The 72,089-nt window shown below is 38.5% G+C and overlaps 3 protein-coding genes across 3 annotated transcripts in view; all 3 read left to right on the top strand.

The window, feature by feature from the left end:
- Positions 1 to 20,601: 20,601 nt before the first annotated feature.
- Positions 20,602 to 24,157, top strand: LOC127080547 (uncharacterized). Its single transcript, XM_051020864.1, has 4 exons — positions 20,602 to 20,697; positions 21,038 to 22,254; positions 22,657 to 22,930; positions 23,015 to 24,157. Exons 1-4 carry the CDS (start codon positions 20,602 to 20,604, stop codon positions 24,155 to 24,157), a joined length of 2,730 nt encoding a protein of 909 aa, XP_050876821.1.
- Positions 24,158 to 24,244: 87 nt separating this feature from the next.
- Positions 24,245 to 66,945, top strand: LOC127080546 (sugar transporter ERD6-like 18). Its single transcript, XM_051020863.1, has 8 exons — positions 24,245 to 24,495; positions 24,750 to 24,984; positions 65,907 to 65,969; positions 66,059 to 66,118; positions 66,335 to 66,400; positions 66,489 to 66,548; positions 66,653 to 66,767; positions 66,845 to 66,945. Exons 1-8 carry the CDS (start codon positions 24,245 to 24,247, stop codon positions 66,943 to 66,945), a joined length of 951 nt encoding a protein of 316 aa, XP_050876820.1.
- Positions 66,946 to 71,483: 4,538 nt separating this feature from the next.
- LOC127084495 (protein LIGHT-DEPENDENT SHORT HYPOCOTYLS 5) overlaps positions 71,484 to 72,089 on the top strand; it is a 1,217-nt gene continuing 611 nt past the window's right edge. Inside the window, exon 1 of the mRNA XM_051024953.1 lies at positions 71,484 to 72,089. This exon is cut by the window's right edge and continues 611 nt beyond it. Coding sequence (XP_050880910.1) covers positions 71,838 to 72,089 — 252 coding nt within the window. The 5' untranslated portion in view covers positions 71,484 to 71,837.

The raw sequence follows: 72,089 nt of genomic DNA, 5'->3' as shown, positions 1-72,089 counted from the left end.
TCTCCCTATAGACCCAAGATGAATGGGGCTGTTGAAGCTGCGAGCAAGAACATCAAGAAGATTATCCAGAAGATGGTTGTCACATATAAGGATTGGCATGAGATGCTCCCATTTTCTTTACATGGGTATCGTACATCCGTCCGCACTTCAACAGGGGCAACCTCTTTTTCTCTTGTTTATGGTATGGAAGCAGTGCTCCCTATAGAGGTTGAGATTCCTTCATTGTGTGTGCTCATGGAGGCCAAGTTGACTGAAGATGAATGGTGTCAGACCAGGTTTGACCAGCTGAATTTGATTGAAGAGAAGAGATTGACTGCCATGTGTCATGGTCAGTTATATCAGCAAAGAATGAAGAAAGCTTTTGATAAGAAGGTCAAATCGCGTGTGTTCAGAGAAGGAGACCTTGTGCTCAAGAAGATTTTGTCATTCAAGCTAGATTCCAGAGGAAAATGGACTCCTAATTATGAAGGCCCATATGTTGTTAAGAGAGCCTTTTCAGGTGGTGCATTGATTCTTACAACTATGGATGGTGAAGAGTTCACTCGTCCTGTGAACGCGGATGTAGTCAAGAAATACTTCGCCTAAAAAGAAAAGAACAACTCGCTATGTTGAAAACCCGAAAGGGCGGCTTATGCAAAAATGAGCGTCTCGGTGGATTGAAAACCCGAAAGGGCGATCCAGGCAAAAATTAGAGACATAAAAAACAGAAATAATTTCCCGATAAGTTAAAGACCCCACCCTGGGAAATCTTATGCAAAAAACTAGGGATTACGGCAAGTAATTGCATCCTGCTGATCTTTAGTGATTTTTGAGGACCTTGTTCGAGCACAAGGGTTGACATTGGTTCATCTTCAGCAGCGGTCGAAAGCATAGTGGGTATCAAGATTTGGTAGAAGGATTAAGGATCATTTGTATTCAATGTAACCCTTTTCCACGAAAATTACCATTTTCAACTTTGTAAAATCCATGGAGTCTTGTCATTTACAGACTACCATTCTATTAAATAAAGTCAAACTTTTATCCAATTGTTTCTACTCTTATTTGCTTCAGCCAATAGTTTTAAATTTTATTATGATCATTTTGAAATTAAATTTTTAAATCAAAATCAAGTTTTCTTTAAAATATAAATGCAAAAAACTTTTTCAAAGTAAGTAGCAGTAATATCAACATCATTTCAGTAAGAAGCAAGTTCTTAAGTGTGAAGCATCTGAGGTTCCCCCAAGCAGTAACTCTTCGGGTATCTCTAGTCATCAGTGTTGACCCATTTCCTCAGCAGAGTGTTGTTGTCCCCAGCTAGCGAACTCAGTTCCCTGATGGAGTGTTTGATAGACCAATAGGAATTTCCCAGCTGAGTTGGTTGATTCATATACTTTGTGGCGTATTGTTTCCCCAGTGAAGTTGCTAAGATGCTTGTACTTCCCCAGCGGCGTGTCCTGGTTCCCGATAATTTCGGCCTTCCCAGTAAAGTTTTTATCTCTTCAGCAGGTAGATCATCATCAGAAGATGTCTGGTCTCTCCCCAGTAGATCTCTTTGGTATCTCCACCAATCATCGTATCTTTGCTCCCAGCCAGAGTCTCCTCCTGGTTTATGATCGGCTGTTTGTTTCTTCCCCAGTAGGGTTGTCTCCCATTTTTATGGTGTTGACCTAAAATTCCCTACGGTTGGATGTGTTTTCTCCTTAGCAGATCTCCTCCTTCCCCAGCTAAGGTCTGAGCTTTTGGGACGTTGATCTCTCTGTTCTTCAGCAGTTGTCTCCATTTTTGGTGGATTGATCGAGGATTGTACCGGTGGTTCAAATTTCTTTGCGACACCTCTGTATCCTTCGTGATCGTTTTGTCAGCATAATCACCATATATGTATATACATTCATATAATTTCATGATTTTTACATATCCTGCATATCTGACTTGTTTGAGATTTTCATTCTCTGTTATGGCGGTACTTTATCCCCATATCCAATCTGGTGTCTGTCCTCTTTCAATTGTAGAGTGTCAGCCCCTAAGCAGAAAAGACTTTAACCTTTCTCTGTTTTCCCCACTGAGTATGTTTCCTCGTGGATGACTGTTATTTCAGTTTCCTCCCCAGCAAATTATCTGGATGGAATTACCCCCCCTTGAGTTATGTCCTCATTGGGTTGAGTCTTGATTGACTGTTCTTTCTAGCTCTTACCTAGATAGATTTTTTTTTGGTCCCCTAAGAGTCTATTACCCAGTAAGCGGTAATATTCTTCTTAGTTGGTGGTTCGTTACTTCTTGCCCAATACCCGGCAAAAGTACCCCTTTTCTCCTCAATGGAGTCCCCGGAAGTATATCCTTGATATGTTCATCCTAACGAGTGACGGATATCTTTCATTCCCCCCGTGAGTCTATCCTTGATATGTTCACTTTAACCGGTGACGGATATTCTCATCTTTGGTATTCTACCCAGTAAAAAGGTAGTTGTAATCCCTATTTTATTCCTCAGAGAGTTAATCCTTGATATGTTCATCTTAATCGATGACGGGTTTTCTTCTCCTTGTTGGTATTCTACCCAGTAACCGGTAGTTGTAAATCCTATTGTCCCCCTTTAGCGGAGTCTATCCTTGATATGTTCACTTTCACTAGTGACGGATTTTCTCTTCGTCGGTATTCTATCCAGTAACTGATAGATGTAATTCCTACTTTTTCTCCCCTTTCAGAGTCTATCCTTGATATGTTCACTTTAACCAGTGACGGATTTTCTCTTTGATTGGTCTTCTACCCAATAACCGGTAGTTGTAAATCCTATTGTCCCCTCACAGAGTTTAATCCTTGATATGTTCATCCTAACCGGTGACAATTCTCTATTCGACGGTTTTCTATCCAGTTTTCGATAGATACAATTCCCCTTTTGTTGTTCAGTTGGTATATCCTTGATATGTTCATCCTAACCGATGACGGGTATCCTCCTTGACATCCCCAGACAAGTCGATCCTTGATATGTTCATCTTAACTGGTGACGAATTTTCTTCCCTATTGAGTTTATCCTTGATATGTTCATCCTAACCGATGACGGATACTCTCACCCTTGGTCTTCTGCCTAGTAATTGGTAGTTGTAAATCCTTCTTTCTGCAATTTTCCCCAACAAGGCTATTCTTACCTAGTAACCGGTAATGAATACTCCCTCCTGGCCTTTTTCCTCAGTGAGCCATCCTTGATATGTTCATCCTAACTGATGACGGATGTCCTCTCTGTCAGATCTTTATTATCTCTTTACCCAGTAACAGGTAGTAGATGATAGATTTTTGCTCCTTCTGTGTTGAAATTTCATTTTCTCCCCAGTCGAGTTGAGTGCGCATTTCCTTAGTGAAATCTCTTTTCCTGCACGAGTCGAATACTTCAGTTTTATCCTGACTTATTCGTATCCCCTACAGATGTGTTTATTTCCCCAGCTGAGTCTTTCCATTTTATATGGATCCCCTCAAGTCCCCCAGTAGTTTTAAGTCGTAGCCTGGCCTACGCATAACTCCTTTTATCCCCTAGAGTCTATGTCGCCCCAGTGAGTTTTCCTTACGGAATGCATAATACTCCTGCGGATTTTCGGTCCCTCTGATTTCTTTTCCCTTTGTGACAATATTTCCCTCACAAAGCTTTAACTTTTGCATTCATATCATATACATCATGAGGTCTCTTAGGGACCAAAATTCGTTTCTCTATGTTGTTATTTAAGCCCATTCTACTGAGTCGAGCCGAAGATTTTAACCTTCACCTCCTCAGTTAGAATGTCCTTAAATAGGGGCAGCTGTAAGACCCTAATTTTGACCCTAAGATCCCTCATGAAATTCCATCATAAGCATTAGCATTGGGATCATACCTTGGCATCCTCCTTACCCCTCTTTCATTGGGTTTGTTTTAAGAGAGATCACCAAGCACTTTGTGATTATATAATACTTATATTTTATCATTTCACTAACCAAAATACCAAAAATATGTCTTTGTATCTATCTAACTCTTTGGTAGGTAGGGGACACGATTTCTTTGATTCATTGATCACATCTAGGGTTTAAGACCCTCATGAACAAAGAGCACCATCAAGAGTTGATTCAAGAATGGTTGTAAGCATCATGTGTGATTCCCAATTGTTTCTACATGTTATATTGATCAAGTTTGCTTCAAGAGTTTGAGGGTGATTTGCCTTAGAAACCCTAGTTTGACTGGGTATCTTGAGTAACTTATCCAACAAGCTATCTCACCAATTGATCAAATTTCTCAAGTTACGCTTCAAAATTTCACCATCTTAAGCATATATGATCTACCATGAGCCAATAAAGTCAAGAGAATTGGAAATTAGCAAGTTGGTTGATGGTGGTGGGCTAGATGAATTCATCTGATCAAAACTGGGTCTCCCTAGACCCTATCTCCTACAATTTTCACCATATGAAAATGATTCCAAGAGAAACTTACTCTAAATGACATTATAAACAACTTTCATATTGAGACTAGGGCTAGTTCTTCTTGGAAAATCATTTTCTATGTTGAAACATTATAGGTCATTTTGTCTAAACCCTAATTTGAAAGTCAACTTCCCAAGGCCACAACTTGCTCAATTTTTATGAGATGAAAGATTTCCAAGTTGCACAATAAAATTAAATGTGTCTACTTCAACTTTTATGTTTGGAGTGGGAGCTGATTCAATGTCTTTGCACATGTGATATGAGGCTACATTATAGGTCACTTTTGACCTATACCATTAATCAATTGATTTTGCCAAACTTCAAAAATGCCTAACTCTATCATTTCAAATCCAAATGACATGAAACTGGTGACCATTTTGAAGGTATTTGAGAGACCTACAACTTTGATGAAGACACTTTTCTCATTTGAAGCTCCCATAAAAAGTTAAGTAAGGTGGAATATTGAGACATGTGGCTTGACACTTAGAAAATTTTCAATATGTCAACTTTTTCCAAACTTCCACCTCAAATATCTCCAAGTTCCAATTTCCAAATGAAAAAGTATTCAACATCAAACTTTCTCCTCTTGATCTCACCTTTCCAAAGAGCTAAGATCCATGCATTTTGGATGAGAAATGCATAGGCTGAGCATGGCTTAAATAGGCTGCTATCATGTGTCATGGATCAAACTTCAAATTCAAATTCTCAACTGCCTTGCATTCCAAGCTTGCTTCAACACATCTGAACTTCAAATTTGGACTTTGAACAATCATTTGATGGGCCTAGGCGCGCCCATGCAGCTTCTTACCTCACTTTGCCAATTTTAGAAACTTGAATGGAGTGTGCAATTAACACTTGAATCCTCTATAAATTGAAGCTCAATCACTCATAATTAACACACACACTGTGCAAGCTTTAATTCCCCACAGAAAACCCTTCATACCAAGAGGATAAACCTGAGAAATTCTTTTGAATTTGAGCTTGAATCTCCACTGTTTTGGAATTCAATTCTCCAGGAGTTCATTGATCTTAAGCCATTCCATTCCTCTTCTGCAAGCTATTGGATTGAAGCAAAGCACAATTCAGATCGAGATCTAACAATTTCAGACCTCCATTGAAGGTAAATTTCAGAAAATTTGATCTCTTCCATTCTCCTTGTTTCTTGCTCAATTCTCTTGATTATTGTGTTGGCTGAAGTCCTACCAATGTAGGCAAGGTGTTTGAGTTGTTTTGATGATGAATCGAAGCAACTCAGATCATGAACCTCATTTTTCAATTCCACATATCTCTCAATATAGTTGGAATTGGAAGAAATGGAGGTGATATTCTTGCTCAGTGATGTTCAAGGATCCATGCTTGTGGCAAGTGGGTTGAGTGTTCTCCAAAGAATGTCTTGAAATCAAAAGCAAACAAAACTAACTATTAACTTACTAACCATTAACCTTTACTTTCAAGCTTCTACTTTTAATGCAATTTATTTTTATTATCATTTGTCATTGTACATATCATTCTAATTACTTATGTTTATGCAATTTTCACTTTGTCTACTTGGACCATATTGTGTGATATAATTTGTTTCCTTGTTTGTTTGTTTGGTCTTTGACCATTAATGCACATAATAATAACAAGAACCCTAAAAGACTTTTTGAGTGGACTGTTGTTTTGATCTCCCCAAATTGGACTTAGAACTTAGGCAACATTCCTTTGCTAATGGACTTGGCCAATGCCGATTTGTTGAAGAATCAAGTCTTGCAAGTTTGAATTTATCTGATACATCATTCTAGATCCCTCCAGATTCATCTGCAACCTTGATCATTATTAAGTTGTTATGTTGAACCTGTGACTTTGTGGAATTCAGATGTTACATAGGCTATTTTGAAGAAGATCATTGAAGTGGATAAGCTTGGGTGAGGCCATCTTTATTTGATGCCTTTGCTCTTCAAGATTGATATAATTGTGCATTTGTGTGTTGCTTGATTCTAAAGAAGTCCAAGGGAATTCTGGGTTTCTATTGACATACTTGTCTATTAGATTACTCCCATCTTGGTCAGATCTTTTCAACTTTAAACTTTTAAATTTCTTGTATCTAGGGTAGTCTCTTCGTCTTCTCCCCACTTCTTTAATTTCAAAATCTCTCCCTCCATTTTTTTAAAAATCTTCTTTATGTGAACTACTCTTTTGTTCTAAACTTTGACCACTTTCAAAAGGATAGAAACTTTGGCCTTATGCCATTGCATTTTCAAACTATTTTTTTTAAATCAAAATTGTAAATGAACTTAACTATACTTGACTTAAACTTTCAAAAAGCCAAAAAGAACTAACTCATTCAAATCATTTTTAGGCCCTTGTGCCTTTCAAACTTAAATTTTATTAAAACTAACCTACTTACTTTGAAATTTCTAGCACGAACTATGAGGTTTTGATCCCTCATTTATATGTTGGTACGTAGGCACGAGACCGAAGGTCTTGTCAAACACAAAAATATAATTAATCAATTCTTTTCTCATCTCTCCATTCTATTTGTTTGTAAACATCACTTTGTACAAAATACATATGCACATAAAAAGGGCTCCCTAGGAGTACCTAGGACACTTTGGTTGCTATCACCTTCCCTCTATGTAACCAACCCCCTTACTTGTGATCTCTGATTTTTATTAGTTTTTATTTGAAAACTTCTTACTATTTGGGTTTTGTTCGCATTTTTCCCTTCTTCCTTGGAAACAATAAAATCACGGTGGCGACTCTTGTTAATTGATCCCTAGCTTATCAATAGCTTAATGATCATGAATTTTCCGCTACATCATGCTCATGAAACATACCACACACAAAAAGAATATGCAAAAGTGGGAGCCTAATCTCATTCATTGGTCCATGTCATGAATGCATAAAGAAAGGGAATGAGATGAAGAGGGAGGGTAAATGGATCAAACTCAAATTGGACAAAGGAGGACTTTTACCAAATTAAGATCATTCATTGATTTTGGGAGATGGAATGTACATTCCATCAATCCCCTAAATCCAATGATCTTAACTTAACAAAGTCAAATCAACCTTGGCCAAGGCCTAACAACACAAGTCAAACTTCCAAAGTCAATCAAAATGGCTCTACACAATTTATTTGGCATTTATTCAATTAAAAATACTTCAAATAATACATTAAATTAAATATAGTTGGTCAATTTCCTAAAACCTCATCAAAACACCAAAGAATTGGCCATGAGATTTATCATATGTCAAACAAGGTCAAAGGACCTTGAAGAAAAAATTTCAGAATTTTTGGAAGCTTAAGAGTATTTTTAAACAATTAAAAATATTCACAAAATCAATTAAATCATGAAAAATATTAATAATGATCCAAAAACTATTTTTAATTCAAAATATGAAAGAGGATTTTATTTTAAAAAATTTGGTGAAACTCTCATATTTTTTGGATCAATATTAAAACTAATATGAATTAATGAAAATCAAAGGAATAAAAATTAAAATCAAAAAATCAAAAAAACGTGAACCACTTGATCTCCCTCATTAATTGAGGTGGCAGATCAAGTGGATCTGAACGCGCGTTCCACCATACACCAAGTCAAATGTTCCACACGCGTGGTAATTACTTTGGACGCCTCAGATTAAAACATTTAAAAACAAATCAATGGTTCTGAACCGTGTCACATCACTGCTGGAGCTAAAGGTCGGTCATCTTTTCCGATGACCCTGGACGGACTGGTTCAATCATCACCATAGCATAAATGAAAAAGGAGGATATGATCTGAAATATAAAATGGCGTAGATCACGAATATCACCTCAATTTTAACTAACTCCAAATATATATAGAGATATGTTGAGTTGAATTTTGAGGTGTGTTAACTGAGTTGCTTCGATTTGACCTCAAAGCAACTAAATCTTCTTGCCTACATTGGTGGGACTTCAGACAACCAAAGATCCAAGAGAATTGATGAGAATTGAGTGAGAAGAGAAGAGAAGAAAAAATCTGGAAAATACCTTTAATGCTATGTAGAACTTGATCTCTCTTGCTTCAATTCGTGTTTGATCTTGCTCAGGTAGCTTGCAGAAGTGGCTTAGGATTGGTACAAAGTTTTGGATCCTGGAGTTTTTGAATCTCCAAACAGTGAGATTCAAACTCAATTTTCAAATGAAAATTCTCAGGTTTTCCTTTCAAATGTGAGGGTTTGAAATGTGGAGGCAAAGTTGGCGGGAAAGGATCCTTTGAAATGAGCACAGAGGGTCTCTATTTATAGCAAAATGGAATGTTATTTGCACACTTGAAATTTTGTCCAAATTTAGCAATACCATGTTCATGCTTGCATGGGCGTGTACAGGCTCATGAAGCAACTCAATTAAGTCCAAAATCAACTATGTTGAGGTCTGAATGAAGCTTGAATGGCAAGGCAAAGTTAATTTATCATTTGAAGCTTAAATCTTGCTAACTAATACAGTTGTGTTTACACCATGCGCAGACCCTTTAAACTTCATCCAAATGAATGAATTAGGACTCTTTGGAAAGCTTAGATCAAGAGGAGAAACTCTTATGTTGAACACTTTTCCATTTGGAACTTGTATCATGGTAAATTTTAAGGTGGAAGTTTGGAAATTTCAACATGTTGAAAATTTTTCTAGGTGTCAAGTCACATACTTCCACCTTGCTTAACTTTTTATGTGAGCTCCAAATGAGAAACATGTCTTCATAAAAGTTGTATCTCTTTCAAAGACCTTCAAAATGGTCACCAATTTGACATCATTTGGATTTAGAATGAGTGATTTATGCATTTTTGAAGTTGAGGAAAATCACTTGTTCAATGGTATTGGTCCAAAATGACCTATAATGTATCCTCATATCACATGCTCATAAAAGTTGATTTAGCTCGCACTCCAAACATCAAAGTTGAAGTAAACATCTTGTGAAACTTGGAAATCTTTCATCTCATAAAAATTGAGCAAGTTATGGTCTTGGGAAGTTGACTTTCAAATTAGGGTTTAGACAAAATGACCTATAATGTTTCAACATAGAAAATGACTTTCCAAGCAAAATTAGCTTTTGACCTCAACATGAAAGTTATTTGGAATGTGACATAGAGTAACTTTTCTCTTGGAATAATTTTCATATGATGAAAATTGCAGGAGATAGTGTTGTACCCCTAAATTTGCCTTCCCCTTTTCCTAGCCTTCCATCCAACCATATGACCAGAGATCACTTGTATACATTCATAATTCATTCACATGCATCATTCCTCATGAATTCAGAAAAACATGGGCTTGTAAAGCTAGGGTTTGTGTGGATATCAAAGCCCAAAGGCATGGTCTAACCATATCATTAACATGGGGGATGTGAAACCCTAATGATGGTGGTGGAGGTTTGGTTTCAACAAAGGTGTGACCAAACAATCTAGGGACTTCAAAGCCCTAATTACTCAAGGCATGACTCCGTGGGGCTTCCCTAGGCCTTATCCTAGTCTCCAAAGCCCTAATCAGAAGATGGTGAATCAGATGAACTTGGTGGCTCCACTGTGCATTCATGACCCTTCAATCTTCACCCCTTGTCATTTTTTCTTGGCCTAACCCTTCTTGGGGATTTAGTCTTGGTCCCAAGTCAATGGTTCTATTCATATGGTTGTGAATATACCTTTGGTCCTAGTCATCTGAACAACCAAACTCCTTGTGTTTCCAGCCACTTGTTGGTCATGCTATTGGTTCATGGACACACTGTCAAAACCCTAACCTTATGGTCTCATTTGATGGCCTTGTTCATGTACATTATCAGTCAAATTATTTTTCAAAAGTCCAACATCCAAGTCATAAACCAAAACAATTTGGAAACCAACTTCAAACCATTTGTTAATCCATTTCAATTCATTCCATGTCATTTTAAACCATTACATATGATTCTACATAAGAAAATACAAAATATGATATTTTTGACCAATTGTTGACTTTGGCCAATAGTTGAATTTTTGGTCAACTTTGACCAAAGTCAACCCAAAACCCTAATGCCCTAAATTTCACCATAATCATTAATCCATTGTCCATTTACAAGAAAAACACAAAAAAATGAATTTTGACTAATTGTTGACTTTGGTCAATAGTTGACTTTTTGGTCAACTTTGACCAAAGTCAACCTCCCTTTTTTTGATCATCCAAAACCTAATCTAACCCACTTGGCATTGGCACATCATCCAAAGGTCTTGATTTGATTTGCTTTGCTTGGTTTCTTCATTTTCAAGTAATTTCGCCAATTGGTCATATCATGCTCACCATGCCTTTGTTTGAGCCTTTACCTAACCATGCTTGATTGTCCATCCAACCATGACCTGCAAGATAAACAACAGCAAATTCCAGCACAATCCATATTCTAACCATAACCTTCCATGTTCCATTTTGATCCTTGAACAACCAATGGTACATGTTGCTTTAAAATCCAACCTTGTTGTCAGTACATTGTTCAACCATAAAAGCCATGACCAAATTCACCAAGCTTCGACCAAGGAATTGAGCAATGAACCAAGTTGCACTACAAACCTAAACCAGTATTGAACGTGTGCAACCATGCCAAAACAATGCATAAGTTCAAAGTTAGTATGGTTACACAATGCACCTCAAGATCAAGACATGTCCACAAACTGAACCAATGCCATATGAACCTGCCAACCAACAAAGAAGAACCTTACCACAAACCATCCAATTTGATGAAACTAGACCAAACAGTTCAACATACCAGCTGCAACCGTCATGCATATGGACCTATCTGCAAACCTGAAACATGCCAAACCAGTAACAGAAGCATACATAGTCAATTGAGCCTACAACTTTGCAACCAATCCAGACCCGCTACAATGCATAACAACAATGGTCATCAATATCTACTGCAATGCAAGCTCAAGGTAGTCCATAAAGCTCCTGTTGCTACATCAAAAGCCATGACAAAACACTGTCACTACAAGGTGAAACCAACCTACCAACTGCAGATCCACAATGACACAAGTTGTTGGATGCAAACTCCTGTCATGCAACACAGACAACAAACCCAGTTATCAGGATTAAAGCTAGCAGTACACAAATATCATAGATGCTGCAGAAGCTAGTGCAGGAACATTGGCCAAGTTTGAGCTTTGAGCAACATACCATTAAATAGTCTACAAATCCAACACCACACAACACATAAATGACAAACAAGGCTTGGTACATCAACTGGCATTCAAAAAACTCACCATGGTATGTACATCTATCTGCTGCAACCTGCACTTTGCAAGGCCTGCTACAAAATACCTGCAACACACTTACTGTAATGCCATGAACCAAATACAACACCAAACATGATACCACTTAACATGGTCCTTAAACCCTGCTAGCAAGACCACTAGCCATAGCAGTAGAAACCAGATATGACCTACAAGCCACAAATATGATCACAACATGAGCTCACAAGCATCACCCTGTACAGTCAGAACACAACCACATGTTTACTAGCCCACACTTGCAAATCAATACCAAGTTAAACCTTCAAAGCCTATTTCCGACTCCATCACACATGGTTCTTACTTTGCAATTCAATAAAATATCAGACATAGCAACTTACCACGGGCTGAACTGGCAGAAGGTTTCAACTTGGTTCACACAGGTGCGTTGCTAAGCCAAGTATGAACCTGAAGCAGCAGTGCATCATCACAGCAATGGGACACACGCCTCAAAGAAAAATGTTGTTCCAAGCATGCATCAAAATGCTTCCACTGTCAGTTATAGCCTAACCAAGTTTGAGCATGATTTGCCACTGGATGATAATAGCAGATAGGTACCAATACAAAGCGAATTCAAAGAGCCTGCAGCAAAACCAGTGAGGGCATGGGAAGCAAAACAAGCAGTGGAAATAAACATGTGTATCATTGATAAATCATAAGCCAAAAATAACACTCACCTGTTCAGCCAGTCAAGGATCAAAGTGCAAGGCCAAAGCCACTTAAAAGGAAACCTGCAATAGCCAGTTTCAAGTTTCAAAGTCATTCACACATTAATTAACTAACCAGATCATAACTAACTGAGTAAGGTTCAACTAACTGAGTTCACCACTAACTCAGTGAGCCAAGATTAACTAACTCCAAACCTGAGTCTAATAGATTCCTAACCTCATTCCTAGCCTATCCACAACCTAAACCTCATCTCTATTTAAACAGATCCATCATCATCATTTTGACCTTGGACATTTTTTCTCGAAGCTCACTCACTCTACAATCTATTCCCTCACCCTCACCAAAGCTCTCTCTCTCTCTCTCTCTCTCTCTCTCTCTCTCTCTCTAAAAGCCAATGAAGCTTCACATTAAAGCTTCAATTTTGCTTGAGCTTAACCACTGTATTGCTCACATTCTCAAATTCAAAAGAAGAAGAAGAAGAAAGAGGAAGAAGAAGCGTGCAAAACGAGATCAAGAACTCACCTGCGGAAGTTTCCGATCGTTTTCTCCGGTAAGTCCATTTCTCTTCTGATATTTTCTTGCGTTGAGCGTACTAGAGTGTAGTATCTAGGCCAAGGAATGAAAGCCCTATGGTGTAGGAGGTTAACTGATCCCAAATTCCATTTAATTTGAACTTAGAAACTTAGGGCTCTTCCCAAATGTCCTTCGATTTTGCCAATCCAGGAATCAATCCCCAAAATCGGTCCCATTTTCATCATCAACGTGACCTTGCGCGTGTATTGGTGGTTAGACCTTAGGTTTAGCTACCACCTTCGCCAGTAACAGCCCCCGGCGCAGTGGTCCACGACAAATGAACGATGAGACTTAGAAGGAGAGTGTGAGTGCGCAGATGCCCAATTCAAACCTGTTGACTTGGACAAGTCAACAGGGAGATGTACTTGGGCTTAGACTTTTAGGCCAACTGAATTACTTTCATACACCATCATTTTGCTAATACGCCCCCAGTTATTTGCAAAGGAATTGAAAATGGGCTTCTCCCGGGCCATTAGTGTTTTTGCTAGCTCACCATGCACATTCAGTTCGCACCACCCCCCCTGTTTGGAACGATTGTGGGAGTATTAGGCTCAGATGGCCCATTTCCATTTCTACTGCGTGTACCCCCTTATTTTTGGAGTTGCTTTGGCTAAACAAAAAAACCAGCAATAGGCTCATTTGGCAGCCCATTAGCCTGAACTCTAATTCACACCCCATTTCATAATTTGCACCTCATTTTACATTATTTTGTTTCTTTTTATTTTCATTTTGTTTGATATTTCAATTAGGATAATTAGATGGATAATTGACAATTAGGTTAATAAATCTTGAATTTAGGATTTAATTAGCATATTAGAATTTTAATTAGGATAGATTCACATTTTAGAATTTCCATTAGAGTTTAATTAGGATTTTAATTAGGCATGAGATTAAATTCTAATTTGCCTTTGATTAAGTTTGTAACTATTCCATTTTCAACATTAGGAATTATTCAACTTTAAGTCTAGGCTAGAATTTGATTTTTGTGATATTTGGATATACTTTGCAAATGACAATTTTGCCCTTATGGGCTTATTTTTGGTATATTTGTGTTAGAATATGTACATGCCCCTTAGGACTTCTAACTTAGAATTTTAATCAACCGTCAATAAATCAAAGCATAATCCCTTAGGATGGTTTCTAACAATTTCTAACTTTGATTAGATTCAAACATAGTTCCCTAAAACCAAAACAAAACCCATGATTTAAATTGTTCAAAAACAATTTTGATTAATTAAATTCTTTGAACTTGTATAATCCCACAGTCTAAGTTGAGTGACCAAAAGACCCTTGGTCACTTAATAAGACTTTTCTTCCAAGCTGTGGAGCTCAAGGCCTCAACTCAAGATCTTCAATCAAGGTATCCTCAGTCACACCAAGCAGCGGATTATACAAGATAAATCAAAGGTCAACACTTGGTAAATTTGATTCAAATTGTACAAAATGAGCCTTAAGTAATGAGGAATGATGAGAGGGAGTCTCTTATACCCTGTTCTAGAGCGACTTTGTGTATGGGGCGTATGCCCCAAATATTCAAAGCGTTCGCCCTTATTCATAGACTTTAGTATAATACAAATCGATTAAACTACCAAATCTACTTCATACAAGTTCAATATCAACACAAGGGTCAACAACAAAGGTTCTTCACCAACAACTTGTCAGTCAAGAGAAGTATCATGCGCTTCGAGTCTTAAGCAATGAGGAATGATGAGAGGGAGTCTCTCCTACCCTTGTCTAGAGCGACTTTGCGTATGGGGTGTATGCCCTAAATATTCAAAATGTTCGCCCTTATTCGTATACTTCAGTGTGATTCCTATCAATCGACTGCCAAGTCTCTTATCACTTCACTCTCCATTCCATTCTAATAAATGCAATCTCAATCATTCATTTCTTTTGCCTCCATCATCTTCTTTTAAGCCCTGGTGAGTTGAACTACGAAAGCTCTGATTTCCTCATTGCACGATGAGGGTACGTAGGTAGGAGAACCCAGTTTCTTCGTGAGCTACCCTATTTATTAATCAATCATTGACTTCATTCATTCAATCTATACCAGCCTTTTGAGATCAATCACACTTATCCTTGGACTCCTTGCATATCCTTTTAGGAAAATAACGACAGTCCACCTCCTCAATCGAGGGTTGTTTGGCTCTTATCCCAAACATTTAATTCAGTCCATTATGGGCTTTACCTTACAGTGGCGGCCTGCTAGTCCACGTATTGGTAAACGCCACTCTGCTCTTCGATTAAGAGTATATCCTTCTCTTGGATCCAAGATACTATCCTGAGTTGATCTTAAATTATCGATTCCCCAGCAAGCAATACACTACTCCTTGCATTCCAATACTACAATCCTTCCTTGACTTGGTGTTTGTCTTATGAGTCCCTGTTGCTTAGACAAACATCTCTCTCCCTTTATTCTCGTAGTTCCGAACTACGGTTGCTCTGACTTTCTCATTGCACAATGAGAATACGTAGGCACGAGGATGTGAATCCTTAGCGAGCATACTTCTATATATTTATTCTTCGCCTTAGGACATCATTCATATCTTTCACAATTCACTATCTACCTTCAATCATAAATCGTTCATCCAGTGACATACTGTCTCTTTGACATCGAAATACACTTTCCTTGGAATTCCATACATACCCTTTTAGGACACCTAATGTAGTCCGCCTTTCTACCTAGAGTTTTTTGGGCAAACAACCCCCAACACTTAATTCCTTCCTTTTTTAGCCAAAACCCTACAGTGGCGGCCTGCTAGTCCACGTATCGGTTAACGTTGTTTCCATCTGTTGGTTCTAAGTGTTGGCAGCAATTTTTGTAAAACAAAGAGTGTTCACAAGATGTTGTGTGTGATGTCTTAACATAAGATATTCTATGTACCTGCTGGAGTTCAAGAGACAGAATTATGCAGGATTGTTTCAGAATGTCATACACAAGGTCTTGGCATCTGATATGTGTGTACCTGTTGGAGTTTAAGAAATATAATTATGCAGGATTGTTTCAGGATGTCATACACAATGTCATGGCATGTGATATGTTTGTACGTGCTAAAAATTATAGATAGAATTATGGAATTATGCAGGATTGTTCCAGGATGTCAGACCCGATGTCATGACATCCTGTACACAGAATATTCAGTATGAATGTCTGGTGTTATGTGATTGCGCATTTAATGGCAATCTATGTATGATTGAAGATCTGATTTGCAGGCGCATTCAATCATTGATTACAACCTGATTTACTTATTTTCCAAGGAGATCTAACCAGCTCTCATGAGAAGATTTAATTGGAAAATAGTTTAGGGTTTTCAAGATGTCCAAGCCCAGCTGAAAGCTTCTATAAAAAGGGACTTGGAAAACCTGATTGTATACACAACCAATACTGAGCGAAATATTGAGAGAGAGTTAGGGTTTGTGACTTGTTTAGTCGTGAGACTTGTAAGCCATTCAAGTCATCCATAGATGATTGAATTGGTCTGATTTGTGGTTGTAATTTGTCACTCAAAGCTTTTAAGCAAGGGTGTGTGTATACTTGATCAAGGTTGTTAAGCAAGATCAAGTGTGTGTCTACTTGATCAAAGTTGTTAAGCAAAGATCAAGTGTGTGTCTACTTGATTGAAACTGTGAAGTAAAATCAAGTGTGTGTTATTGAAAAGTGTTTTCTTTTCTCAAGGAATTGTTGTTTAAAATCACAGGTGTGATTGTAGGGAAGTGAGTGGGTTCTCATATCTAAGAGTGCGTAGGTAGAAATTGCATGGTTAGAGATTAGGTGAGAAAGACTATAACTTGTTGAAGTGTACGGAGAGTCTTTGAACTGATTCTATTTTAGTGAATTTCCTTCCTGGCTTGGTAGCCCCCAAATGTAGGTGAGTTGGACCGAACTGGGTTAGCAATTGCTTGTGTCTCTTGCATTACTATTCTCTATCTTTATCCTGTTTGCATTACTCAGATATTAGTGTCGTGACATTACCTTCGACATCTCATATCTGATACCAGAATTTCACCCTCTATGGTAGAAATCTCATTTCTCTTATGGATTCCAACATACTTTCACCTTTCTATTTCGAGCAATACTTCTTTAGTCACCTATCACCAGATACTCTATTTTGTGACTTCTGTCACTTCATTCTGTTCAGCCCATGATACACTCGTATACTACCTTCTTTCACTCCATGTGATATACCTATTCTTTGAGGCAAATACACTATATCTTTGCACTCCTTCTTGCGTCACCTTGTGAACCAAGAGATGTTTGGGACTGTCCCTAAACACCTATTTCTTCGTCTTTTAGGCTTTATCTTATAGTGGCGGCCTGCTAGTCCACGTATTGGTAATAGCCACCTTACTCTTGGGTTCATCTTTTCACCCTTTTGGAGTTCAAACAACAGTATCCTTTGGCTCAAATCATACTTTGATCACATTTCTTTCCACCTCCTGCCTCTAGTTCCTTGAACTACGAAGCTCTGAATTCCTCATTGCATTATGAGGATACGTAGGCATGAGGGCCCCAATCCTCACCGAGAACTCTATCTATTTCCCTTCCTTTCCCCTATTCTTTTGCAAGTAATCTTTAGATCACGCCTATTCAAGCGAGAACAATCAAAACGGTTCCCATGGAGTACCATGGATGTTTGGGGTGCTAATACCTTCCCCTTGCATAATCGACTTCCTTACCTAGCATATCTCTTTCCCCCGGGTTTTATCGATGCTTTCCCTTCCCTTTGGGGATAAATAAAGTTTGATGGCGACTCTGTTGTAGGTTTGAGCGTGCGATACGTTCAGGTATATTTTCGCTAGCTTCAGCTGGCGACTCTGTTGGGGATATGTCGCTACTTGGAGTACTTCCTAGTCGCTAAAAGGAGTCGAGCCTAGTTTAAGTTGTTTTCTCGCTAGTTTCTAGGTGTTCATATTTCTACCTTACTCACTTTATTTTATTTGCTATTTACTTTATTATTGCATTCTGGCATCCTGGATATCTGTATGTGATGTTGTTTGGGTTGGGTTGTTGATACATGAGAGAGAAGCTCTATACCCGAGCTTGAGTACACACACAGGATAGTAACGTGACTAGAGTCGTGTTTGACCTCCGTGGAGTTATTCCACGATTATGGTTGACACGAGACGTCACACCTAGAGTAGATCCTTTTGGGAGCATCATTGTTCGACGAGTCATTCGTCCAAAACAATGGTATATCAAATTAGGTCGTTGACTTTAGGGACCTTTTAGGACCACCTTTTGAGGATAGTACACACCTGTGAGGGGATATGTGTCTTTCTTGCAGGAAACCAAGCTTCTTCATACCCATGTTCTTGCGTGTACGCCGAGCCTATAAACCTGCCACAAATAGATTATGCAGTTTATCCAGAGCATGCCATAATTCTGACTATATGATACCCTGCCATCATTGCATCGCTTAACATCATTACATCATTACATTAACCATTACATGTTACATTTGTATTTTTCAGGGACCTACCATGCCAGTTGCTATTGTCAGTACAGCCATGGATAAGACCGACCGAAGAAAAACCTATCTGTACAAATTGAGAGACTCCAAGGTCGATGAGTTGAGAAAGCTCAGCGAGTGCCTTACTGAAGATTACAGAGTATCCTTCAAGCAAGCCTAGGGCAACCTGTTGGGGGTTTTGTCTACCAAGGAGGATCCAGGGTTGATGTTCACTTTCACACAGTTTTATGACCCCACTCTACACTGCTTCACGTTCCAGGACTTTCTCCTAGCTCCCAAACTAGAGGAGTTCGCCCATCTACTATAGTTGCCAGTCAAAAACCAAATTCCCTACATGATCGAGGAGGACTTCCTAGATTCCGCAGATATAGCTCAAGCCTTGTGCATGAAGAAGGATCTAGTCGAGTCCACTATCCGAATCAAGGGTAACACATAGGGCCTACCATCCAAATTCCTATTCGAGAATGCCACTATGTTTGCCAACAGTGGAAGCTGGGACACATTTTACGCCAGCTTTGCATTGCTCATCTATGGATTGGTGTTATTCCCGAATGTTGAAGGCTTCGTTGACAAGACCGCCATCACCATATTCATCTCCCAGAACCCGATTCCCACCTTACTAGCTGGTGTATTCTTTCTCCTTCCATTGGAGAAATATGAAAAACGGGGCAATCATCAATTGTTTTATTCCTTTGCTTCAGAAATGGATTATATCCCACCTCCCAAAGAAAGGGCCGTTTGTTGATAATGTGGGTGATCTGAAATGGTCACAGAGGTTGATGTCATTAGATGTTGAGGACGTCATCTGGTTTAGTCTCGATTACTTGAGGGTGGAGTTAATACTTTGATGTGGGGAGTTCCCAAATGTTCCTCTCGTCAGTACAAAAGGGGGTTTGATCAACTATAATCACGTTCTCTCATTACGGCAGTTGGGATATCCGCTCAAAGAGAAGCCTGAAGACCGTCTGTTGGAAGAACTGTTGTTAGCCGAAGGGGTTGAGAGTCCAGAGCTAATGAAGAAAGTGCACAGAGCATGGGGCAAAATACAGAGAGTGGGAAAGAAAGACCTAGGCAAACAACTGTGTATTGTGACTACTTCCTATGCTGATTGGGTGAAGTCAAAGGCCAAGATGATCAAACTGCCATACCCATGGGAACCTTCCATGTGTATCAAAACCCCCAAGCCACCTGCCTCCATCACTTCTGATGTGGATCGTCTTAAAGAAGTTATCAAGAAGTTGGAAAAAGAGAATGCCGGTCTCCATTCCAGCTTGATAAAAGTCACCTCAGAAAAGAACACCATGAAAGCCAGTCTTAGTCAGAAGAGGGAAAGGTTCAACAAAGAAGATAATGATATCTAGATCGAGCAAAACAAAAGGAGAAAAGTGGGAGACACTCTGAAAGGGTATTTTGAGACCATTGCGAACAAGAAGAAAGAGTTAGTCGAAGCCCAGTATCGAGCCTGCAAGCGAGAGATTGACTACCAAGGCCAAATCAAATCTCTACAAGACCTATTGGAGAAATCTCAGAAGGAGTTGAAGGACGAGTAAGCCCACGCCAAGAAGCTTGAAACAACCCTCACACAACTCCAGAGTGACATCTACAAAAGGTTTGAAGAGATACGATCTCTGAATCGCCAGGCCCATCGGAACATTAAAGAAAGGAACCAGCTGCGAGAGGAAGCTACCCAATGGGAGATTCAGAGTCGTCACTTGCAAGTTCTCCTGGACCAGAAAGAAGAATTTGTGTAGGATATCCTGAGCGGACCGAGTCTTTCCTTGCTACATAACCTCATCAGGGATGCTCAGTATTGGACCAACAAACATGCCCGCTTGGCCAAATTTTCTAGCTAGTCACTCGAGGACCTTCATGGGTTGTTGAAGAAAGCCTATGCTGACATGTTTCCTCATAACACCCCGAGGACTGTTTTCCATTTTGTTTCTGTATGTAGGGTTGTCATGGAAAGGATCAAGTCTGATCTCCATGCTAGTGCATCAAAATGACCTCGAGTTGTAATAATTTGTATTGTTTGTCTTTCAAATAAATAAAAGAGATTTTGTTGAAATGCTTCTGTTGTCTTATCCCTGCTCGTTGTATGACTATGTATGCACACTGGCACACTGGCACCCTAGAAATGATATTTTTTACTTGTTAACATGCATTTATTACATTCATAGCATAAAGCCGCCAAAAAAATGCTTACACTCGCTGTTTTGCCGCAGCAACAACGATGAATCGTCATCAGTACTACATACGTTCTAATAAGTCCAGAATCATGGCCGAATACGAAGTTGACAATGCTGCCAATCGCGAATCCCTCGCCCAGGTACAAGATGAGATGAACCTATTCAGAGGGAATATGGAGACTATTCTGAGATTCTCCAATCTCAGAGGAACCCTGCCTCTGCTGCTGCCAACGTCACCCATGTTGCTGGGGTGACCATTCCTGATGCTACTCATGGCACTACCATCGACACTCCGACAGAAACTGTTGTGCCCAACCCTGAGAGCCTTCAGACGGTCCCCATGGACTCTGCTAGGCTTGCTACTACCTACCCATGGGGAATGCCCCCACACCTAGCTGCCAGTCTTTCTAGTGGGGGAGCTTTCTTCCCTCACCCGACTCTTGTTGCCACTGCTGTCGCTGGAAATGCTGGTTCCCGTAGGCTCTTCCCACTCTCCAAACTACTTCAGTCGATGCTGCTGATCCGGATAACAACCAAGGTCAAGCTCCTGACGACCTCCCGCATGATGAAGAGGACTACCGAGGCTCGCGCCTCCACTTCCAACTTCTCAATCAGACTGCTCAAGCTGCGAGCACCGGTCAGGTCCCGGCTTTTCCCTTTGGTTACCCCGGGACAACCTCCGTGCCCATGTTGACATACCTTGCATCCCAGTACGTGCAGACAGGGGCACCTCAGGCCCCCAATGCTCAGCCTAGAATGCAATATCCGCAACCTACTCAGACTGTGCCACCGAGTTTCTCCTACTCGCCTCAAATGTGGTTCACCCTGAACATACCTGCACTGATCACTCCAGAAGCTTCTCGATCAGCCAGTCAGGTCGCTCCTCCCGCTGTTGATCCGGTCAGACCTACGGGATACCAGCTCTTGGACGACAGAATAAGGGTCATTGAGGGTTTCTCTTCCTTTGGCATAGATGCTCGAGACCTCTGCTTGGTCCCAAATGTGGTGCTGCCTCAGAAATTCAAGGTGCCTGACCTTCCCAAGTACAAAGGCCTTAGCTGTCCCCGCAATCACCTCACCATGTACTGCAGGAAGATGGCCTCACACATTGATAACGACAACCTCTTGATTCATTGCTTCCAAGATAGCCTGGCTGGAGCCTCCTTGGATTGGTACATGAGTCTAGAGCGTTCAAAGATCCGGTCGTGGAGGGACCTCTTCGAGGCATTCTTGAAACAATATAAGTACAACCTTGACATGGCTCCGACAAGGCTTCAATTACAGAATCAGTGGCAAAGATCTAATGAAACCTTCAAGGAATATGCTCAACGTTGGCGCGAAATGGCGTTTAGGGTTCGGCCAGCATTATCTGACAACGAATTGGTGGACATTTTCATGGGTACGCTGCAAGGGTTGTATTTTGAAAAGATGATTAATAGTTCATCGAAAAAATTTGTAGACACGGTGACCATTAGGGAACATGTTGAGAGTGGGCTGAAATCAAGGAAAATAACAGACACGACCGCACAACAGACAGCCAACAAGAGGCCGCATAGGGGCTTCTCTAAAAAGAAGGAGGGGGAAGCAAACGATGTAATGGCGAAGGCTCGCCCCCGATATCAATTTCTGATGGCCCCTATGCCGTATGACCCGTATCCGTATATCGCCGCAGCTCAATACCAGCAACCGCCTTTCTGGTAGCAACCACAGAAAGGCAATCAACAACCAACACCCGCTCAGAAAAATCCAAATCAACAATATAACCGTGATAATAGAGGATAGAATCGAGGTCAGAGCAATAGAAACAGTTTTGGGAACCGACCCCAAGTTGACAAGATCCCGGTGCCGCACTCTGAGTTAGTACCCTATCTAATTCATGTGGGGGCGATCATACCAAAAGAATTGCCCGCTGTCACTCCTCCATTCCACGCCAAGCACGATCCTAATGCTTCGTGCGTGTATCGTGCTGGATTCATAGAGCATCCTACGGAAAATTGTTGGGCACTTAAATACAAAATTCAAGACTTAATCAATTAGGACATCCTGACCTTCTCCGAAGAGAAACCGAATGTAAAGACAAATCCCTTGTCGAATCATAGTGGCGCGTCGGTCAATGCCGTGATTGAAGAGGAAAGTGCCAAAGTCATACTAAAGGTTGAAGAGGTGAAGACTCAGATGTCCATTATATTGCAGAGGCTTGAACAGTTTGGGTTTCTAGAAGGGGTACATGATGATTGCACAGTATGCGAGTTCGATCTAGATAATTGCGAGCAGTTGAAAGGATGTGTGCAAGAACTGATGGATCAAGGGTTAATACATTTCTCCAAATCTCAAGCAGCAGAAGAGGTGGCAGTAATCGAACCAATAACAATAGTATACAGGAAAAAGAAAGTTGAAACTCGCCCCAGCAGGATTTAGCCTATTCATTTCCATGTTCCAACTCCGTTTCCGTGTCAGAATACTAAGGCAGTGCCTTGGAATCATGAGACCACAGAGTATTTGGGGGGAAAAGAAATCTGCATCCCTGACACAGAAATCGTCAACATTACCGGGGCGGGAGGCATGACTCGAAGTGTCCGTGTATTCGCTCCTAAATACACTCCTAGGGTGTCTCCAGCACCCATAGTTATCTCGCCTAAAGAGAAGGTAACTCCTACACCGACTCCGCAGGCAGGGGCAACTGTACTCGCCACTCCGACCATGACGACTGCTCCGGTGTTGACGAAGGTTATTGACAACAATAAAGTTGTCGAGGCCGAAGCATCCAAGGGTAAAGAGCCGATGATTGAGAAAGAACAATTTGAAGATCATAATAAGAGTATCACCTTCGAGGAAAGTCAGGAATTCCTCAAGCTGATCAAGAAGAGTGACTTCAAGATTATTGATCAGTTGAATCAAACGCCCTCCAAAATATCAATTTTGTCTTTGCTGTTGAGTTCTGAGACTCATCGCAAAGCATTGCTGAAAGTTCTAAATACCGCTCACGTGATACAAGATATCACAGTCGATCAATTTGATGACGTGGTTGCCAATATCACCGCCAGTAGGTATCTGGGATTTAATAAAGCAGAGTTACCTCCTGAGGGAAAGGCCCACAACAAGGCACTACATATTTCGGTTACATGTACTGACTCTCTCTTATCCCGAGTCCTCGTTGATACTGGATCTTCGCTTATCATGCTGCCAAAGTCTACATTAAGCCAGTTACAGTTTAAGGGGACCGAAATGAGGACCAGTGCATTGATCGTTAGAGCTTTCGACGGTTCCCGAAGGCAGGTAATTGGGGAGGTCGATTTTCCTATCTGTGTTGGACCCCACCAGTTCGACATCACATTCCAAGTCATGGATATCAACCCAGCCTACAGTTGTCTGTTGGGTAGACCACAGATTCATGCCGCTGGGGAAGTCACTTCTACATTGCACCAGAAACTGAAATACTTGATAGATGACAAACTGGTAATTGTGTGTGGGGAAGAAGATTTGTTGGTCAGTGAACTCTCCTCCTTCAGATATGTTGAAACAAATGAGGGGATCGTCGAGGTTCCGCTCCACTGTCTAGAATTTGAAGATGTCAGTTCCGTCACATCCAACAGCAATTAATCATCCGCTACCATCTTATCCTCAGCAAAGAGTGTCAAGCAGACATTGGAGAAAGGCCCGCTTCCCGGTTGGGGTAAGGTCGTCAATATGGCAGAAAAGCGCGACATGTTTGGTATTGGTTATCACCCGACAACATGCAAGGTGAGTCCGAAGAAAAAGCAATTCAACCCGGTCAAGTTCAACAACACCGACTATCAAAGTGAGCACACTGTGGAAGTCATTGGAGAGTCCAGTGGCAACAAGCCAGGGGCACCCAGCTTTGTTCACAGATGTCCTCCAGGATTCAAGCTTCCCAACTGGGCAGCCACCATGATCCCTATGGTGTACTCGGAAAAAACGTAATGCATTTTGTTTTCTCCATCCCTCGTCCTCGCCCGAGACGAGAGGATAGCTTGTAAGGGCCCCCATGTTTAAAAGTATTATGTGAATAAATAAAAAGTACTTTTTTGCATGCAAAACTTTTGTTCCCTTTTCTTTCAGTTATTTTCCTTTCTCACTAAGAACAACGAAATGGCAAAAGATTTCTATTCTTTTCTTCTTTTCCCACTTATTTTAAAAAAAAAGCATACTAAAATAAGCTCATCACATGCAGAGCAAATAAAACCATTGATTATGACACGGCTAAAATCAACTATGAATCTGGACTTCCAATCAACCAAGCTGAAGACGGCATTGAGGAAGATTGCGAATTACCAGCTGAACTAGCACGGCTCCTTGAGCATGAAGAGAAAGAGATTCAGCCATACAAAGAACCAGTGGATGTCATTAACTTAGGTTCTGAAACTGACAGAAAAGAAGTAAAAGTGGGGGCATCTCTTTCCGAGCATGTACACTCCGAGTTGGTAGAATTGTTGCATGAATATGTTGACGTCTTCGCTTGGTCATATCAACATATGCCAGGGTTAGAGACCAACATTGTTTAACATCACTTACCACTCAAGCCCGAATGTCCTCCAGTCAAGCAGAAGCTCAGAAGGACCAGACCCGATATGGCACTCAAGATCAAGGAAGAGGTTAAGAAGCAGCTAGACGCTGGCTTCTTAGCCATTTCAGAAATCCGCAGTGGGTTGCTAATATCATTCCAGTTCCGAAGAAGGATGGTAAAGTCAGAATATGTGTAGACTATCGAGACCTCAATAGAGCCAACCCAAAGGATGACTTCCCTTTGCCTCATATTTATGTTTTAGTCGCCAACACAACTCAATTCTTCGTCTTTTCTTTAATGGATGGGTTCTCCGGGTACAATCAGATAAATATGTCACCAAACGACATGGAGAAGACAACCTTCATCACGCCTTAGGGAACTTACTGTTATAAAGTCATGCCATTCAACTTGAAGAACGCAGGGGCAACATATCAGTGTGCCATGTAACACTCTTTCACGACATGATTCATGAAGAGATTGAGGTTTATATGGATGACATGATTGCCAAATCCAGAACTGAGGAAGATCATCTGATAAACCTGAGGAAGTTGTTTGTCAGACTCTGAAAGTTTAAATTGCGTCTGAATCCAGCTAAATGTACTTTTGGGGTCCGATCCGGTAAACTCTTGGGTTTCATTGTTAGTCAGAAAGGTATCAAGGTTGATCCCGACAAAGTTCGAGCCATCCAAGATATTCCATCTCCCCGAACAGAACAAGAAGTCTGAGGCTTCCTTGGGCGACTTAATTACATCTCTAGATTCATATCTCACTTGACGGCTACCTGCAAACCGATATTCAAATTATTGAGAAAGAACCAATCGATTGTGTGGAACAACGATTGCCAAGCGGAATTCGATAAAATAAAAAAGTACTCGCAAGAACCACCAATCTTAATACCACCGGTTCCAGGTAGGCCGCTAATTATATACCTCACAGTGCTTGATGAATCCATGGGTTGCATTCTGGGTCAATGCGACGACACTGGCAAGAAAGAACATGCTATCTACTACCTCAGCAAGAAATTCACTGAATGTGAGACCCGATACTCGCTTTTAGAGAAGACTTGTTATGCTTTGACTTGGGTTGCTCGATGCCTGAGACAATATATGATTTTCCACACTACTTTATTGATATCCAAGATGGATCCGATAAAGTATATTTTCGAAAAGCCTGAAATTACTGGTAGAATTTCCCGGTGGCAAATGTTGTTAACCGAGTACGATATACAGTATGTGACCCAGAAAGCAATAAAAAGGAGTGTTTTGTTTGACTATCTCGCTCACCTGCCAGTTGAAGGTTACCAACCATTGAGGTTTGACTTTCCAGATGAAGACATCATGTTTATCAGAGACTTCATTATGCCAGGCTTCGAGGTAAGCCCTGAGGAAGGCCCCGAACCAGGATCGCGATGGACGCTCGTGTTTGACGGTGCTTTCAATTCCCGATGTCATGGTATAGGTGTTGTTATCACTTCTCCAACTGGTTTCCACCTTCCTTTTACTGCTAGATTGTGTTTTGACTGTACCAACAACATGGCAGAATATGAAGCATGTATCTACGGTTTAGAGGCGGCAATCGACTTGAGAATCAAAATCCTTGAGGTATTCTGTGATTCGGCTCTGGTAATCAGTCAGGTGAAAGGCGATTGGGAGACTCGGGATAGCAAGTTGATACCCTACAAAGAGCACATCAGAAAACTGATACCCTATTTTGGTGAAATCTCCTTTCACCATATTTCTAGGGAAGAAAATCAGTTAGCAGATGCTCTAGCCACGCTGGCATCTATGTTCAAAGTCAAATGGAAGAATGAAGCACCATCCATCCAGATTGACCACTTAGATGAACCAACACATTGTCTAGCAATTGAGGCTGATCCTGACGATAAGCCCCTTGGTCCTATGACATCAAAACATTTCTGGAGAAACAGCAATATCCCGAGGGTATATCCATTACCGATAAGAAAGCTCTGAGAAGACTCTCTTCCAAGTTCTTCCTAAACGGTGATGTAATATACAAGAGGAATTATGATCCTGTACTGCTCAGATGCGTGGATAGACACGAAGCTAGTACAATCATAAAGTCCATACATGAGGGCTGCGAGGGTGTACATGCGAAGGGTCCTGCTATGGCCAAGAAGATTCTCTGAGCTGGTTATTATTGGATGACAATGAAGGTTGATTGCTATAATTTTGTGAAAAGATGCCATAAGTGCCAGATATATGGTGATAAGATCTTTGTGCCACCAACTTCGTTGAATGTTCTAACTTCTCCATGGCCATTTTCTATATGGGGCATCAATGTGATTGAGATGATAGAGCCCAAAGCTTCCAATGGACATCGATTCATCCTAGTCGCTATTGATTACTTCACGAAATGGGTCGGAGCTGCTTCATATGCTAATGTCACTCGATAAGTGGTTACCCGGTTTATCAAGGGAGAGATAATTTGCCGTTATAGGATACCTAGAAAGATCATCACTGACAATGCCAGTAACCTTAACAACACTATGATGAGGGAGTTGTGCAAAGAATTTAAGATCGAGCACCACAACTTTTCACCATATCGGCCCAAGATGAATGGCTCCGCAGAAGTAGCTAATAAAAATATCAAGAGAATCATCCAGAAGATGGTCAAGACATACAAGGACTAGCATGAGATGTTACCTTTCGCTTTACATGGTTATAGAACCTCAGTCTGCACATCCACTAGGGCAACTCCATACTCTCTGGTTTATGGAATGGAGGTCGTCCTACCGATCGAAGTCGAGATTACTTCACTCAGGGTCATTGTAACACCTCAAAATTTGCCCTCCTCTTCTTGAGACTAGTTTGGGGCATTGCATTTCATGTTTTAGGGCATTAGGCATTGCATTTTGCATCTCATATGAAAATAAGAAGATCATCCTCCAAGGTCTTTTCAAAATATGGAAAAGTTAGGAGATTCAAGCCTGAGGGTCTCTATGAATTGATCATCAACCATCTGAGGGCATGGGATTCAATTAGGGTTTCTTGATTCTTCAAAGGTTTTGAGCATCATCTTGTCTGCAGGGATATATCACCATCATCATGGTTTTATCATCATCAAGACATGTCAAGGTCATCTGAGGACCAAAAGTCAACTGTGCAGTCAACTGAGGGCTATGAGGTGGGGAAATGAGTTGAGACACCTCAATCATGTTCAAATGGGGTCTATTCATCATTCTAAACATCCATCTTGAAGATTCAAAGGTCATGGCAAAAGTTACTAAAAATGGAAAATGACCTATAATTCAAAGTTTCCAAATTTGGCAAGTTTTTGGTCCACTTTCAACTTGACTTTTAAATATCAAAGAAGTTTCAAATGGATTTTTTGTGAACATGAAAGTTGTATATCTTTGTCTCCCCTTTCCAAAAAGTCCTAATTCATGTCCATATGATGAATGGTTGAGGAGTTATGGTCATTTGATCACAAAGTGTGCATGGGGATTCAAAATGGCATAACTTTTGATACAACGCTTCAAATTGGTTCATTCTTTTTGCAAAATGCTTCTCATGTTCAAGGAATCTCAAAATGACATCATTTGACTCAATTGTGCAAGCTAAGCTTCAAGGAATCATGGTCAAAAGTCACATTATTTCACATTTGTTCTAAGGATGATACCATGCCACAAATCAAAATTCACAAAGAACCAAGGCAAGGCTTCATTTCAGCATTCTTCATAGACCATATTGGTGTGAAAATGAGCCATTGCCATGCATGAAAGAGGTGTGTATGTTCATTGTTTCACACATGTTCAAAATGGGGCAAATCTTCACCATTCATTTTTGGCTTAAGATGCAAGCAAAATAATCTTCAAATCATGACCATTGGTTGTTCTTGAGTGGATTAATGCCCTAGCATGGAGCTGAACACGTGCATTATGGCCATGAGAGTTCATTTTGCATTTTTTCAATTTGCTTCATAACTCACTAATCATGATTAGTAAATGGAAAATATGATTAGCATTGTCATTAGCAAGGAGTATAAATAGAAAAACCCTAATCATAACTGCCATAACAACCATTTCAGATCTAGAATTCAAGAGTTTCTCTCAAATTTCTCTCTCTTCGAATTTGATTTTTCTCCACATAATTCTCAAAGATCCTTGCATATTCTTGATCCTCATCCTTCACTGATCAAGAATCATCCATTGTTTGATGCAATTCATCAAGATTTCGAGCAGTTCATGTGCATTATCATGATGATGGAATTTGGAAATTGAGGCATGTTCAAGAGGTTTCAACCGTTTCTTTTTGCACAAAGCTTCAAAAGAAGTTCATAGGAGTGGATCTGGAGCAGCTGAGCACGTGAGATCGTGATTATAGAAAGCTTCATTTCCAGGTGACTCGAATTTCACTCTCTCCTTTTGCTGTTTTTAGGTCATAGAATGGTAGATCTCGTTGAGTAGGTCATGGATATATGTTTAGAATTAAGAATGAGTGAGAATTGAGGATGTTATGACGACTGAAAGTTTGGATCTCAAAACTTTCTCTCTTCGATTTGCAAAACCTAGGGAGAATTAGGATGAACCAATAGGATATTTGGAACCTACGTGAAAAATCGAGTGTAGTGGTGGTGGTCTGTAGAAATTCTGGAAAAATTTATGGTGGGAGCCACCGTGCGTCTCGTCGGAGAAGACGACCGGAGCAGAGCTCCGGCGTCTGTGTTGGCTAGGGTTTGGATGATGTGGGCGCCATGTGGCCTCGTGCGTGGCAATGTGATTGGATGAGGAGCGGTTGACTGAGCCACGCGTGCCTTGACTGATGACTGGGCGTGTGACTGGTTTAATGAAACGCTGCATTTCATCAGTTTGAATGTGGAGCGTTGATCTTAAGCGCGCGCCAGATCCAGTGGCTGGTGTTTTTCTGGATTTATTTGAATAATTCTGTTTCCCTCCATTTCCATTTCATTTTCCAATTATTTTGGTCAATTTGTTTAACTCATAAAAAATCCAAAAATGGTCCAAATGAGTCCCAATTTTTTTTCATAGTTTTGTATTGATGTCTACTTTTTTATGGTGTTGATTTCAAGAATTGTTGATGTCTGGATTTTTATATGGAAATTTTTGAATCAATGTTGTTCTAAATTGACCTAGTGCGTTCAATGCATTGTGAAATCCTCAATTTTGGACATTTTGATCCACTCTTTTGCATACATGACATGAATTATTGGTCACTGGTTTGGATTTTTTCTCACATGTTATCATCATTTTTGACACATAGAGAAAAATGTGACAATTTGTGTCACATTTTTGACATTGAATTGGTGCATTTTTGTTCACATAGCATTTGCATCATTCTGGACTTGATCTTTTGCATATTGAACATTCATGGCATAAAGAACCTATACAAAAAAATCCCAAAGTCATTGCATGCATTTCTGATTTGATATGAATTTTCTAAATTGGAAGTTCATTTTGTGCATATTTTTTGGTCATTACATTACATAGACCAGTTGAGATACTTGATTATTGATTTGATGCTGGTCCTTTTAAGGACATTGGAGGGAGTGTTTGAGGGTGTAATATGCAAAAGGATGGGTCCTGGATTGGTCATTTGGTTAGGTTTTGAGTCTTGTACATAAACTAACTTTGTTTTGTTATTTCAGGTGGATACTTATCATTGATGATTGGGTTTGTTCTCACCTTGTGAGATACAAAATGCATTGAGTTCTGACCTATTGTTGTTTTGTAGGGTTTTGATTGATGTGGTGAGCTCATGAGCTTGTTTGAGTGCTAGGGCGCTTATGCATTAAATTGTGTAACTGTTAGAGGTTTCACTGCTTGTCTTCTGGTTTTATGACTGAAGTACTAACTGTTTAGTCTTTGTACAGGTACCTTATTTGCTTACTTGCTTTAGCTCTTGCTTGAGCTTTGGATTGTGGTTGACACACCACTCAGGTAGTTAGCTTCTTACTTCATGTAGTCTGAAGTCCTGTCACCTTTTTGGCAGGCATTTTGCTGGCAAGTCCTCCTTCAGAGGCTCTGTTTGTGTTTGTTTAAAATTGTGCCCAAAGACCTCCAAGAAGAGGAATGTGTTATTTGATAAGACCTCCAAGAGTATAGGCAATTGACGGATAAAAGGGATTAGTAGCCAATCCCCCATTATTCAGTGTGTCGTTCTTTATGTGCCCCAGATCTTTTGTCCAGAGTCTGTCAAGTGGAAAAGGATCCCACTTTTTGGATCCCCACGCTTTATGTGTCATAAGCTCACCCTGGCCAAGGTTAAGAGCTATGAGGTCTCATCCTCATTACCATTTTGATTTGCTCACCCTGACGTTCGATGTCAGTGGTTGAGAGCTACAAATTACCCCTTACAGTTTGGCTTGTTTGTCGAGGTTGACATGACCCCTCTTGACTAAAGCCCATCCATTGTTTGGGCCTCTTGTATGGATATAGTGTGTGATGTTTGTTTACTTGTTCACTTGTTAGAGACCTCAACTTAGGGATATTGATTGCATGACAACTATTAGGCTCGAGCCTTAGTCTCCCTATTAGTTTGTTGTTTCCCTGGTCTCTGGTTAGGAGAGTGTTTTACCCCTGGTAAGGGGAACTACGTCGCCCTGATTCTCATACCAGATGAGATACGTAGGCAGGAGGTTGAGGACAATCTCTCCGGGCACCCTTTTTTTCTTTTGTTGTTATCGTGTGTGTTCACCCTTTTTTTTGTTTTTTTTTTGTCGTGTGTGTTCACCTTTTTTTTGTTTTGTTGTTTTCGCGTGTGTTCACCTTTAGTCTTAACTTGTGTTTACCGTGTCGTGCCGTTGTTTCTAGCATTTGTTTGCTTTGGTGTGAGTACCCGTTTGTTCAGTGTGGGCGTGTGTTGTATGTTCATACCTTGGGGGATTTCTTCTGTTATTGACTTGGGGTTCACCTTTGGGGTTCATTCGTGATGATTGTTATTCATTTGGGGTTCATCTCGGGGTTCATTTGTGATGAGTGTTATTCATTCGGGGTTCATTCGTGATGATTGTTATTCACTTGGGGTTCATATTGGGGTTCATCTTTGGGGTTCATTTGCGATGATTGTTGACTTGGGGTTCATTTTATGTTCGCTGGTTAGCGTTTGTTATTGTTAGGAGTCGGATGTAAGTCCATGTATTGGCATTCCGTTTCCTATTTGTTGTTGTTGGGAGTCGGATGTAAGTCCATGTATTGGCATTCTGTTTCCTTTTGTTTGGTTATTGTTAGGAGTCGGGTGTAAGTCCATGTATTGGCATTCTGTTTCCTTTTGGGTGTTTCTTTTGACGTATCAGCGTCCCGTTTTGGTGTCTTATTTCAGCGTGCGTTAGCCGAGCTACGAGTGCTCTGATTCTCCTCTGGATAGAGAAGATACGTAGGCATAAGACGCGATGTCTTAGCGAGCATGTCCCCCTTTCCCGAACTACGTTGACTCTGATGTTTGTTTCTCACAAACTACGTAGGCCTAGGATGCGACATCCTGCCGAGTCCACTTCTTCCGTTTTCTTTCTCTTCCCCACCTGCTTATTGTTCCAGTTTGTGCAATTTCTTTGAGCAGTTTAGCAGCAACCCTTTCCTTTCCTTTGAGCTATCTTTTGAGCGTGGATCCCGTCGAGTACGACGGACGTGAGGGGTGCTAACACCTTCCCCTTGCGTAACCGACTCCCGTACCTTGTAATCTTTGGTCGTAAGACCGTTCCTTTCCCTTTCTTAGGTTAGTCTTGCGCTCCCTTTCCGTCATAGGATGAATAGAGTCGGTGGCGACTCTGTATTTTCCCCGCCGATTGTTTTTCGCGTTGCGACAGCCATCATGGAAGATGATCTTGATGAAGCTGAATGGGTTCAATATCAGTATGACCAGCTGAATCTAATTGAAGAGAAGCATTTGACGCCCGTCTGTCATGGTCAGTTATACCAAAGACGTCCCAAACAAGCTTTTGACAAGAAGGTTCTTCCTCGTGTGTACCAAGTTGGGGACCTCGTGCCCAAGAGGTATTTTGCCATTCACTCAGATCCGCGAGGCAAATGGACTCCCAACTATGAGGGACCTTTCATCGTCAAAAGGCCTTCTCAAGTGGGTCTCTAATCCTCACAACAATGGATGGGGAAGATTTACCTTCTCCAGTGAATGCAGACATAGTCAAAAAATATTATGCCTAAAAAGAAATGATGAAAGCCCGCTAGATTAACCTCCGCAAGGTGAATCTAGGCAAAAATGGCTATCCCGATGGACCAAAAATGATTTGTCCATGCAAAAGTTAGGGAATACATATGAAGCTCGCTAAGCCGAAAACCCGAAAGGACGGCTTAGGCAAAAAAGAGCACCCCGGTGGACAAAAAGAATTGAAAGATCCAGACAAAAGTTAGGGATAAAGGCATTGACTATGATCCTTGAGCCCATACGCTACAAGCTAGATATCATAGGGTCAAGGACCGATCCAATCACCGTCAGTCAAAGCAAGGTCTTGGGATTCAGATTATATGGTAGACTAAGGCCAATGTTGTAATCAATGGAGAAAATATACAAAAATGTTTCTCATTGCCATTTCAATTATTTTTTCTCAATTTCGCAACATCCTCATTAAGGGTGCCTGCGTCCTTGTACTCACCATATGTATAGATTCTATAACAATAAAATTCAGTTATTCCATCAAACATGTGATTCTATGTTTTGTATGCAAAATAATTGGCTTGTCTTACTCACATAATGCTTTAAAATTTTGGGGAATAATAAAAAGCTACACTAAAGAGAAACACTTTGCATTATGGTTGAAACCCGATGAACCTGATAGGTTATCGGTGACTCAATAGTGGTGTTACTTGGATACCTGTGACATTCAATCAGCTGGGATACCGTGGGGGTTCCGGCCTTTCAGTGTTACTTAACAGGCAGGGAATTCCGTAATGGCAGTATTGGCACCCATCAAACTTCCCGACAATCATGTTCTAATTCTCGATGACGAGTCGGAGTTCCCGTCACAATAAAGATTCATCCCTACATATGACAAACAAGAAAGAAAACATGCATCATAAAAAAAATAAGCATGCATCATGCACTACATGAAGCATCTCCCCCACACCGGTAATAGGACTTCAGCCACCTGTTCCGGCAAATTTAGGGCACGCAGGTATTTAATCCTCTTCTACCTTGAATACCTGAAAAGCTTCCGCAATTCCTGTATTCAAGTCCAAGAAGATTAAATAGGGGCAACTGTTGTACCCCTAAATTTTCCTTCCCTTTTTCCTAGCCTTCCATCCAACCATATGACCAAAGATCACTTGTATACATTCATAATTCATTCACATGCATCATTTCTCATTAATTCAGAAGAAACTTGGGCTTGTAAAGCTAGGGTTTATATGGATATCAAAGCCCAAAGGCATGGTCTAATCATATCATCAACATGGGGGATGTGAAACCCTAATGATGGTGGTGGAGGTTTGATTTCAACAAAGGTGTGACCAAACAATCTAGGACCTTCAAAGCCCTAATTCCTCAAGGCATGACTCCATGGGGCTTCCCCAGGCCTTATCCAGGTCTCTAAAGCCCTAATCAGAAGATGGTGAATCAGATGAACTTGGTGGATCCACTATGCATTCATGACCCTTCAATCTTTACCCTTTGTCATTTTTTGCTTGTCCTAACCCTTCTTGGGGCTTTGGTCTTGGTCCCAAGTCAATGGTTCTATTCATATGGTTGTGAATATACCTTTGGTCCTGGTCATCTGAACCACCAAACTCCTTGTGTTTCAAGCCACTTGTTGGTCATGCCATTGGTTCATGGACACTTTGTCAAAACCCTAACCTTATGGTCTCATTTGATGCCCTTGTCCATGTGCATTATCAGTCAAGTTATTTTTCAAAAGTCCAACATCCAAGTCATAAAACAAAACAATTTGGAAACCAACTTCAAACCATTTGTTAATCCATTTCAATTCATTCCATGTCATTTTAAACCATTACATATGATTCTACATAAGAAAATACAAAATTTGATATTTTTGACCAATTGTTGACTTTGGTCAACAGTTGACTTTTGGGTGAACTTTGACCAAAGTCAACCCAAAACCCTAATGCCCTAAATTTCACCATAATCATCAATCCATTGTCCATTTACAAGAAAAACACACACAAAATTGAATTTTGACTAATTGTTGACTTTGGTCAATAGTTGACTTTTTGGTCAACTTTGACCAAAGTCAACCTCCCTTTTTTTTATCATCCAAAACCAAATCTAACCCAATTGGCCTTGGCACATCATCCAAAGGTCTTGATTTAATTTGCTTTGCTTGGTTTCTTCATTTTCAAGTAATTTGGCCAATTGGTCATATCATGCTCACCATGCCTTTGTTTGAGCCTTTACCTAACCATGCTTGATTGTCCATCCAACCATGACTTGCAAGATAAACAACAGCAAATGCCAGCACAATCCATATTCTAACCATAACCTTCCATGTTCCATTTTGATCCTTGAACAACCAATGGTACATGTTGCTTTAAAATCCAACCTTGTTGTCAGTACATTGTTCAACCATAAAAGCCATGACCAAATTCACCAAGCTGCCACCAAGGAATTGAGCAATGAACCAAGATGCAATTCAAACCTAAACCAGTATTGAACCTGTGCAACCATGCCAAACAATGCATAAGTTCAAAGTTAGTATGGCTACACAATGCACCTCAAGATCAAGACATGTCCACAAACTGAACCAATGCCATATGAACCTTACCACAAACATTCCAATTTGATGAAACTAGACCAAACAGTTCAACATACAAGCTACAATCGTCATGCATATGGACCTATCTGCAAACCTGAAACATGCCAAACCAGTAACAGAAGCATATGCAGTCAATTGAGCATATAACTTTGCAACCAATCCAAACCTGCTACAATGCATAACAACAATGGTCATCAATATCTACTGCAATGGAAGCTCAAGGTAGTCCATAAAGCTCCTGTTGCTACATCAAAAGCCATGACAAAACATTGTCACTACAAGGTGAAACCAACCTACCAACTGCAGATCCACAATGACACAAGTTGTTGGATGCAAACTCCTGTCATGCAACACAGACAACAAACCCAGTTATCAAGATTAAAGCTAGCAGTACACAAATATCATAGATGCTGCAGAAGCTAGTGCAGGAACATTGGCCAAGTTTGAGCTTTGAGCAACATACCATTAAATAGTCTACAAATCCAACACCACACAACACATAAATGACAAACAAGGCTTGGTACATCAACTGGCATTCAAAAAACTCACCATGGTATGTACATCTATCTGCTGCAACCTGCACTTTGCAAGGCCTGCTACAAAATACCTGCAGCACACTTACTGTAATGCCATGAACCAAATACAACACCAAACATGATACCACTTAACATGGTCCTTAAACCCTGCTAGCAAGACCACTAGCCATAGCAGTAGAAACCAGATATGACCTACAAGCCACAAATATGATCACAACATGAGCTCACAAGCATCACCCTGTACAGTCAGAACACAACCACATGTTTACTAGCCCACACTTGCAAATCAATACCAAGTTAAACCTTCAAAGCCTATTTCCGACTCCAACACACATGTTTGTTACTTTGCAATTCAATAAAATATCAGACATAGCAACTTACCACGGGCTGAACAGGCAAAAGGTTTCAACTTGGTTCACACAGGTGCGCTGCTAAGCCAAGTATGAACCTGAAGCAGCAGTGCATCATCACAGCAATGGGACACACACCTCAAAGAAAAACGTTGTTCCAAGCATGCATCAAAATGCTTCCACTGTCAGTTATAGCCTAACCAAGTTTGAGCATGATTTGCCACTGAATGATAAGAGCAGACAAGTACCAATGCAAAGCCAATTCAAGTATGCTGCAGCAAAACCAATGAGGGCATGGGAAGCAAAACAAGCAGTGGAAATAAACATGTGTAGCATTGATCAATCCATAAGCCAAAAATAACACTCACTTGTTCAGCTAGTCAAGGATCAAAGTGAAAGGCCAAAGCCACTTAAAAGACAACCTATAATAACCAGTTTCAAGTTTCAAAGTCATTCACACATTAACTAACTAACCAGATCATAACTAACTGAGTAATGTTCAACTAACTAAATTCACCACTAACTCAGTGAGCCAAGATTAACTAACTCCAAACCTGAGTCTAACAGATTCCTAACCTCATTCCTAGCCTAGCCACAACCCAAACCTCATCTCTATTTAAACAGATCCATCATCATCATTTTGACCTTGGACATTTTTGCTCGAAGCTCACTCACTCTGCAATCTATTCCCTCACCCTCACCAAATCTCTCTCTCTCTCTCTCTCTCTCTCTCTCTCTCTCTCTCTCTCTCTCTCTCTCTCTCTCTCTCTCTCTCTCTCTCTCTCTCAAAAAGCCATTGAAGCTTCACATTGAAGCTTCAATTTCGCTTGAGCTTAACCACGGCATTGCTTACCATTCTCAAATTCTGAAGAAGAAGAAGAAAGAGGAAGAAGAAGTGTGCAAAACGAGATCAAGAACTCACCTGCGGAAGTTTCCAATCGTCTTCTCCGGTAAGTCCATTTATCTTCTGTGATATTTTCTTGCGTTGAGCGTACTAGAGTGTAGTATCTAGGCCAAGGAATAAAAGCCCTATGGTGTAGGAGGTTAACTGATCCCAAATTCCATTTAATTTGAACTTAGAGACTTAGGGTTATTCCCAAATGTCCTTCGATTTTGCCAATCCAGGAATCAATCCCTAAAACTGGTCCCATTTTCATCATCAACGTGACCTTGCGCGTGTATTGGTGGTTAGACCTTAGGTTTAACTACCACCTTCGCCGGCGACAGCCGCCGGCGCGGTGGTCCACGGCAAATGAATAGTGAGACTGAGGAGGAGAGTGTGAGCGCACAGATGACCAATTCAAACCTGTTGACTTGGACAAGTCAACAGGGAGATGTAATTGGGCTTAGACTTTTAGGCCCATCGAGTTACTTTCATACACCATCGTTTCACTAATGCGCCCCCAGTTATTTGCAAAGGAATTGAAAACGGGCTTCTCCCGACCCATTAGTGTTTTTGCTAGCTCACCATGCACATTCAGTTTGCACCACCCCCCTGTTTGGAACAATTGTGGGAGTATTGGACTCAGATGGGCCATTTCCTTTTCTACTGCGTGTACCCCCTTGTTTTTGGAGTTGCTTTGGCTGAACAAAAAACCAGCAATGGGCTCATTTGGCAGCCCATTAGCCTGAACTCTAATTCACACCCCATTTCATAATTTGCACCCCATTTTCCATTATTTTGTTTCTTTTTATTTTCATTTTGTTTGATATTTCAATTAGGATAATTAGATGGATAATTGACAATTAGGTTAATAAATCTTGATTTTAGGATTTAATTAGCATATTAGAATTTTAATTAGGATTAATTCACATTTTAGAATTTCCATTAGAGTTTAATTAGGATTTTAATTAGGCATGAGATTAAATTCTAATTAGCCTTTGATTAAGTTTGTAACCATTCCATTTTCAACATTAGGATTTATTCAACTTTAAGTCTAGGCTAGAATTTGATTTTTGTGATATTTGGATATACTTTGCAAATGACAATTTTGCCCTTATGGGCTTATTTTTGGTATTTTTGTGTTAGAATATGTACATGCCCCTTAGGACTTCTAACTTAGAATTTTAATCAACCGTCAATAAAGCAAAGCATGATCCCTTAGGATAGTTTCTAACAATTGCTAACTTTGATTAGATCCAAACATAGTTCCCTAAAACCAAAACAAAACCCACGATTTAAATTGATCAAAAGCAATTTTGATTAATTAAATCTTTTGAACTTGTATAATCCCATAGTCTAAAATAAGTGACCAAAAGACCCTTGGTCACTTAATAAGAATTTTCTTCCAAGCTGTGAAGCTCAAGGCCTCAACTCAAGATCTTCAATCAAGGCATCCTCAATCACATCAAGCAGCGGATTATACAAGATAAATAAAAGGTCAACACTTGGTAAATACGATTCAAATTGTACGAAACGAGCCTTAAGTAATGAGGAATGATGAGAGAGATTCTCTCCTACCCTTGTCTAGAGCGACTTTTCATATGGGGCGTATGCCCAAAATATTCAAAGCGTTCGCCCTTATTCATAGACTTTAGTATAATACAAATCGATTAAACTACCAAGTCTTCTTCATACAAGTTCAATATCAACACAAGGGTCAACAACAAAGGTTCTTCACCAACAACTTGTCAGTCAAGAGAAGTACCATGCGCTTCGAGTCTTAAGCAATGAGGAATGATGAGAGGGAGTCTCTCCTACCCATGTCTAGAGCAACTTTGTATATGGGGCGTATGACCCAAATATTCAAAGCAGCATTCGCCCTTATTCATAGACTTCAGTGTGATTCCTATCAATCGACTGCCAAGTCTCTTATCACTTCACTCTCCATTCCATTCTAATAAATTCAATCTCAATGATTCATTTCTTTTTCCTCCATCATCTTCTTTTCAGCCCTAGTGAACTGAACTATGAAAGCTCTAATTTCCTTATTGGACGATGAGGGTATGTAGGCAGGAGAACCCAGTTTCTTCGCGAGCTACCCTATTTATGAATAAATCATTGACTTCATTCAATCTATACCATCCTTTTGAGATCAATCACACTACTCCTTGAACTCCTTGCCTATCCTCTTAGGACAATAACGACAGTCAACCTCCTCAATCGAGGGTTGTTTGGCTCTTATCCCAAACATTTAATTCAGTCCTTTTTTTGGCTTTACCTTACAGTGGCGGCCTGCTAGTCCACGTATTGGTAAACGTCACTTTGCTCTTTGATTAAGAGTCTATCCTTCTCTTGGATCCAAGACACTATCCTGAGTTGATCTCAAATTGTCGATTCCCTAGCAAGCAATACACTACTCCTCGAATTCCAATACTACAATCCTTCTTTGACTTGGTGATTGTCTTGTGAGTCCCTGTTGCTTAGACAAACATCTCTCTCCCTTTATTCTCATAGTTCCGAACTACGGTTGCTCTGACTTTCTCATTGCACGATCAGAATACATAGGCACGAGGATGTGAATCCTTGGCGAGCATACTTCTAATTATTTCTTCTTCGCCTTAGGGCATCATTCATATCTTTCACAATTCACTATCTACCTTCGATCATAAATCGTTAATCCAGTGACATATTGTCTCTTTGATATCAAAATACATTTTCCTTAGAACTCCATACATACCCTTTTAGGACACCTAATGTAGTCCGCCTTTCTACCTAGAGTTGTTTGGGAAAACAACCCCAAACACTTAATTCCTTGCTTTTTTAGCCAAAACCCTACAATGGCGGCCTGCTAGTCCACGTATCGGTTAACGTTGTTTCCCTCTATGGTAGAAATCGCATTTCTCTTATGGATTCCAACATACTTTCACCTTTCGATTTCGAACAATACTTCTTCAGTCACTTATCACCAGATACTCTATTCTGTGACTTCGGTCACTTCATTCCGTTCAGGCCATGATATACTCGTATACTACCTTCTTTCACTCCATGTGATATACCTATTCTTTGAGGCAAATACACTATATCTTTTCACTCCTTCTTGGGTCACCTTGTGAACCAAGAGATGTTTGGGACTGTGCCCAAACACCTATTTCTTCGTCTTTTCGGCTTTATCTTATAATGGCGGCCTACTAGTCCACGTATTGGTAATAGCCACCTTACTTTTGGGTTCGTATTTTCATCCTTTTTGGAGTGTAAAAAACAGTATCCTTTGGCTTAAATCATACTTTGATCACATTTCTTTCCACCTCCTGCTTCTAGTTCCTTGAACTACGAAGCTCTAAATTCCTCATTGCACTGAGGATAGTAGGCATGAGGGCCCTAATCCTCACCGAGCACTCTATCTATTTCCCTTACTTTCCCTTATTCTTTTATGAGTAATCTTTAGATCACACCTATTCGAGCGAGAACAATCAAAACGGTTCCCATAGAGTACCATGGATGTTTGGGGTGTTAATACCTTCCCCTTGCATAACCGACTTCCTTACCCAGCATATCTCTTTCCCCGAGGTTTTATCGATGTTTTCCCTTCCCTTTAGGGATAAATAAAGTTCGATGGCAACTCTGTTGTATGTTCGAGCGTGCGATACGTTCGAGTATATTTCCGCTAGCTTCAGATAGGGTCTAGGGAGACCCAGTTTTGATCAGATGAATTCGTCTGGTCAACAACCATCAACAAACTTGCTAACTTGCAATTCTCTTGACTTTTTAGGCTCATGGTAGATCATATATGCATTAGATTATGAATTTTGAATTGCCCCTTGAGAAATTTGATCAATTAGTGAGGAAGCTTGTTGAAGACGTTACTCAAGATACCTATACAAACTAGGGTTTCCAAGGCAAACCAACTCCAAACTCTTAAATAAATCTTGATCAAAGTAACATGTAAAGATCATTGGGACTCATATATGATGCTTAGAGATATTGTGGATCATTCCTTGGTTGTGCTCTTAGCAATGAGGGTCTTAAACCCTAGATGCGAACATGATAGATCAATGGTGATCATGCCCTACCTACAAAAGAGTTAGGCAAATGCAAAGACATATTTTTGGTATTTTGGTTAGTAAAAATAATAATATACAAGTATGATACAATCTTCATATCGACTTAGTAGAATGGGCTTAAATAACAACATATAGAAACAAATTTTGGTCCTTAAGAGACCTCAAGATGTATATGATAGGAATGTAAAAAAACGAATTCTTTGTGGGGAAATGTTGCCAGAAAGGAAAAGAAATCAGAGAGACTAAATGTCCGCAAGAGCATAATGCATTCCGTAAGGAAAGCTCACTAGGGAGACAGAGACTCTGAGGGGATAAAGGGGTTGTGTATAGGCCAGACTACGAGTTAAAACTGCTAGGAGACTAGAGGAATTCCATAAAAAATGGAAAGACTTAGCCGGGGAAAGAAAAAAACGTCTGCATGGGAAGCGAGTATATCAGGATAAAATTGACGTACTTGGATCCTGCAGAAAAAGTGATTTCACTAAGGAAATACACACTCAACTCGACTGGGGAATAAGTGAACTTTAATACAGGAGGAGCAGAAATTTATTATCCACTACCGGCTACTGGGTAAGGAGATAATAAATATCTGACACAGAGGACATCCGTCATCGGTTAGGATGAACATATCAAGGATGACTCACTGAGGGCCACCAGGAGGGTGTATTCATTACCGGTTACTGGGTAAGAATAACCTTGTTGGGGAAAGACTACAGAAATAGGATTTACAACTACCGGTTATTGGGCAGAAGACCAAAGATGAGAACATCCGTCATCGGTTAACGTGAACATATCAATGATAGACTCAAAGGAAAGAAAATCCGTCATCGGTTAAGATGAACATATCAAGGATAGACTTTCCTAGGGATGTTAAGGAGGATACCCATCATCGGTTAAGATGAACATATCAAGGATAAACCACCCGAACAAAAAGTAGGAATTACATTTATCAAATGCTGGATAGAATACCATCAAAGAGAATATCTGTCACCAGTTAGGATGAACATATCAAGGATAGACTCTGCGAGGAAGAGATAGGAATTACATCTATCAGTTACTAAATAGAATACCATCAAAGAGAATATTCGTCACCAGTTAGGATGAACATATCGAGGATAGACTCTGCAAAGGGAAAGAAAAGCAGGATTTACAACTACCGGTTACTTGGCAGAAGACCACAAAGAGAAGGAAACCCGTCATCGGTTAGGATGAACATATCAAGGATTAACTCTATGGGGAAGCAAAATAGGGATTACAACTACCTTTTTACTGGGTAGAACACCAAAGATGAGAGTATCCATCATCGGTTAGGATGAACACATCAAGGATAAACTCAAAGCATAGGAAGAAAATATCCGTCATCAGTTAGGATGAACATATCAAGGATATACTTCCTTGGGAAACATAAAAATGAATCTGCTGGGGAGAAAAAGGGGTACTTTCTCCGGGTATTGGGCAAGAAGTAACAACTACAAACTAAGAAGAATATTACCAGTTACTGGGTAATAAACTCTTAGGGGACCCAAAGCATCTATCTAGGTAAGATCTAGAAAGAAACGGTAAATCAAGACTCAACCCAATGAGGATATAACTCAAGGGGAGTGGTTCCATCCAGATAAACAACTATGGAGGAAAATGAAACAATAATCATCCACGAGGAACTAACTCGGTGGGGAAAGGAGAAAGGTTAAAGTCTTTCTGCTTAAGGGGCTGACACTCTAAAATTGAGGGAGGACAGACATTAAATTTGTATGGGGATAAAGTACCACCATAATGGAGAATCAAGATCGCAGGAATGAATCCACAAATGTGATGATGAAATAATGAAATTATATTAGTGTATAGATGTATATCTATATGTATATATGATGATTATGCTAACAAAACAATCGCAAAGGATACACAGGTGTCACAGATTTGAATCGTAGATACAATTCTCGGTCAATCCACCAAAGAGGGAAACAACTGCTGGAGAAAAGAGAGATCAACATCCCAAAGGTTCAACCCTAGCTGAGGAATAAGGAGAACTGCTGAGAAAGACCGTTATCGAGTCTGTGGGAAATTTTAGGTCAACACCATATCAAATGGGAGACAACCATGCAGAGGATAAACACAAATAGCTGCTCAGAAACCAGGAGGAAACTCTAACTGGGAGCGGATCTGATGGCGATTGGTGGGGAAACTGAAGTTCTGCCACCTATGTGAACTGCTGAGGAAACCTGTTCTTACACCGCTAGAGACCAAAGTCGGCTGGGGAATGAATACTAAACTTCGTAGGAGACTAATCAATCTGGTGAATAGTGATCAACGAAAGCTGAATAATGTTGTCAGGGATGAAAGAGAAATGCGCCTACTGCTTAGGGAGAACCAATAATGCTCCACACTTAGGGTTTACCGTTTTCGAACCACTGTTGATATTACTTTTAAATGAAATTGATTGCTTAAAATTCATGCTTTTATATGTTTAAGAAAAATGATTTTGCTTTGAAACTTTATTTTCAAAAATGATCATAATAAAATTTAAATCTATTTAGCTGAATAAATAAGAGTGGAAACAATTGGATAAAAGTTCAACTTTATTTAATAGAATGGTAGTTTGTAAATGACAAGACTCCATAGATCTTTACAAAGTTGAAAATGGTAATTTACATGGAAAAGGGGTTACATCGAATACAATGATCGCTAATCCTTCTACCAACTCTTGATATCCACTATGCTCTCGGCTACTGTTGAGGATAATGAATCATCGTCGACCGTTGTGCTCAAAAATACCTTCAACACTGAAGATCAGCAGGATGTAGTTACTTGCCATAATCCCTAATTTTTGCATAAATTGCCTCAAGGTGGGGTACTCAATTTATCGGGATAATTCTTTTCTGTTTTATGTTTCTAACTTTTGCCTGGATCACCCTTTCGGGTTTTTAATCCACCGAGATGCTCATTTTTGCCTAAGCCACCCTTTCGGGTTTTCAACTTAGTGAGTTGTTCTTTTCTTTTTAGGCGAAGTATTTCTTGACTGCATTTGCATTCACAGGACGAGTGAACTCTTCACCATCCATAGTTGTAAGGATCAAAGCACCGCCTGAAAAGGCTCTCTTAAAAACATATGGGCCTTCATAATTAGGAGTCCATTTGCCCCTAGAATCTGGCTTGAAAGATAGAATCTTCTTGAGCACAAGGTCACCTTCTCTGAACACGTGGGGTCTGACCTTCTTGTCAAAAGCTTTCTTCATTCTCTGCTGATATAATTGACCATGACACATGGCAGTCAATCTCTTCTCTTCTATCAAATTCAGCTGGTCAAACCTAGTCTGACACCATTCAGCCTCAGTCAACTTGGCTTCCATGAGCACACGCAGTGAAGGGATCTCTCTACGAGGAGCACAACTTCCATAACATATACAAGAGAGAAAGGGGTTGCCCCTGTTGAAGTGTGGATAGATGTATGATACCCGTGCAAAGAAAATGGTAGCATCCCATGCCAATCCTTATATGTAACAACCATCTTCTAAATAATCTTTTTGATGTTCTTATTTGCAACTTCAACAACCCTATTCATCTTAGGTCTATAGGGAGAAGAATTATGATGTGCGATTTTGAAGTCTTTGCAAAGAGCTTCCACCATATTATTATTCAAGTTTGATTCATTATCAGTAATGATCTTACTTGGCACACCATAACGACATATGATTTGATTCTTGATAAACCTTACAACAACTTGCTTGGTTACATTTGCATACCATGCCGCTTAAACCCATTTTGTGAAGTAATCAATAGCCACCAAAATGAAACGATGTTCGTTCAAAGCTTTAGGCTTAATCATGCCAATCATATCAATTCCCCACATAGAGAAGGGCCATGGGGAGGAAATGATGTTCAACAGTGTCAGAGGAACATGGATCTTATCTGCATAGATTTGACACTTGTGGCATTTCTTCACAAACTTGCAACAGTCAGATTCCATTGTCAGCCAATAGTAACCTGCTCGCAACATCTTCTTTGCCATCGCATGTCCATTGGAATGAGTACCAAAGGAACCTTCATGGACTTCAATCATCAATAGGTCTGCTTCGTGTCTATCCACACATCTGAGCAGAACCATATCGAAGTTTATCTTGTACAAAACATCACCATTCATGTAGAAATTTCCGGCTAATCTTCTCAAAGTCTTCTTATCTTTTAAAGATGCCCCAGACGGGCAAATCTGACTTTGGAGGAAACACTTGATGTCGTAATGCCACGGCTTCTCGTATTTGATTTCTTCAACAACAAACACATGGGTTGGCCTATCAAGACGCATCACAGTTAGATTGGGAACTGTATTCCAATACTTCACCATAATCATTGATGCCAACGTTGCAAGAGCATCTGCCATCCAGTTTTCATCTCGAGGGATATGATGAAGCTCAAACTTTGTAAAGAAAGTTGAAATCCTCCTTTCATAATCTCTATATGGTATTAAACCGGGTTGATTAGTCTCCCATTCACCTTTGATTTGATTCACCACCAACGCTGAATCCCCAAAGACATCTAAATGCTTGATTCAGAGATCAATGGCCTCTTCAAGCCCCATAATGTAAGCTTCATATTCTGCCATATTATTTGTACACTTGAAAGTCAATCTAGATGTGAATGGAAAATGTGTTCCTTGAGGAGTAATGATTACTGCCCCAATACCATTATCATACTGATTAACAGCTCCATCAAATACCATGCCCCAACGGGAACCAGGTTCTGGCCCTTCTTCAAGCAATGGCTCATCACAATCTTTCATTTTCAAGTACAAGATCTCTTCATCAAGAAAATCATACTGCACTGACTGGTAATCTTCAATTGGTTGGTGAGCCAAATGGTCAGCCAAGACACTACCTTTAATTGCCTTCTGAGATCGGTATTCGATATCATACTCTGATAACAACATCTGCCAACAGGAAATCCTCCTAGTTAAAGCAGGCTTCTCAAATATATACTTGATTGGATCCATTTTGGATATCAACCAAGTGGTATGATTTAACATGTATTGAAGCAGACGCTTAGCAGCCCAAGCTAATGCGCAACAAGTCTTCTCTAGCATAGAATATTGAGTCTCACAATCGGTGAATTTCTTACTGAGGTAGTATATTGCAAATTCTTTCTTTCCAGTCTCATCTTGCTGACCAAGAACACAACCCATACTATCTTCAAGCACAGCCAAATACATTATCAACGGTCTTCCTTCAATAGGCGGAGACAAAATTGAAGGCTCAAACAGATATTCCTTGATACTGTCAAAAGCTTTCTGGAAATCTTCGGTCCAATCACAAGACTGATCTTTCCGAAGAAGCTTGAATATAGGCGCACACATGGTAGTCATGTGGGAAATGAATCTTGAGATATAATTCAAATGGCCGAGAAAACCTCTGACTTGCTTCTCAGTTTTGGGCGCAGGCATCTCTTGTATTACTTTGACCTTGGCAGGATCAACTTCGATACCTTTCTTGCTGACAATAAAGCCCAACAACTTACCAGAACGGACAGCAAAAATACACTTATTGGGATTCAAATGGAGTTTATACTTCCTCAAACGCAGGAATAACTTCAACAAATGCTCAACATGTTCCTCTTCATCAACTGATTTGGCAATCATATCATCAACATATACTTCAATCTCTTTATGCATCATATCATGAAAAAGAGTAGTCATTGCTCTTTGGTAAGTCGCACCAGCATTCTTTAAACCAAAAGGCATCACTCTATAACAGAATGTTCCCCAAGGTGTAATGAATATGGTCTTCTCCATATCTTCGGGTGTCATCTTGATCTGATTATATCCGAAAAATCCGTCCATAAACGAAAAGAATTTGAATTTAGTTGTATTGTCTACCAACATATCAATGTGTGGCAGAGGGAAATCATCTTTCAGATTGGCTTTATTCAAATCTCTATAATCAATACACATGCGGACTTTTCAATCCTTCTTTGGAATAGGCACAATATTGGCCATCCATTGCGGATATTCAACGGTCACAAGGAAACCAGCATCAATCTGCTTTTGCACTTCTTCTTTGATCTTCACTGCCATATCGGGATGTGTTCTTCTCAACTTCTGCTTGACTGGCGGGCATTATCGCTTCAACGACAATCTATGCTCCACTATCTCAGAATCCAAACTAGGCATGTCTTGATAGGACCAAGCAAACACATATGAATATTCTCGAAGAAGAACAATCAACCCCTTCTTCACATATGGACACAGTCGAGACCCAATCTTGACTTCCTTCACATCATCCTCGGAACCCAGGTTGACTAACTCAATCTGTTCTTCGAATGGCTGAATGGCTTTTCCTTCATGCTCAAGAAGACGAGACAATTCATCACTTACTTCTTCATCACTTTCCTCCTCAGCCTCAAACACAGGGAATTTAAAATTTGGAGAAGGAGAAGGATCATTGTATTCAATGGGGTTAGAAACTAACCTGCATAATGATTTGATATTTTGATTTTAGAGAAGTGAATTTATGACCAAATATTATGCAGATGGACAATTATATTGTTTAGTTATGTTTTTTGTGACTACCATTTTCAGAATAAAGCAAAAAGTAAAAACAAAACATCATATATGTGGATGAATAGAATTATACTTTATTAATGATCAATTTTGAAATGCCCAAACAATGTTCACTTCTCCCTTAGGCATAGGAGAAGGATTTTCAAAAACAAATAAAAGCAATTACTTAGATCGATGCATAATAACTGGAATATCAACAGTAGTCCAATTGTTGCAAGCCTTTGCATGCGTCACAAAATTGGTGCAGTCTTCCTCTTTGTCGTCCTCTAGCACAGTAGCTAAGTGTTGTTCATTGCCATGAATGAACCCTCTGCTACGGAAGCTGAGTTGCATAGCCTTTGATCTAACAGCTGATGAACCTTGCCGAAAACCCAGACCGATTATGTTCTTGTTATCGGAGACCTCTACCATTCATCCCCACTGATCAACATTCCCATCTTCAATAATATTCCTTGCATCTTTCAATGAGGACATAGGTGCCCCAACTCTTTTTTCAGCAGCAATAGATAAGGCTTGGAACGGAGTTCCAACCTAATCCTCAGCTTCAACATAAGAGAAAGATAACAGGTGGCTGACCAACAAAGCCTTCTCCCCACCAACAATGACTAACTTCCCATTCTTGACAAATTTGATCTTTTGATGCAACTTGGGGGTAATAGCTCCCGCCTCGTGAATCCGTGGCCTACCCAACAGACAACTGTAGGCCGAGTGGATATCCATTACTTGAAAAGTAATCTGGAAGTCACTCGGACCTATCTTCACTAGAAGGTCCACTTCACCAATCACCGTCTTGCACGAACCGTCAAAAGCTTTGACGATTACACCATTATATCTCATAGGCGCTCCTTCGTATGACAGCTTTGACAATGTTGACTTCGGCATCACGTTCAATGAGGATCCGGTGTCAACTAGTACATTGGACAAAGCGTCATCTTTGCAATTCATGGAGATATGCAAAGCCAAGTTATGGTTCCTACCCTCCTCAGGGAGTTCTTCATCACAAAAACTGAGATTATTACATGAAGTGATGTTAGCCACAATATGATCAAACTGATCCACCGTAACATCATGTTCCACAAAATCTTGCTCAAGAACTCTTTGTAATGCTTCTCTGTGTGCTTCAGAATTCATAAGCAGAGACAGTACTGAAATCTTTAAGGGGGTTTGGAGCAGCTGCTCCACCACATTGAACTCACTCTTCTTTATCAACCGAAGTACCTCATCATTATCATTAGTCTTCAAATTGCTGAATTCACCAGACTGACGCTTTGGAGCACTAACTGGATCTACTACAGGCACTTCCACTTTCTTACCAACTGAGCCATCTTCTACATCCTTTGGGAACACCAACCCAAACACTCGACTACTGCGGGTCACCTTAGGAACATCAGCAATGCTTACGACAAAACTGGTCGTAGGTAATTGGACCTCTTGACCATCTTTCAACATAGTTTCATTGTATTGATAAGGAACAACTTTATCTGATACGTACAGGACTGGACCCGCCAACCGTATGACCAACGACGATACCGATCTCTTGTTGATATTGTTACTATTATTGTTATCATACTGAATCACCACTCTCTCTGGTGTCTTGAATACTGGAACCATTACATTAACATCATCATCTATGTGATGGGATTGAACAATCTGGATCAAGTCTTCATCCATCAACCGCTGGATGTCCCTCTTCATAATCGTACAACCTCTAGGATTAACACTATAGATAGCACAACCATCATGGTCATGCTCACAATCACTCACCAAGCAAATATCCTTGTGCATCGTCACCAAGGACCTTCTAATGAAGCGTGCATCGAATACCTTGAACTCCCCTACCGTCCACCATATTAACAGATGAATTTCCATGGGCAGGTAGTTGGTTTACTTTCACATTTGGTGCATGATCCTCAAAGGACACCATCCCACTCTTTACCAGCTTCTGAACTTCATACTTGAGAGGGTAGCAGTTCTCGATATCATGACCAGGAGCTCCTTGGTGAAAGGCACAGCAGAGTTCCGGTTTGTACTAGCACGGAAGTGGTTCGAGTATTTGCGGAGGATTTCTCGGTTGTAGCAGGTTCTTGAGAACCAAAGATGGATATAGTTCTGCATATGTCATCGAAATAGGGTCGAAAGAGACCTTCTTCCTCTCAAAATTTTGTGGCCGATGATTGCTGGTATTGTTGTTGTTGTAGGTGTTTGTTCGTTGCTGTGGTTGTTGTTGTTGATGTTATTATTGTTGAATTGGTGTTGATTGGTTTGCTGACAACACAGGAATTACGGAAGATACTTGATGATGATGTTGACGGGGTGGTTGACTTCTTCTAATCCAAGGCCTCCTTTGCCTCCCACTTGAAATTGCATTGGCTTCACTATCCTTCTTCTTACCAAAACTACCGTCGTACCTCTTGCTGGACGACACCTCCTCTCTAGACAACCGTCCTTCTCGGACACCTTCTTCTAGCCTCATCCCCATATTTACCATTCGGTAAAATCGCTGGGGGAATTGGAAATCATCCTCTCATAATAAAATGAGCTAAGGGTCTTCAAAAAAAATTTGGTCATCTCCTTTTCCTCTAAAGGAGGGGTGATCTGAGCAGCGAGTTCTCTCCACCTCGGCGCGTACTCCTTAAACGTATCTTTTTCCTTCTCAGACAGTGATCTCAACTGATCTCTATCGGGAGCCATATCAACATTATATTTATACTGTTTCACAAATGCTTCGCCCAAGTCGTTGAATATGCGGACGCTCGCACCATCCAACCCCATGTACCATCTCAATGCAGTGCCAGTCGGACTGTCTTGAAAGTAATGGATCAACAACTGATCATTATCTATTTGCATAGACATCTTACGGGCGTACATCACCAAATGGCTGAGTGGACATGTGTTCCCTTTGTATTTTTCAAATTCAGACACTTTGAACTTCACTAGAATCTTCACATTCGGCACTAAACACAATTCAACAACACTCTTCCCAAATAGGTATTTACCTCTCAAAGTTTTCAACTCCTTGCGCAACTCAAGAAATTGATCTTTCATTTCATCCATCTTCTCATACACATCCGGGCCCTCGGACGACTCAGAATGATAGATGGTGTCTTCCACACGGGGCAAGGTATGCATGACAGGCGGTGGTACAAACATGACCGGGCTAGATGCCGACATAGAAGCAAATGTAGGCACAAAGCCTTCAGGCACAAAGTTCGGATGCATTCCCCACGGGAATCCGGTAGGCATGTTGGGTGCGAAATGAGCAGAAGTCGCAGGAACAGTAAAGGTAGCCACCTCTGAGATAACAGTCCTTTGAGGAGGAGGAGTTGTAGGCGTTGGAGAAGATTGACTCTGTGCAGCTAAAACTGACTCCATCATGGCAGTCAGGCGGGCGATCTCCTCTTTCAAATCTTGATTCTCTTGCTCAAGATGTTCCATAATTCTGGAGTGATTGGCGTGAGTATTGTACCGATGAGTCAGCTTGGATGAAGCACAAAAGAAACACCAATGAGACATCTAGCGAAAGAGAAACCTGCTTATGCAAATGATGTATGAAATGCAATGCTTGATTATTTTTATTTTCAAATAACTTACTATATTATTTCTAAATATATATAACAACAATTGCAACAATTTGATATGACCGTAAAAAAATCTCTTTTATTTATAATTGGAAGGATTACACTGAGTACAATTTCAGAGGCCAAATGAAAAATACAAGAGAAAAGGAGACTAGACATCCTAAGGATCCCTAACAATAATGTCAGAAGATCTGGCTGTAGGCGCATACTTCCTTCGGATGTGTCGGGTCTCGGTCTCAAAAGAAGCCTTCATCTGAGTCTTCTCGAGGACAAGCTTATCAACAATCTTCTTCCAAGCAACGGAAGGCTGAGGCATGCTAGAGGAAGATAAAACTTCCGGTTCTCTCTGTCTCTTTGTCACTCGGTCTTCAAGTAGCTCAATAAATGCATCTTTGTCCTTAGACTCAAGCTGCAACTCCTCATGCTTTTTGCTCAAAGCATAGAAACGCTCTTCCCACATATCCTTCTCTCGTTTCATCATGGCGAGTGCGTCTCCAACTCCTCTACATCTTGGTTAGGGAGAGGTAATGGCTCAACCACAACCATAGACATAGGTCTCTCACAAGGATAAGGCATCTTCAACTCCAAAGCTCTCTTCTTCACCCAAAGAGTGTAAGCCTCCAAAGCTACACAATTGCACGGGCCAAGCTCGGATCTTCCTTTCCTATGCACATTACGCCAAGCATGCATAATCTTCTGCTTCAAATGTTAGGGATCTTTACCCTCTTGATAGAAAAGACCTTCTAACAAAGTGTTATTAGGTTTGTCTCTCAAGGTGAACCCATGTTGGCGACACGCCAAAGCAGGGTTGTAGTTAATTCCTCCTTGTGTACCAATGAGAGGCACATTAGATAATTCACCACAACTATCAATAATCTCCAAACTGCTCAAAGAAGGATCATACCAAACTATATCATCATTAATGAGAGACATAAGTCTCTAAGACCACCATAGACATTGTTTGTTCTCCACAAAAGCAGGTGTCTGAGGCAAGTGCGAAATAACCCACTTGTACGGAAGAGGAATGCAATAGACAATAGTTCCACCACCCTTAGAATTCCTTATATGCAAAGAGAAGTACGTATCACCCAACAAAGTAGGCACATGATTCCCAATCAAAAAAATTCTAATGGCGTTAACATCAACAAAACCGTCAATGTTAGGGAACAAAGCTAAACCATAAATGAGTAACACAAAGATAGCTTCAAAAGCGTCCATGCTACTGGCTCGAGCAAAGGAAGTAGCTTCCTTGATGAGGAAATCAGATGGAAACCCAAACAATCCTCCTTTCTTCATCCAATAAGCCTCTATCTCAGACTTCTTCAGGTGAAGAGCTTCAATAATAAGATGAGATCTGGGAATCTCTTCCAATCCACTAAACAGTACTTTGTTAGAAACGAGTATCCCTAAGAGATGGGCATACTCCTCCAACGTAGGCACTAGATGATAATTGGGAAAGGTGAAGCAACAGTAGAGAGGATCATAGAGTTGCACTAACACACTCAAAAGTCCTTCAACCACATCAGCAGACAAGATGGACAGAAGCTTCTCATGACGTTATTTGAAGTCTAAGGGATCTAATACAAAATATGCTAGTTTCCTTAACTATTTCAAGTCGGGACATCTGAAACTGTACTTCTTAGTGTTCCTTCGTCCATCATCCATGGTCTGGAAATATTTGCAAATAACACCTCAGTTCCTTGAGAATTTTGTGTGATGAATGTTATGATGCGCATGAATGCATGAATGCAACAATCACAAATAAGGGATCACAGACAAGGCAAACAAAGGTCAAAGGATGAATCAAGTCATTGTCAAGATCAATCATCCATTTTGGTGGATTATGGTTTTCACCTTATCAACACCCAAGTTCCATTGATATTGACAAGACTTGATTGGATCAACCAAGAATCAAGGGTTTGTTGTAAGTCACGAGCATGGATTCTGGGTAAGAACCATCCCAAAGGAGTGAACTAAGGATAAAACCTGTAGATCATGTTCTAAAAAGTTCCTAGAGTCTTAATTCTATCTATCAGATATTATAGGTTAGGATGATTGACTCATCAACACATAATATTCTCAAGAGAAACTCGTCTGAGTATAGTATCGCGTAACAACTGTTATCAAGTCTACACTTGGACAACCTCCGCACTACGTCCTAAATAGGCCAAAAGGGGTTAAATGTTCTACGATCCTCAGCTTCTCGGACCCTAAATCAGAGATAGTAATGCCTAACCATAAATACTTGTGTGACATTTCCAAATCCAAAAGGGTCTCCACTGATTAGATGGATCTCAAGCAAACTTGTTAAGGACTACTCCACACAAGTCGAACATGACTATACCATCCTCCTATCTTAATTGCACTCAAGTTCGGGTTAGAATTTATCTCACCACTCAGAGATCACCAAGCACAACAAGCAGATTATATCACACAAACAAATATATACATACATCAAATATACAATTATATACACATACAAAAGTAGGCTAAACCCACTGGAGACTACTCCCCAACAGAGTCGCCACTTAATTTCTGTAGCGGTAAATTCATGATCATCAAGCTATGGATAAGCTAGACATCAAATAACAAGAGTCGCCACCGTGCTTTTATTGTTTCCAAGGGAAAAGGGAAAAGTACGAACAAAACCCATAAATAAGAAGTTTTCAAATCAAAACTAATAAAATGCCAGAGATTACAGGTAAGGGGTTGGTTACACAGAGGGAAGGTGTTAGCACCCAAAGTGTCTTAGGTACTCCTAGGGAGCCCTTTCTTGTGTGCATATGTGTTTTTGTACAAAATGATGTTTGCAAACAAAGAGAATGGGGGGATGAGAAAAGAATTCATTAATTATATTTTTGTGTTTGACAAGACCTTCGGATTTGTGCCTACATACCAACATAAAATTGAGGGACCAAAACCTCGTAGTTCGTGGTATCAATTCCAAAGTGGGTGTATTTCTTTTAACAAAAATTTAAGTTTAAAAGGCACAAAGGCCTAAAATGATTTGAATGAGTTAGTTATTTTTGGCTTTTGAAAATTTTAAGTCAAGTATAGTTAAGTTTATTTACAAATTTCGATTAAGAAAATGAGTTTAAAAGTGCAATGGCATAAGGCCAAAGTTTCTAGTTTGCAAAAGTGGTCAAAGTTTAGAAATCAATAAACACAAGCAAAGAAGATTTTTGAAAAGGGGGGAGAGATTTTGAAATTAAATAAATGGGGAGGAGATGAATAGACTAATCCTAAGCACTAATTAAAGTTGAGAGTTGAAAAGATCTGACCAATGGACTGCAATCCAATAGACAAGAATGTCATATAGAAACCTAAATTCTCTTGGACATTAGAATCAAGAAACAAACAATACACAATATATCAACTTGAAGAGAAAGGCATCAAATAAAGATAGCCACATCCAAGCTTAGTAATTCCATGATCTTCTTCAAATTTGCCCATGTAGAAGATGAATTCCATAATGCAAAAGTCACAGGTTCACAATAACAGCTTTACAAGGATCATGTTGCAAATAAACTCAAATGGATCTTCAATGATGTATCAGGTGAAGTTTCAAATCACAAACACTTGGTTACATGAAAGTTGGCATTGGCCAAGTCCTTTGCATAGGGAGTGTTGCCTAAATTCTAAGTCCAATTGTCTCAGATCAAACCAACAGTCCACACAAGATATTTTTTAGGGTTTTTGCTCTTATTATGTACATTAATGGTCAAAGACCACACAAACAAACACAATATACTCAAACAAAATATATCACAAAATATGGTCCAAGTGGACAAAGTGGAAATAACATTAACATAAACAATTAGAATGGTATGAATAATGGCAAATGAATAAGGCTTAAAATTAAATTGCATTGAAAGTAAAGGACTTGGAATTAAATGTTAGTTGTTAATAAGTTAGAAGTTAGTATTACTTTTGCATTTTTTTGTTTTAAGTTATTCTTTGGAGAACACTCAACCCACTTATCACAAGCATGGATCCTTCAACCAAGACATCTTCCAAAGGAAGGAAAAAAGGCCAAGTTTCCACACAATACCATGAAAGAGTGGAGACTTACAATCTCACTAACTAGAATGCTATGCCTTTTGTGTCAAAATTTAGCACTATGTTAAGCAATCGTAATTGGACTTATGTAGAAGTCAGAACTATTTAAGGTCGGGCATTAGAATTTTGGTGTTAATGCATGTTAGAGACATAGTATGATGAACTATGCTCATGAAACATACCATACACAAAAAGAATATGCAAAAGTGGGGGCTAATCTCATCAATACTTATGTTGTTTTTTCAATCAAATAGCCTTAGGATATAGAGATATCATAGGTCCATGTCATGAATGCATAAAGAAGGGGAATTAGATGAAGAGGGAAGGGAAATGGATCAAACTCAAATTGGACAAAGGAGGACTTTTACCAAATTAAGATCATTCATTCATTTTAGGAGATCGAATGTACATTCCATCAAACCCCTAAATCTAATGATCTTAACTTAACAAAGTCAAATCAACCTTGACCAAGGCCAAACAACACAAGTCAAACTTCCAAAGTCAATCAAAATGGCTCTACACAATTTATTTGGCATTTATTCAATTAAAAATACTGAAAATAATACATTAATTAAATATGGTTGGTCAATTTCCTAAAACCTCATCAAAACACCAAAGAAATGATCATGGGATTTATCATAGGTCAAACAAGGTCAAAGGACCTTGGCGAAAAAATTTCAGAATTTTTGGAAACTTAAAAGTATTTTTAAACAATTAAAAATATTCACAAAATCAATTAAATCATGAAAAATATTAATAATGATCCAAAAAATAATTTTAATTCAAAATATGAAAGAGGATTTTATTTAAAAAAATTTGGGGAAACTCTCATATTTTTTGGATCAATATTAAAATTAATATGAATTAATGAAAATCAAAGGAATAAAAATTAAAATCAAAAAATCAAAAAAATGTGGACCACTTGATCTCCCTCATTAATTGAGGTGGCAGATCAAGTGGATCTGAGCGCGCGTTCCATCATACACCAAGTCAAATGTTCCACACGCGTGGTAATTACTTTGGACGCCTCAGATTAAAACATTTTAAAACAAATCAATGGTTCTGAACCGTGCCACATCACTGCTGGAGCTAAAGGTCGGTCATCTTCTCTAATGACCCTGGCCGGATTGGTTCAATCATCACCATATCATAAATGAAAAAGGAGGATATGACCTAAAAGATAAAATGACCTAGATCACGAATATCACCTCAATTTTAACTAACTCCAAATATATAGAGAGATATGTGGAGTTGAATTTTGAGGTGTGTCAACTGAATTGCTTCGATTTAACCTCAAAGTAACTCAATCTTCTTGCCTACATTGGTAGGACTTCAGACAACCAAAGATCCAAGAGAATTGATGAGAATTGAGTGAGAATTGAAGAGAAGAAAAAATATGGAAAATACCTTCAATGTTGTGCAGAACTTGATCTCTTTTGCTTCAATTCGTGTTTGATCTTGCTCAGGTAGCTTGCAGAAGTGGCTTAGAATTGGTACAAAGCTTTGGATCCTGGAGTTTTTGAATCTCTAAACAGTGAGATTCAAACTCAATTTTCAAATGAAAATTCTCAGGTTTTCCTTTCAAATGTGAGGGTTTGAAGTATGGAGGCAAAGCTGGCGTACAAGGATCCTTTGAAATGAGCACAAAGGGTCTCTATTTATAGCAAAATGGAATGTTATTTGCACACTTAAAATTTTATCCAAATTTAGCAATGCCATGTTCATGCTTGCATGGGCGTGTACAGGCTCATGAACCAACTCAATTAAGTCCAAAATCAATTATGCTGAGGTCTGAATGAAGCTTGAATGGTAAGGCAAAGTTAATTGATCCTTTGAAGCTTGAATCTTGCCAACTGATACAATTGTGTTTACACCATGTGCAGACCCTTTAAACTTCATCCAAAATGAATGAATTAGGACTCTTTGGAAATCTTAGATTAAGAGGAACAAATCTTATGTTGAACACTATTCCATTTGGAACTTGTATCATGGTGAATTTTGAGGTGGAAGTTTGGAAATTTCAACATGTTGAAAAATTTTCTAAGTGTCAAGTCACATACTTCATTATTCCACCTTGATTAACTTTTTATGTTAGATCCCAATGAGAAAGGTGTCTTTATCAAAGTTGTAGATATTTCACATACCTTCAAAATAGTCACCAATTTGACATCATTTAGATTTAGAATGAGTGAGTTATGCATTTTTGAAGTTGTGGAAAATCACTTGTTCAATGGTATTGGTCCAAAATGACCTATAATGTATCCTCATATCACATGCTCATAAAAGTTGATTTAACTCTCACTCCAAACATCAAAGTTTAAGTAGACATATTGAATTTTATTGTGAAACTTGTAAATCTTTCATCTCATAAAAATTGAGCAAGTTATGGTCTTAGGAAGTTGACTTTCAAATTAGGGTTTAGACAAAATGACCTATAATGTTTCAACATATAAAATGACTTTCCAAGTAAAATTAGCTTTAGACATAAACATGAAAGTTGTTTGGAATGTCATTTATAGTAACTTTTATCTTGGAATAATTTCCATATGATGAAAATTGTAGGAGATAGGGTCTAGGGAGACCTAGTTTTGATCAGATGAATTCATCTGGTCAACCACCATCAACTAACTTGCTAACTTGCAATTCTCTTGACTTTTTAGGCTCATGGTAGATCATATATGAATAAGATGATGAATTTTGAATTGTACCTTGAGAAATTTGATCAATTGGTGAGGAAGCTTGTTGAAGAAGTTACTCAAGATACCTAGACAAACTAGGGTTTCCAAGGCAAACCAACTCCAAACTCTTGAAGAAATATTGATCAAAGTAACATGTAAAGATCATTGCGACTCATATATGATTCTTAGAGATCTTGTGGATCATTCCTTGGTTGTGCTCTTAGCAATGAGGGTCTTAAACCCTAGATGTGAACATGATAGATCAATGGTGATCATGCCCTACCTACAAAAGAGTTAGGCAAATGCAAAGACATATTTTTGGTATTTTGGTTAGTAAAAATGATAATATACAAGTATGATACAATCTCATGGTGCTTGGTGATCTCTCCCAAAACAAACCCAATGAAAGAGGGGTAAGGAGGATGCCAAAGTATGATCCCAATGCTAATGCATATGATGAAATTGCATGAGGGATCTTAGGGTCAAAATTGGGGTCTTACACAACTGACACACAATTTCAAATTGATCCTCATAAATGTGGTTCTACTTCCACTCAACAACATATCTCGTCAGTCATACCCCAAATTTTGACCACTATGTTTCATCTGAGTGAGTCATCTTTGAGTCCATACCCTGCATCAGTGTAGCTCCACTGCACTTGAGTCCTCAGATATTTCATTTCATTTGAGTCTATTCAATGTCATCTGAAGCATGATATCTCATATGAGTCTATCATCTGTGTAAGTCATATGGTTAACTCCAATGACCCAAAAGTCAAAGGAGGATCATTTTGACTTTTGTCATTTTATTCTTTTTTATCTTAGTATTCCATTTTCTATTTTATCTTTTTATTATCTTTTTCATGCATTATTTGTATTTTTAGTATAGCCATTATTAATATTTTATTTTTAGGTTTATTATTGAGTCATTAGTGTTTTTATTATGGTTATTTGATATTAATATAATTTCTCCTTTCTTGCATTACCATTATTATTATTTTCATTTTATTATTATTAGTTTATTAAGTTATTATTATTAATTTACATTATCATCTATTCTAATTATTATTTCTTTTTAGTTTATTAAGTGTTATTATTAGTATGTCATAATTATTAGTTATTTGCTTATTAGTTTATTATTGTTATTTTTATTATATTTAACTTATTATTATTATTTTGTTACTATTACTATTATTATGTTATTTTTTATTTTGAGTCCAAGCCCTAGAGCTAAGTCAATGCAGTCAAGGTCCAAGAAAAAAAAACATAAAAAAGCGTGAAGAGAGAAGTCATAGTGGATCAAAATGACAAATCAAGAGGAATCAAATATTTTCATTATTGATGATTTTCTCTTACATTTCAACATGCTAAAACAATTACAAATCAAATATAATATTTCCTAAAATTAACAGATCTAACTTAAGTTCTAACATAATTTTTTGCTCTAAACTAAAACCCTAAGTTACAATTTAATGTTAGTCACGATTTACAAAGCATAACCCTAAGTTGTTACTCTTCACACTGAATAACAACAACACTAAAAACTTAATTCTAAGCGTCGGCCCCTGTTTGTCCTAGAACTTCCAGCCATTGAAGTTCTGTTTCACCTAAACACCTTACACACATAGAAGAAAATGAATATGGGTTAGAAAGAAGAGCCAAAAAACAAAGAGAAAAGAATTTAAAAAGAGAAAGAACATTACCCTTTTCTCACCGGGATGACTCACGCTCCAGTAGGTTAGTGCTCCTTATGTCCTTGATGTAGACATCTTGTTTTTTGCTCTGATACCATGCTTGATTGACTCTCATTTAAGTTAGGGTTTTGTTGTCTAATTAGTATTTTGGTGTTTAGTATGAGTGTATGATGTTAGGGTTTCATTTGTTGGTTCTAGTGTGAGTTTGGTTTTGGTTTGGAGTTGGACAGAAGAGTGTTTTTGATTTTAGGGTTTAGGATTTTGAACTAATGTTATGTTTTGAAGTTTGATTTGGGTTTGTAAGGTCTAGATATATTGTTTGGTGTTTGATTTGGGAGATTTTGGTGGTTTTAGTGTTGTTTCTAGGTTGAGTTAGGTTTAGGTTTGAGGTTGAAGGTGAATGTTCATTAGAGTGATGAACATTCGTAATGGATAAAAGGTTTTGGGTTAAGAAGATGAAGGTTATGGTTCTGGAAGAAATGTCAGGGTTCGTGGTTAGGATTCATGTGTGAGGGTTAGGGTTCACCAATGAAGGTTAGGGTTCATAGGGTTCTTAAGGTTCTAAGACTTTATGGGTTTCTAGTCTAGGGTTTCTTGGGTTTATTTTAAGTTATGGGTTGTGTGTTCATCAGATTATGAACATCGATGAAGGTGGTGGTGGTTTGGGGGTTGTATGGTGGCCAGAGTTATGTTGAGGGAGGAGAAAGGAGCAGAGAGGGAAGAACATTAGTTAGAGAGAGAGAGAGAGAGAGAGATCAAATAGGTTAGAAGAAGAGAGAGAGTGAGAAGTGGGAAATGAGCCATTTCAAAAGGAGTTGAGTTTAAATACTTCTCTCATGTGCCCACAAGCTCCCTATACGTGGCCTCCTTGGCAGCCTTATGATCTGCATACTTTGACCAATTCTCCACGCATATGCCCATCATATTTTCCTTGCACCCTCAACTCAAACCCTCTAATCAGTTGACCCCATGTTGGTCAACTGATCAATGCCCTGAGTTCGACCATTGACCAACCTTGGTAATCAAATCAAAGGGCTATTGTTTTTTCACGTTTTTCTTTTATTTATTTTTATTGTTTTTCTTTTGATTTTTTGTGGGCTCTCTCTCACTCCCTCTTAGACTTAGCCTTCACTATTTACACCATCTCTATTTTTCCTATAACTATAAATGCACCCCCGCTGTTTATATTATTTAGTTAAATAACCTATTTGTTTTTAATTTCCAATTTACTTCTATTAATTATTCAATTATTTAGTTAAACTTTAACTTAGGCCTTGATTAATTAATTTATTTTTATATTTCACTTATTTTAGTTAAAGTTATAAAAATAATTATCAAAAATACAAAAATACAAAATATATGTTATTTAATACAAAAATACTTTCCTTTTTTCATTTAAAAATTTAAAAATACCAAAAATATATATATTTTGATTTAAGTTCAAATTTAAAAAGACCAAAACCAAAACTCTTCATTTATAAATAATTCATATTTTGTACATACATGAAACTTCTTTTTTCAATCAAATTAATTAATTCTTTTTTGCAAATAAAATGTACAGGTTGATGAACATCTACCATGTCCCTGGGTAATTGATTGTGTGACGCATGCCACATCGATCAATTACTCAAATTCAAAATAATCTAAAATCAATACAACACATCAAATGTCTTTATGTGCCCTTGTGCACTCAATTCAAATCTTTTCATAAAAAGGATAAAATAAGTCATTTCGACGTGGAAAAAAACAAGCACTTTAGCCTCCATCATGCGAGCATACAAACCAATGTTTAAACACAAGAACTTGACAAACCCTATTCTATAAAATCAATAAAAACACACTTATTTTTTACGAACTACGATGCTCTGATTTTCCCATTGCACATGAGAATACGTAAGCACGTGGTTTTGAAACCATGACGAGCACATTAATAAAAACTAATTCCCCCCCCCCCCCCCCCCATTCTTTTGTAAATAACTCTTATTTTGTAAAAAAAATTAGTAAATAGAATAAACATCTTAGCAAATCCTTAACCTTAGAACTATAGGAGGTTCCCGTTGAGTATAACAGATATGAGGGGTGCTAATATCTTCCTCTCGCATAACCGTCCCCGAAACCCATATTTGGTTGCAATAACCATCTTATCCTTTTCCCTTAGGGTTTAATCGTTATTTTCCATTTCCTTAGAGATAAATAAAATCCGGTGGCGACTCTTTTAGTCATCCGTGAGCGTGCAATACCCTCGTAAGGGAATATTTTTCGAGACGCAACACTGTCTATCCCTCAACAAGAGACTCAAGCCTACCCAACTCAATTTCCATCCCAAACTACTTCCTCAAAGAACGCATATCCAAACACATACTTCCAACCAAACCAAACTCAATAAACTATAGCCACAAAAATTCCACAACCATCAACATACCCAAACAGCCCACACCGTTACTGTAACGCCCCAGGCTGCTTTCAGAATTACCGACTGACCCCACAAACCAATACAAGTCTTTTCAACATGCTTTGTCCTTACTCACACGCTTTCCTAGAAACATTCCAGAAGGTCATCCATCAAAATACTACTCCAAGTCAAGCACACTTAACTATGGAGTTCTTATCTATAAGACTGTCAAAAAGAATATGCATCTTGTTGGTATAGATAGTACCAATTAATCCTTAGAAACCTTCCTTCAATCATGCAGTCACATACCTGCACAAGCTCAAGATCCCTCTCATTTTGATGTGAATTTGTTTTTTCCCTAGAAGCTTCTAGGAGTGTCTCATTGTCATGCCTCGTGCACCGAAAACCACTCCCTCACCTTCAAGTGTTACATATAACCACTCTCTGCCCTATTTGACCACAGGTGTTACATGCCCACCAACTTCCGCTTGGTTCGTCCCCGAACCACATCGTACTGAGAGAGGTTTGACTCTAATACCATTTGTAATGCCCCATACTACTTTCAGGATTACCGGCTGACCCCACAAACCAATAAGAGTCTTTTCAGCATGCTTTATCCTCACTCACACGCTTTCCGGGAAACTTCCCAGAAGGTCACCCATCCAAATCCTACTCCAAGTCAAGCACGCTTAAGTATGAAGTTCTTATCTGTAAGGCTACCGAAAAGAAGATGCATCTTTTTGGTATAGGTAGTACCAATTAATCCTTATAAACCTTCCTTCAACCATGAAGTCCATACCTGCACAGCCTTAAGATCCCTCTCATTTTGATGTGAATTCAGTTTTTCCCTAGAAGCTGCTAGAAGTGTCTCATTGTCATGCCTCGTGCACCGATAATCACTGCCTCGCTCTCAGGTGTTACATATAACCACTCTCTACCCTATTTGACCACGGGTGTTACAGTTACCACTACATTTAAATGACACAATAACAAACTTTCTATATCATCCAGTTTCAATAACATACTCCTTACACCCAAACCCGTCAAACTAACACCCCTATTAAACACCTCAACAATGAACCATATTTCGTCCACCCATTCAATACACTTCAATTCATCAATCAAACTTCGATAACTCGAAGCCCTCCAACAAACAACTTTAACCCTTCATTCTCGTAATACCATACAACATCCACACATAAAAAATTATATATCCCTTCAATTGAACTCGCTAACTCAAACACCTACACACAACCAATACAATGATAAAGCCATTTCACGTCGATGGATGATGATGTTTTGAATTTTGATTTTGAGGATGTACTAGTTGATATAAATTGATTCCCTTTAATTATTATATTCTCACACGCACGCCAACATGACCAAGATTCATCGTTACAATCTTCATCGTGTCCTTCAACTCAGCATGTTCAACAATTAGGTTGTGGTACACATTAGCCCAAACCTCACTCATGTGGAATCTGTGGTCTCCTAGATCCATACCATCATTAATTTAGTTTTTTTAATTGTAACCATTTCATTGCTTTTATATATCAATTTCTATGTGACTATTAGTAGTGTATTTAAAGGAGGAAAATAATTTATAATTTTTTTTTGTTTTTTTAAGTTTAAAATGCTATTAAAAAATATTTTTTTTGAAATAATTTTTATTTATTTTAATAATTAGATATATTTTTTAATTCATTAAATAGTAAAAAAAGTGACCAAGTCACCGAATGGGCAAAAGTCAAAGGAAAATATTAACCTTTCGGCCATTTAATAATAAACATTTATTTTTTAATAAAAATAAAGGATTTAAGAATGGAAAAATTTCAAAATAAGGCATTTAAGAAATATTGTTTCATTTGTGGAGCATTGACTTAAAGAATCTCTCAATTGTTGGAAGACTAGAGATGGTGAAATCCATTAATCAAAGTATGGTGCTTCATTGCCTTCTGACTTACTCATGGCCTATCTCTATCATGAAAAGTATTGAGAAGTGGGCAAGGAATTTCATCTTGAGTGGGGAGTTGGACAAGAGGAAATTGGTAACTGTGGTCTGGAATAAGTGTTGCAAGCCTTTTCAGAAGCACTACGCCAAAAACTGGAATAGACAGCGCACCTTAGAGGGCGCTTTATTACAAAAGCGCACTCTAAAGTGAAGCGAAAAAATAAGGAGCGAACAACTGGAATAGACAGCGCACTTTAGAGGGCGCTTTTGTAATAAAGCGCCCTCTAAGGTGAAGCGAAAAAATAAGGAGGAGATAGAGGGACAACAATACAGGGCGCTTTTTAGAAAGCGCCCTCTAAGGTTACCCTTAGAGGGCGCTTTTAAAAAAGCACTCTATAAGTCCATGTGCATTTCCAGTTTATAAAGCGCTTTTGGAAAGCCTTAGAGAGCGCTTTCATAAGCGCCCTCTTAGGCCCCCTTTAGAGGGCGCTTTTTTTCCACAAGCGCCCTCTAAGGTCCCCTTTAGTAAACATTAAAATTATAACATACTGCGCGTTTTGTTATTTCACTCTCTGTTATTTTTGTTCTTTTTCACGTTAGGGTTCTCACTGCTACGATTTTCGCTACTTCTAAGGCGTTCTCCTTCCACCTCTGTTAGATCTACGACGTTTCCTCCTTCTATTAATTCGTTGTTAGCTGTTCGATTTTGACACCATAGGTATTTTTCTAATCTTCATATTACTTGGTTTCTCTTCTGACGTTCGCTATTGTTCATTTTTGGTTTCATTTTTCTTGGTTCATACATTTATTGAGTATTCTCAACAATAATTATTGTGTTGCAATGCTAGCAATGGAGACTAGGAATTATGGGTTAAATTTCACCAACTGTTCCATTTGTTTCTCGATGTAGAAAAAGGAGGCAACAATATCTAAAACACCTTCTACCAATCAAAGGTACACTATGCAGCTTATGAGTGTATTTATTCTAGCATAAATAGCGTAGCTAGTAACTTAAGAAGTTTAGGTATGGATGTTATTTGATAGAGTAGATTAGAGTCGACTATTCTTCTGTTAGCTTTCAGTTAGACCATTATACAATTCTACATATATATTTTCTAGTCAATGTTTATCTTTTGTAAAAACTATATGATGATATATAACTATGCTACAAATTAGTGCATACCACTAATACTTAATGCATGGTTCATACATTCTCATGATATTGAAGTCAGAGATATCTGAAAATGTTGAGAAACTAACTCAATAAACCAAAATTGTTTCGAGTGATGTAGCAACATTTGGAGTCGGTGCTGTTCAGGTTCGACCGAAAGGAAACTAAATTTGTAACGTTCCAAATTTATCAGACCATAATCTGAACAATATTTACATGTCATTTAGGTTCTTGCTACGATTTTAACTTTGTGGTTAGCAGACAAATCTGGTCGCCGGCTTTTACTTATTGTGAGTCTGAGCTTTTTCGATAATTTTTGCATTCACATTACTATTTGTTTGGAGGGTAATAAGAGATTAATCAAAATCTCCTATTGCAGGTTTCTTCATCTGCAATGGCTTTGAGTCTTTTGGTTGTTTCAATATCATTCTACTTGAAGGTAATAATAATTTTTTTGTTTGTTATATTTTTCGAACATTTTTTTTTGTTTATTTTTATATATACATAATACATTAACTAGATATTACACATGCATTCATGCATAAATGTTCAGAAATTTGTAACACAGATTCACAGGATTATATATCAGTAAATTCTTCTTTATATTTTTGGTTTTTTATATGGATAATATATTTTATGTTGAATTTGCTCTCAGGAATATATATCACCAGATTCTGATTTATATGCGACATTGAGCCTCGTATCGGTGGCTGGAGTTGTGGTGTGTAAATACAACTTTATTACACAAATGATGGTTTCTATTGTTTGTTTCCCTAACTTCATTATTATAAACTTTCAATTTCTTTCAGATCATGGTTATTGCATTCTCTCTGGGATTAGGAGCAATGCCATGGATTATAATGTCTGAGGTACAATTTTCTTCAATAATAATATGCATGACAACCCTATATGAACAAACCTTTGTTGTAATATAATGTGATAGTTGATGTGTTGAATATATTTTACATAATAGATTCTTCCGATTAACATCAAAGGCCTAGCTGGAAGTTTTGCAACACTTGCCAATTGGTTCTTTTCCTGGTTGGTTACATTAACAACAAATTTGCTCTTGGATTGGAGTTCGGGAGGTTTGTGTGCATTGCCTATGTTAATTTTCTATAAATATCTATTGTTTCTAACCAGAAGCTTCCTATGTTTTTATCAGGAACCTTCACAATATATACTGCAGTGTGTGTTTTCACAGTAGGATTTGTTGCCATTTGGGTCCCCGAGACAAAGGGAAAAACTCTTGAAGAAATACAATAGTTTTTCAGATGAAGTTTCCTTTCGAGTAGCACTTCAGCTAGTGTTCACTCATGTATTCACATTCATATTTTTTTTTCTGAATCAACTCAATTCATTTTTGTGCTCTTTGGTCTTGTTAAATATGAAAAATACCAAAACAGTGTGATTTTCTAATCTAGCAACATACTTGCATTTTTGTTGTAATTGATTGATTATAAACAAATAAATGAAAGAGAGTGGTTATTATACATTTCAATTAGAGTAGCAGTGGTTTCGGTTCATGACATTTCAAATAGCAAGAGGATCATATAAACAATAAGCATATATCAGTATTTGTATTTTAATATTATAAAAGCATAAAAAGAACCTTTAGTTGCTCTTGTGAATTATAACAAGCAGCTATATGCCATTTTCTTCTGGTTACCTCTTGTGGCTGCAACATAACCTGAAATGAGAATATGGTCACAGAGACATGTGATGCATGTAAATGTTAAATAACGACCCACTTTAGAGGGCGCTTTCCAAAATAAGCGCCCTCTAAACCCTTTAAATTTCCACTTTAGAGGGCGCTTTCCAGTAAAAGCGCCCTCTAAACCCTTAAAGGTTTCCACTTTAGAGGGCGCTTTCCAGTAAAAGCTCCCTCTAAACCCTTAAAAGTTTCCACTTTAGAGGGCGCTTTCTTTAAAAAGCGCACTCTAAAGTGGCCCTTAAAGGGCTTAAAGAGCCACTTTAGAGAGCGCTTTCACCAGGAAAAAAAGCGTTGTCTTTACCTATGCCAGCGCCAGATTAGAGGGCGCTTTAAAGCGCTGTTATAGGCCAAAAAAAGCGCCCTCTTTTCCCTTATTTGGCGTAGTGAAGGGTATGTGTGTATGTGGGGGGGGGGGGGGGGGGTCTCTCCCTCAAATCCATCATAACTTTGAATGAGGTCTTAAATATAAAACAATGTTGAGAGATGTTGAAATCTGAAGAATAATGGGCTAGATTTATCAGAGGAAGAGTCATTAGAGATGGCAATCATATAAGGTACCATATATTCTCCTCTCTTTGGAGTGGTATGAAACGCTCCTTTGAAGAGGTGATAATTAACACTAGATGGATGGTAGGAAATAGAAGTAAAATCTAGTTCTAGTTGGATTGTTGGAATGATTGTCTTTGGTTGAAACTTTGAGAATCACTGACATGAACCAATAATTCCTCAAGGAAAATGCTAGATCTTATATTGTGAATCATCAATGGCATCTTCCCATTCCCGTTTAATCGGCGTATCCTTCCATTATTCATATTCTTAATAAATATCACATTCCAGTAGAGGACCAGAAGGAAAAATGTATTTGGAACCACTCAATAGATGGTGAGCTTACTCTTAAGAGGGCCTAGATTATAAAATTGAACTTGCCTAAGTGATTCATTGGGGGAAAATCATTTAGAATGCTCACATTCCACCTTCAAGATTGATTCTATTTTGGCGATTTATCCAAAATATATTTCCTACTAATGATTGCTTAGCGACAATGAGCCAACATTTTCCCTCTATGTGCAGTTCCTTCTTGCAACACTCTCTTTGATAATCTATTTTTCAGGTGTCATTTTGCAGGTATTCTTTGGAGGAGTTTTTCCTTAGTTTTTAATCACAACATTCTTTGTGCGGAAGACATTTGGACTGCGATAAACAAACCTTGGTCGTAACAATGCAAAATAGTTGTTATCTCGACTGCAATCAACACAATCAGCAGTATTTGGCATGCAAGAAACAATGCACGATTCAACGGGATCAAAACTCATTGGAAATCTGAGATAAACTCGATTATTTATGAGGTATCATTCACAGGGAACCCAACTCCTAATTCTTGTTCAAATTTTGTCTTGGATTTTCAGATAATGAAAAATTTTGGGGTCAATCTCCATTCTCCTAAGAATCGGGTTGTTAGAGAATTCCTTTGACACCCTCCGATTGCAAATTAGATCAAATGTAATGTCGACGATTCTGCGGTTGGCGTTCCTATCAACGCAGCCTGCCTAGGAATCTTCAGGGATCACAACTCCAATCATTTGGGTAGTTTCTCTTTGAACATTGGACAAGGAAATGCTCTCTTTGTAGAAATTACTGGTGCCATTATGGCAATTGAGATTACAAAGGATAACCATTGGACACACTTATGGTTGGAATCAAATTCACAATTGGTTGTCTTAGCTTTTACAAAACCTTCAATTATTCCTTGGAGGTTAAGGAATAGACGGAAAAATGCTTTACATTACACTAAGTCCATTTTTTTTTAGTTACTTACATTTTTAGAACGAGAAATCATTATGCGGATATGGTGGGGCGTGTTTTATTGAGATATCCTAATGAAATTTTCTCGCAACTTCATTAAATTTCTTTATTATAGAATTTTTCATTGAGAGCTTTTTTATTCAATCCCCCCTCAACTTTTTTAATCTCTGGAACTACTTATTTTTCTCTCTAATATATTTTTTTGTGGTGGCTGAGACCATCTTTTGCCAAAAAAAAAACATTCCATTGATCAAGTAAATAAAAATACTAATTAATATGATGTTTAGGGTTACAAAGATAATATATATATTTTTTTTAAAAAATTAAGTACGAAAATGAGGGTACAAGGTGCATCCATCGTTAAACATGGCCATGAAATATTTGACCATGTTAAGACCCTCCATTTATTGCCCATCACATCTGCTATAACTACTATAAGTACGTGTTACACACGCGCTAACGAAAAACACATTAATCCAATATCTAGAGCGCGTGTATCAAAAAACAATACTATAAAAGTGGTGAAAGGGAATGAATGAAATGAACATAGAGAAAGAGAGTGGAGAACCGCCGGTGGTGAATGGTAAACCTTTCACAGTCAGAGGGGCCACCATGTGAATTTGCCAATACTGTGCAAAATGCATATTGCATTTGTCTTCCCTCCTTTTCTTTTACTCAATCTAGAATCCTAAATTAAACTTAATTCACAAAAGAAAAAAAAGTTAAACTTTTTGAAAAATTAAATCAAACTCTGAAAACTATTAATTCCTTTTTCCAAGAACACTTATATTAGAGTAAAACACGATTTGATTTTTCGGTTTAAAAAAAATTAGATCATAAAAACACATTTCACTCCACTATGATTTTGAAATCAATTTTTTATTTTTACTATGGTATATTTTATCATTTAAAAAAAACTAATTTTAATTTTAGGTACAAAAATAAAAAAAAATTATGACCTACCAATTAATTAAAGAATTTTAAACTTCAAATCAGAAGAGTGTGAAAAAGAATGTCCAACCATGCTTGACTTGGTTGTGTGACTTGATTCAACATTTTAGATTTAAAGATGATCAAGGTGGAACAATTTAATATCAAATTTAAGAAGTGACTATTTAATTTTAAAAAATAATAAAATTTAATGGTAATGATTTTATAAAATATTTATTAATAAATAAAAAATTATTTTTCTACAATTTTGTAAAACCTCATTAATTATATATATATATATATATATATATATATATATATATATATATATATATATATATATATATATATATATATATATATATATATATATATATATATATATAAAGTAAGTAAGTAACTATTATTAAAGTGAATATAATTTTAATGGAAAATTACGAAATTGGTTTAAAATTATTTTTAATTTAAAATATGAAGATTAATTTTTTGATTCAATAGTTAAAATAGAAAATATATATATTTGAATTTTTCTAGATTTTTAATGAGTTAGACTTTATTTCCTCTTATATTTTTTATCTTATTCAATAATTGTATTATTAAAAAAAATTGGTAATCAACAATAATTATCATATCATTAACTTTTTAAAATTTAATCTAAACTACTTCTAGATCCATAATGTATCACAATTAAACTTCATAAAATCTTTATAACTTTTTTTATTTTTCTTATAAGTGGTTAATAGGTTGGTTGATAACCGCAAAGATTAAAAATTTATTTAATTAAAAAATTATAGGTAAAAAAGATTCAAACATTGTTCTAAATATTCTAATATAATATTAAAAAAAACATGATATCTTTAAAGAGATAAAATTTTACACTGTCAATATATCACAATCATCCGTTTTGATTACTTTACATGTGATTATAGAAAAATTCAAACTTCTCTAAAAAAATCAATGGTTGTGATTACCTGACAGTGTAAAATATCTTTACACTGTCAGTGCATTTCAATTAAACTCATCTTTAAAATGATACTATTATTTTATTGAACCCTTTCATCAAATGTGTAATTCTATATATGTGAATTTTTTAAGTGATATTTATCATTTTCTCTATTTATATAAATTTTAATTCAATTTTGAAAAAAAATACATTGAGTTGCTTTTTAAATTAATGAACTGAAATAGTATTACTTTAAATTTTGAAGTAACTCAATTGATGAAGTCTTACTATTTCAATAATGATTTAGTTGCTTATCTAAAAAAATACGATGATTTAGTTGAACAAATATAATAAGAAAACTATAGAAATATAAAAAGATTATGCTATATAATTGAAGTATATTTAATTTGAAATGTCCCTTACCCACGTCAGCAAAGCAACCCTTCACCATTCTCTTCTCTCAGTCTGATTTCATTCATTCAGCAATGCTTTTTAACGTCCCATCATCAATCTCTCTCTCCCAAAAAATTCTCAATTTTTTCTCTCTTTTTTCTTTCTCACTCTCTCAAAACCCAAATCCAAACAAAACGCTCCTCTTCTTCTCACCAAAACCAGAAAAACAAACCCTTTCCCTGTGAAAACTTAAACACACTCTCATTCACAGCAACAAAACGCTATCGTTTCATTCACACTGCAAGTAAAAAAAACTGAACGTTTTTAATTACTTACCCTAGTTTTAAAGAAGCTTCTAGGACTTTCTCGATCATCATGGATTCATCATCAGGAGGAGCAGTAGCAGGAGCATCATCTTCAGAACCTCCAACAACTTCTCCTACGGTTACCGTAACTACCGTACAACCGGAGGGATCTTCACCACCACCACCGCCACAAGCTCCACCAAGCCGTTACGAATCTCAAAAACGCCGTGACTGGAACACTTTCCTACAATATCTACAAAACCACAAGCCACCATTGACTCTTGCACGGTGCAGTGGCGCGCACGTGATCGAGTTTTTGAAA

Source organism: Lathyrus oleraceus, chromosome 5, assembly GCF_024323335.1.
Source record: "Lathyrus oleraceus cultivar Zhongwan6 chromosome 5, CAAS_Psat_ZW6_1.0, whole genome shotgun sequence".
Taxonomy (NCBI): Eukaryota; Viridiplantae; Streptophyta; class Magnoliopsida; order Fabales; family Fabaceae; genus Lathyrus; species Lathyrus oleraceus.
This window is presented reverse-complemented; position numbering and strand designations above follow the sequence as displayed.

Coding starts and splice junctions, on each gene's coding strand:
- LOC127080547 (XM_051020864.1), top strand. CDS start 20,602: ATGAATCGTCATCAGTACTACATACGTTCTAATAAGTCCAGAATCATG. Junction 20,698..21,037: donor ATCGCGAATCCCTCGCCCAG/GTACAAGATGAG, acceptor TGGTTCCCGTAG/GCTCTTCCCACTCTCCAAAC. Junction 22,255..22,656: donor TACCAGCAACCGCCTTTCTG/GTAGCAACCACA, acceptor GTCGAATCATAG/TGGCGCGTCGGTCAATGCCG.
- LOC127080546 (XM_051020863.1), top strand. CDS start 24,245: ATGGCAGAAAAGCGCGACATGTTTGGTATTGGTTATCACCCGACAACA. Junction 24,985..65,906: donor GGGCATCTCTTTCCGAGCAT/GTACACTCCGAG, acceptor CATGTCATTTAG/GTTCTTGCTACGATTTTAAC. Junction 65,970..66,058: donor GTCGCCGGCTTTTACTTATT/GTGAGTCTGAGC, acceptor CTCCTATTGCAG/GTTTCTTCATCTGCAATGGC.